At 35.9% G+C, this 72,089-nt stretch overlaps 1 protein-coding gene across 4 annotated transcripts; it reads right to left on the reverse strand.

The window, feature by feature from the left end:
• Positions 1 to 8,653: 8,653 nt before the first annotated feature.
• YTHDC1 (YTH N6-methyladenosine RNA binding protein C1) lies at positions 8,654 to 39,999 on the reverse strand. 4 transcript variants are annotated; one of them, XM_079154229.1, is made up of 17 exons: positions 39,599 to 39,999; positions 31,628 to 31,729; positions 30,984 to 31,312; positions 30,436 to 30,862; positions 26,565 to 26,654; positions 26,048 to 26,101; positions 25,338 to 25,432; positions 23,819 to 23,927; positions 23,619 to 23,736; positions 19,001 to 19,085; positions 17,801 to 17,967; positions 15,226 to 15,308; positions 13,885 to 13,921; positions 13,749 to 13,812; positions 13,577 to 13,639; positions 11,898 to 12,032; positions 8,654 to 9,673 (listed from the first exon to the last, which is right to left on the reverse strand). In XM_079154229.1, the coding sequence occupies exons 1-17, from the start codon at positions 39,624 to 39,626 to the stop codon at positions 9,449 to 9,451; spliced, it is 2,211 nt and encodes a 736-aa protein (XP_079010355.1). In that variant the 5' UTR covers positions 39,627 to 39,999; the 3' UTR covers positions 8,654 to 9,448. The 4 variants fall into 4 exon arrangements, with proteins under 4 accessions (XP_079010355.1, XP_079010356.1, XP_079010358.1 ...); XM_079154230.1 differs by having other exon boundaries at positions 13,749 to 13,788; positions 39,599 to 39,998; XM_079154232.1 differs by lacking the exon at positions 26,048 to 26,101 and having other exon boundaries at positions 13,749 to 13,788.
• Between the last annotated feature and the right edge of the window lie 32,090 nt (positions 40,000 to 72,089).

Raw genomic sequence — 72,089 nt, forward strand, 5'->3', positions numbered from 1 at the left:
AGGCAGAATCAATATTTTCAAAATGGCCATACCACCAAAAGCAATATACAGATTCAACGAAATCCCCATCAAATACCAATAACATTCTTCACAAAATCAGAAAAAAAAATCTTAAGTTCATTTGAAAGAAGAGACCTAGAAAAGTCAAAGTAATACTAAGCAAGAAAATCAAGAGGCATCACAATACGTGATCTGAAATAATGCTACAAAGCTGTAATAACAAAACCATTGGCATCAAAATAACATAAGGTCAATGGAAAGAATAGAAGACAGAGACAAATCTACATACCTATAGCTGTTTGATATTTGCCAAAACTATCTCTTGAAGAAAAGACAATCTTTTTAACAAATGGTGCTAGAAAAATTGGATAGCTATATGTTGAAAAATGAAATCAGACCCCTTTCCCTCAACCTGCACAAAACTCAACTGAAATGGATCAAAGACTTAGGAATTAGACCAGAAACTTTACAACTGCTAGAAGAAAAAAGGGTCAACAATTCATCATATAGGTGCTGGCACCGACCTCCTTAAGACCCTCAAAGCACAAGAAATAAAACCAAGAATCAGTAAGTGCCATCAAACTAAAAGTTTCTGCACAGCAAAGGAACAGATGAAAAGACTGAAGAAGTAATCCACCGAATGGGAGAAAATCTTGGCCAGCTACTCCTCTGACAGGGGATTAATATCCAGAATATACAAACAATCCAAAAAATTTACCATCAAAAAAATTACTCACCCAATCAATGAAGGGCAAAAGAACTAAACAAACTTCTCAAAAGAAGAAACACAAATGGCCAACAAATACATGAAAAAAATATCAAACATCTCTGGCAATCGAGAAAATGCAAATCAAAACAACACAAAGGTTTCATCTTCAGTCAGAATGCCAAAGATCAAGAAAACAAGAATAAATGCTGGTGACGTTGTAGGGGCAAAAGGTACACTTGTACATTGTTTGTGGGACTGCAAACTAGTACCACAACTCTGGAAGGCAGTATGGAAAAAAACTAGAGATGGAACCATATGACCCAGCTATCCCACTCCTGGGTATTTTCCCAAAAGATCTAAAAATCAGTTTACTACTATAGTCTCATCATTGTTTATAGCAGCACAATTCATAACAGCTAGATTATGGAATCAACCCAGATGCCCATCAATAGAATTAATACACTGTGGTTTTATATATATAAATATATACAGACACACACACAATGGATCTACTCATTCATAAAAAAAAATGAAATTATGACACTTGCCAGTAAATGGGATGGAAATGGAGAACATAATGCTAAGTCAAATTAGCCAAACTAAGAAACTCAAAGGTCAAATGTTTCGTCTCATATGCGGAAGCTAGAGTAAAATAAAAGAAAGGGAAGGAAGGATAGAATAGCACAAAGAACCAATAAAATACAAACTAATAGATGAGCGAAAGGAATTCTAGTAGAGGAAGGATAATGGGAGAGGGGAGGGAAGAGGGGAAGAAGGATGGGAGGGAAATCTCAAGGAACTAGAAATAGGAGAATAAAATGAAATTAAATTTAACAGAAGAAAGAAAACAATAAAAATCAGAACAGAAATAGATCAAAAGGAGAACAGGAAAACTCTGGAAAAAAATTAACAAGATTTGGTTTTGAACAAAATGAAATTGAAAAACTTAGAAGGACTAAGACTTTAAAGAGAATACACAAATAGAATAGGAAACAAAAATGGAGACATTACAAAGGATCATGAAAGACTATTATGAATAACTTACTTATATGTCAATATACTGGATAGAGGAAATAAATAAATTTCTAGAAAACTAACAAGATTGAAATGAGAATAAACAGAAAGCCTGAATAAACCAAAAACAAAGAGACTGTAGTACTATTTAAAAATCTCCCAACAATGAAATGCCCAAGATCAGATGTTTTAATGGCTGGGTTTCACCAAATCTCAAAAGAATTAATACCAATCATTCTTAAACTCTCTCTCTCAAAAAAAAAAAAAGTAGTAGAATAATCCAAATTCACTTTATAAGCCAACACCAAAACAAACTAAGACACACAAGAAAACTATATCAGTATCTCTTACGAACACAGATACAAAAATATGTAACAAAATTCAACAACATGCCAAAAAATATACAGAAGCAAACAAAACTTATGCCTGGCATAGGTTGTTTAATATATGCAAATTAGTCAATACGCTATACCATATTTACAGAATGAATAATACAAACCACATGATCATCCCCATAGGGAGAACAAAGTTCAACATTTTTCAAGATAAAAACATTCAACAAATTAGATGTAGGTGGGAAGTTCCTATAAGGGCCACATGTGAAAAGGTCACAGCTAACATCATAATCAATGAGAAAAACTGAAAGGTTTTCCTCTAAGATCCAACACAAGGCAAGAATGCCTACTCTCACTGCTTCTATGCAACATGGTACAGGAAGTATTCGCAAGAGCAATCAGATAAGGAAAATAAATAAAAGGCATCTAAATCAGAAAAGAAAATACTATTCCTATTTGCAGATGACATGATCCTACATATAGAAAAATGTAAATTACACACACGTGAAACCTTGAGTAATTCAGTAAAGGTGCAGAATACAACATCAATGCATGTTAAAACCAGTTAAATTTTACACTAAAAATTACCTATCCAAAAAAACAAGTCAAAAAAAAAAAAAAAAAAAAAAAAAAAGAACACACTTCCAAGAGGAAAACAGGAGACAATCTCCTTAACAATGGTCTTGGCAATGTTTTGGATAAGACACGAAAGCACAGGCAACAAAAGCAAAAATAAACAAGTGGAGCTATACTGCAGCAAAATAAATAATTAACAAAAGGAAAAGGTAGCCTATAGCCAGGAGAAAATTATAACCTAATAAAGAGTTAAAATCCAAAATATATAAGAAACTCAGGCAATTCAATAGCAAAAATCATCATCATCCAAATAGGAAGTGGGCAGAGGACCTAAACAGACATTTCTCCAAAGACAACATAAATATGGCTAACAGGTATATGAAAAGGTGCTAAATCTCACTAATCATCAGGGAAATCAAAACCCATAATGTGATAATACCTCTTAACTGTTACATAGTTACTATGTAGGCAAGAGATAGGAAGAATCTGTGAAAGTGTTACTCTCATCAAATAATTCTATGAGTTCAATACACTTATTTAAAAACAAAGTATTCTCAAGAGGCACAAAAGAATTACACAATGCTATTATAGAATAGCATTCACACAAAAATAAGAAAAAAATTGAAGAACATGCTAACAGAGTGTAGCTTTTACACCATAGCTATTAATATACTGGTATAGAAACAGATGTGCACATCAATGAATACTCTAACATTCAAGTTAAACCCACATGTCTGTAGAAACTTCATGTGAAAAAGGGGGTGTCTAAAATCATTTAGACATAATGGCCATATTATAGACGGTGTTAGGGCACTTATTCAATAAGATCCCCCATGTCATTACCATCACAAAAACAAGTTTCAGACAGGATTACACATTTAAGTGTTAACAAATACACTCTAAAGTTTCAAAATATCTGTAGAACACTTTTCAGAATCTTGAAAATAGCACAAATCCTCAAAAAAAAAAAAAACTGAAATAATTTACATATTTAAAAGGATTAAAGATTCAAACTTTTGGTGGGAAGTACTGGGGATTTACCCCAAATGCTTTTGCCATTGGACTACATACCCAGATCTAAATTTTTTTTTCTTTAATTTTTAAATAGGGTCTCGCTAAGTTGCCTAGGGCTTGCCAAATTGCTGAGAATATCCTCAAAACTTGTACTCCTCCTCAACCTCCCCAGTTGCTGAGATTACAGGCACGCACCACTGCTTCCAGCAGAGGCAAACTTTTTTATGGATGATGTCATAAATGAAATAAGACAACCCACACATTAGTAGAGAACATTGCACATACTGCAAGCCAATAAGCAATATCCTTTATCAGTCATTCATACATACAAATTATAATAAAAAAATGTACAGGAGAATAGGCAATTATCAGAAAAAAGAAATACCAATGGTTAAATTTGTGGAAAAAATACTCAAATTTACAGATTAGGAAAATGCAAATTAGTACAAAAATGAAATAGCATTATGCTTCTCTCAGGTTGGCAGGAATTTAAGCATTTTGTAATTTCCCATGCTGACAAGACTATATAGTAAACCACCGAATCGCAGACTGCTGATAAAATGGTACAACTATTTGGAGGATAATTTGACAATATTCTATCAAAATGTAAAACAACCAAACCACATTTCTAGATCTCTCCCTGACAAAAAAATAATGTAAGTATAAAAATACATACACAAGATTATCCATTTTAGCACTGTAATAAAAGGAAAATTCTCTAACTGCCCTAGAATAATCAAATGAAGACATTTTGATATGAAGATATTAGTGGAAAAAAGCTTTGTGTAGACATATATACAAATTCATGTTATGATAGGTAAGAAATGCAATTTCTTCACAGTATGAACATCATGAAGAGTATTTACATGAACTAAGATGACTACAGCCTCGCCAGGTGATACAATCTTTAAGACCAGAGTCATATGCAGTTCGCATTGACTAAAGCATCCTCATATGGTGTGTGACTGTACATACCACATACACCACACATGACTATATATGCAAATATTATAAGCTTAGAAAAACATCTGGGGGAAAATCATCACATTGTTACCTGCATAAGTTAGCACAGAAAGTCAAACTATTACCTTCTTTTGTACTTTTTAGTATTTGTTCAAAGGCATGTGTGTTACTATTGCAATCTTAATGGGTATTGTTTTTGAAATTTTCCAGGGCATTACTTTACAGAAAGGGAAAGTAAAACCACAGCAAATAATTTCAGGCTATCTGGTTCTAACAGTTTAATATCACTTTTATTTTCCAGTCCCGTCACCCTTTCTATCTTCGGCATCTCTAAATTCTCCAATCAATGCTGCTTCATCATCCAAATTCCAGAATCTATTGTCCATAAATATGTATCTCCTTGTAAAAACCTTTCAAGATAGACATTCATTTATATCTATGTATCTCCCAAAATGTCCCACTGGAAGTACTTAGTTAAGTTTGCTAAATCTGTTTACTGACATGCTAATTAAACATACTTTCAAAATCTGTACTGGTTCATAATTTCACTCCGTTTTTAACTGGAAGCTCTAAGAAGGTTCAATATAACAATTTTTAAAAACTTGTTGAAGCCAGGTGTGGTGGCACTCACCTGTAATCCCAGTTACTCAGAAAGACTGACAGGAAGATCTCAAGTTTGAGGCCAGCCTGAGCAGCTTAGTGTGACAATTTGAAAATTAAAAGGGTTGAGGATGGTGCTCACCGACGAAGTGCTTGTTTGAGAACTGGAGTTCTATCCCTACATACAAAAAGTAATTTTCTTTCCTTCTTTCCTGTCAACATCCCATATGGAGTTATTTCCCAGATCGTACCAGAAAACATACTACCAGAGGAGAAATGTTCTTTCTTCTCGGAAGATTGTGGACTTTTAAAGTAAAACAATGTAGCTCAAATCCTGAGCTTCACTACATGTTAGACTTTGTTAAAAGTCCACAAGCGCCTACCAGAAAGATGAGGAATGTGGCACCACAGAAGTTCTCCCCACTCCTTTTATTTTTGGCCATGCTGGGGATTGTACCCAGGGCCTCAAGCTTGCAAGGCAAGCAACTCTACCGACTGAGCTCTCCCCCCAACCCCAGTTCTCCCCCTCTTTATTCCTTCTTCACTAGTTTGTCCTTTCCAACTCCAATATACTCTGAGCATCTTTCCTCAGCTCAAAACAGAAGAGACAGAAAAATTCAGTTGCAAAATATATCCCTGTGACTTGAAGTGTACTTCTTGGTTATAGCAGGATCTATTTTGTCCCTATAATTATACCTTGTTTTATTCAGATCTATGATTTCCTCCCAATGTTTTGTCAATGATTGTACTTACAGGGTCTTTCCTCTCCAATGAAGTAGAAAAGTAACAAAACATTCTCTTGTGCATGGTAGTTCTGGCCTTATCCATTTATTCTTAAACCAATTCCCTGATGCTTCATATTTGCATAATTTAGGCCTGGAGGTGAAAGGCACCTCTTTTACTGGACCTCTCCTATAAGCAAGTAAAGCTCTTTCCCAGAAATCCTCAGAAAAAGTCTCCTATCATCTCATTTGTTTAAGTACCATAAACTTCCCAGTATTCAGATCTTGAAAAATGAATGCCTTGACCAAGAGTTCCTAAAGGAATGGAGATTACTCAATCAAGCAAGTCCATTTTCTGAGGACAGAGTCAGTTATTTCTGAATCACAAGGGTTCAGGCAGAGTGGGAAAGATATCTGAGTGACAAAGACCCGTCTTGGAAGAACAAATGAATGAAATGATGTTATTATAAGAAATCAATGACATTCACTGTTAACTATTATAATTTATTAGTAAAATGAGAAGTTGATGGAGTCTAATCTCAAATTATCTCACCCATGGCAGTGAAGATAGAAAACTGCATAGCAAAGATAATGAATATTTCTAGAGATCTTTCTCAAACACAAGAAGCATCCCAGCTTGCATAAACTTTTTTTCTATTGCAGAAAATATATTTGTGATTTGAAGTCAGAAATGACATCAATGGGGATTTAACCTTATACAAAATCCCTAAAAGCAGTTTGCATACCTGAAATACTTTATGAACACTTAAATGACTTAAGAAAACAAAAGTTTTTAAAAATTGAGTGTTCAGAGCTTAAATCCCAATAATATTCTCACAATTTACAGAGGCAAAATACATGATTATTTCCATAGTAAAGAAATACAGAATTTCTTTAACCTAAATAGGATGCTTTCATAAAAACCATTTGATTTTTAATTTCATATAAAAATTCTCAACTTCTGACCACTACAAATGCTGTAGGAAGTAGGCATTTTTACATTTCACAAACCAGCTGTTTGCCAATTTAATATTTCCAGTCAAAATACAGGTTATGATTGATTAAACTGAGCTCACATTCAGAACCATTAACCTTATTAAAAGTCCTTTGGTAATACTTTAAAGATTAACTATAGTAACCTGTTTTAACAACATAATTTTAAAACAGAGTTCCTTTGACCTCAGAGACCCCTACCATCTAAAATAGTTTACTGACCCTTTATACCATGATTATAAGAAAAACTGAGTAAGTCTTTCAGATGCCACATTCAAGTTTAGGGCATAGAAAAAACTAAAAGAGCAACACAGAGAATAAGATTTGGAAGCAAAGGAAAGGAGAGATGAAAAGTAGATAAAAATGACTTAAATGACAGTAAAGAATACTATGAATTGTTTATGCTAAGATTCCTATCCCTACTATTAGGAACTTGGGATCTAAGCTTGGGACAGTTCTGTTCCATACGCTTCAATTTTTGTGCATCCAACTGCCTTAGGAGTATTTCCTATCCAAATTAAACAAGAAAAATTTTAAATCATATAAGCTGAATGTGGTGGCAATGCCAGTGATCTCAATAACTCAGGAGCAGAAGCAGGAGGAAGGCAATCCCAAGTTCAAGGCCTACCTCAGTAACTTAGGCAAGCCCTAATCAACTCAGCAAAACTCTATTCCAAAAGAAAAAAGAAAAAAGGCTGGGATGTGGCTTAGTGGTTAAGTGACCTGGGTTAAATTCCTGGTACCTTAAAAAAAAAGGAAAAATTATCTCTGTGTGTCAAAACCAACATTACCTTGGGGTCAGGGAATCCTAACATTGTTGGAAAAGTGCTCACAACTATTCACATTTCTTTCTTCCTCTACTACATATACACCTGACATGTTCAAGAACTCAAGACTTTTAATGTTAAAACAAGGAAAGATCTAAATATCCTATAGGAGTGGCCAAGGCATTTTTACCACCACCAACTATCCAAATCAAACAAATGGCAATTCCAAAGATAGAACCATGGTTTCCTTAAAAATAGTCAAATGTACTTTCCTGAACCACACTGCATAGATTTAACATAAATCTGCAGGCTTTATTTTTGACATAGGCAAATAAGTTTACTCTATGTAAGTGCAAGGAAAATATTCTAAATGCTGATATGAATATGAAGGCAGTAAAAGTATAGTTTTTAAATATTCAAGAATGAAGCTCTATGTTCTCCTTGTCAGGCCAATAAATACAGATTAATGTAAAACTTATTGTCTTGGGGCACAGACTCTGTTTAAAAAACAAAACAAAGTAGTCAAACATTTAAAATTCAACTTTATACAGGACAAAATTTCATATATAAATCAAGAACTTGAAATGCAAAAAATTCTTCAATAAACTGTTATGTGGCTCTACTTCTGTTACAGCTTATTTCCAGTGGGAGGGACTGACAGTTAATATATGAAAATAACTGTGGAAGGGCTAAATATTAAGTCCATTTAGGAAGTAAAATAGAAAACTCTACAAAGTACTTCACTTATAGAAGACAAAAACAGAAAATCTAAAATGAATAAGAGAACAAATCAGTGATCATGGTAGACCAAAAATGTTACCAGATATATAAACTTAACCAAAATACCAACATAATTCTACCATATTGCATAAATTCTTATTTTAGAGAAAGCATTATTTTATGTCTACTAATGTATAATAGGATAAACTGGCAATCAGACAAGAAAAAAGTAACAACAGGTAAGTGTCAATCTTTACCAATTTATTTTATACAAAACAGTAGCAATGTAGAATATGGGAATTATCTTCCGCTGCCACACACGCAAGTTGTGAACATTCCAAGCCAATGTATACAGTTTAGAGGGGAAGGCTAAACAATAGCATCAACCATGCTACTGAACATAGGAATCTTTTCTTTAAAAAGATTAAAAATTAGATAGCAATGTCTTCATAATATTGCTCTCATCATTGAAGACTAAAGAAAAATAAAAAGTGACTTTATAAGTTTTTTTAAAAAAAGGGGAAAAGAGAAACCAAGAGGCTGCTACAACACTGCCATATAGTCAAACCATCATACTTCAAGATTTGCATACTTGATAGCAGCATTATTTTTACTGAACCATGTGCAACTACATGTAGAAACACTTCAAAGCAAAATACCATGGCAGTTATCAAGATCTGAAAGAAAACGAACAAAAAAATATAACTAGATGAATAAGCTATAAGATGAACATTTTTGGAGAATGAATCAATATCTACATTCTTGGACTGTTCCATTCTGCCCCAATAAAAGTGTCAACTTAACTGCCAACTGTGCATTTTTGGAGGATTTGAATTTTTCCAGTTCTTATTATACTGCATGCTTGGAACGAAGGGGGGTAATAATAAATCCTTCTACACAATGGACTTTAAGTAGACAGCTGAAAATAAATTTACTACTTGTAAACACACACCAAAAAAACAAACAAAAAAACAAAAAAAAACAAAAAAAAGATTTTTTTTTTTTTTTTTTATCTTCAGAGATTCCAAAAGCGCATTATCTTCGATATCGACCTCTCTCCCCTCGGTCTCTGTCCCGATCACATAATCGCTCTCTTTCTCTTTCTCGATCACGTCCTCTATCTCGCTCTCTGTCTCTTCTGTTATCTCTAGGGCGGTCTCGTTCTCGCTCCCGCTCTCTTTCACGGGGTCTACTTCTCCGACCACTGACAACAGCTTGTGTGCGACGAAGGAAATCATCAACTCTCATATCATAATCATGCTAGAGAAGGGAAGAAAGGAACAAATTGGGCTAAAAATGCCAAATGTTTGAAAAGCACTGGCAAAGAGGAAGATTTTAGAAAAATGTAATAATGAATTAATTCACAGAACATATATTTTAACTGTTCAGAGAAAAAGAATCCTGATGGCTCACTAATTAGACATTTGCCACAGGTAATTCAAGCCTCTTCATGCAATTTCCTATTCAAGTTTAATGATTCTTCTACCTATCCCTTTAATGAGATTTAGGCCAAAATAAACTCCTGGTCATGACTATCAACCATCATATTTACCCATTATGCTAAACATTGTCAATGTTTTTTTATACAACAGACTAACCCTTTTTATCTTCCTTGAACTCTACAAAATATTTAACTCTGCCCTCTTAAGGTGGATCTAAGAAGTCTTATGCTCCAGATTTTTTTCAAACTAAACTGTTAATGACAATTTACAGATGAAATTATTTACAAATAATTCATGAAATTTGATGAACTGTAAGAAAATAAGCACTTTAGTAAGACTAAGAAGTCTTTCACACACAGAGCTAACAATGCACTGAAGGATGAAGAGAAAAATTAAGGGTAAGGTGAACAACAAAGTAAAAGTAAAAGTTATGGTTACTTTTAAAAGCTTGACCCCTGCTCTAGTTTAAGCTTTCTACTCTCAGTTCTCAGTTCACCTTTTTTTTTTAATAATGTATTTTTTTTATTGTAAACAAATGGGATACATGTTGTTTCTCTGTTTGTACATGGCGTAAAGGCATACCATTTGTGTAATCATCAGTTCACCTTTATTTATTCAATGTTTTGTTTTCAAGTCAGCTTAAATGTGCAGAACATATGGTTCAAAACACAATCCCATAGTACCTTTCATGTGTAAGGAATATGTGAATGTTACATAAGCATAATGAATGTATACATACACATTAATTTAAAAACCTACCACAAAATTCCATAAAACATAACTTCTTAAAAAGTACAAATATACTTCAGTAAAAGAATCTTAGAAAGACTTATTTTAAAAATCCGGCTATCACTTACAAACACATTTTTAAGCTATCACAACCCGTCTACTCAACTAAGATTTCATCATACATAGTTCTATATAGTTTTTTATGTGACTTAACTGAAAAAAGTCCACCACTTTCAAGTCCATTCATTAGAATTCTCAAATAAGTTTATGTAATATTAAAAGGTCCTGTTTAAGATTTTATTTTGAATGATTACTATCTTATAAGGATAAGAAATGACAACAAAGTCTCAAAAATGGGCTAGGAATATATTATCCTGGTCAACTAGAATGTGTATGTTCTTCATCTTAGTGAGAAGATAAAAGATGCTTGGCCCCTGCACAAACTCCTCATCCTAACAAGATTTTTTTTGGGGGGCAGGGGATGACACTATTTTTATCCTTTTTAAACAATTAAAACTATCAAACTTACAAGCATAATTACCATTCCAGCAAGTACCAGAAGACAATTTCCACTTTTAAAAAATACTAAGTGGGATCCTAATTAGAAAAAGATGTACTTCATGTTTGTATAAATATGTCAAAATGTGCTCTACTGTCACATGTAACTAAAAAGAATAAACAAATGAAAAAAACTAACTCCAAAAACAGAAAAATAAATTTTTAAAATAAAATGGAATAAAAAAAAGTCTACTCTACATGTAATAAAAACCTGGAAAGCTCAGAAGTAGAGATTAGCTTTCGTTTATTCTGGTGATTAAAAAAAAAAAAAAAACTTTTATACATCAAGCACATTGAATAATCATATAATTATCAGAGCCAATTACTAAAGAGTTATTCTTCTAAGATTATCTGTTAAGATAAACCATCAACACCATAAAAACTGAGAAAGAATATACAAAAATCTTAGAAATACCTAGTAATAATTTTAATTACATAGTTGTAGTTAAGATCTCAGTGAAGAAAAAAAATATCCTAGGTACTATTTATTTTTGATATTATCTAAGTTATACATGTAGGAGTTACTCCAACTTAAGCAGTTTTTGATTTGATTAGCAAAAGAAATGTCTGTCTCACTAATCCAAAGGCTTATTTATTCATTAGTCATTGTTAATAAAAAAGACTATAAGTTACTCCAAAACAGTGTAAAGAATATAAAATGGTTTATCATTAAACATAATATGGTATCCCCACATTTAAATTACCTACAGAATTCTAAGTAGTTCCCTCACACCTTTGCATTCTCATGCACTTACTACTCGTTTATCTCTGTATCTTGCTTCATGTGGTACTGGATGATGTCCTGAGTAAGGGGGATGGGCTTGAGGAGGTGGAGCATGGTGTTGATAGTAAGGATGGTGTGGAGGCTGTTCCATTCCAGGATAAGGGGGCTAAAAAAGGAAAACCACTTCCATTAGAATCTGCCAAATATCCTTGAAAATAAGCCATTTTTAGAAATACCCCACCCAAAGCACCAACCCCAAATAATTTAATTTTTTATACTAGCCATTTACTTTGAAGGCATTAAGGTTCTTCAAAATATCCTGTTTGTTGAAAACAAAATATTTGTGATAATTCCTCTAGTCACACATCTTTAAAGATTTCAACATGTTTATACTTTTTTACTTATATCATTTAAATTCTAATAGAAAGAGCAAACACATGGTGTTTACTAAGAGCCAGGTACTGTCCTAAAGCACTTTAAATATTGCTCATTTAATTGTCACAGAAAAATCTATGAGATAGGTAAAAATTCTTAGTTTATAAGATGGGAGAAAAAAAAAAAAAAAGAGGCACCAAGTAACCTGCCTACAGTCACGTGCTAGTAGTTAAGGGCACCACAGGTACATCAAGCATCCTAGTACAAAAATCATGGATCATCACTTGATGATGCACTTGATACTATTGTTCATCAGAGTATTTTTGGGGTCTCCAGTCCTGTTTGAGTCACAAAATTTTTAAAAGAACTTCAAATGTCATGTGTTTCTTTGTGAACATGGTAATGAGGGATCTCTCCATCTGAACACCTGCTTCCAGAGCATTCTCGAGACCATCATCAGGAGACCCATTACCTCCTGTTTAACCACTACGCACAAATCTATTCTCAAAAAACAAATCCAGAAGACAAGGATCCTTTGAATGCCATTATAAAATGAATAAAGCACAAAAATTACTTTCATAATATCAACCTCATATATTAAATATTTTAATTTATTTTCATAGACCCCAAAGGAAAGAAATCTCAAATTCTCTATACAGTAGTATAAAACTCTGTATCTTAAGTGAAACAAAAGTCAAATAAAGAGGTCACATAACATTTAAAATAAAAAGTTAAAACATCCAGTATTCTTAAAGAATGGAAATTATTAAAAATCAGGAACTCTCAGAACTTAACCAATCTTATCTTGAATAGAAAACTAAATTTACTGAGTATCAGAGTGGGTGCTATACTAAATTTAGGTGTCTCTGGCAAATTTACCTTCTCAACAATCCTATGAAACTGATACTATTCATTAAATGTTAAGCTATAAATGGACAGGCATAATGTCCATTTTATTCACCACTGTATACCTAAAGCAAGTACTGCCCTGCACAGAGTATTAAATAGGTTTGATGGGCCAAAGATTAGAATTTTACAAATGAGAGAGATACATTATGAAATCTATTCAAGGTCAGAGTTAGAAAGAGAAGGGAATATATCTAAACCCAGGCAGTTCACACTAACCATAATACCCTAAAATACGCATCTCAATTATGCTTAGATTATTAACACAAATAATACTCTTTAGTCCTTAGCTTTACAAACAGCATGCAATTTACTCAAGATTTGTATTTTAAGTCTCTTAACAGATAAGTATAATCATCAGGTTACAAGGAAGCACTAAAAACATTAGGAACTGCAAATTAAATTCAGTGAAAAAAATAGAATACAAACCATTCCTTGCCACGGTGGTGGTGGTCCCATGTTATGAAATTCCCTCACATAATCATTGTAGGACTAAAATAAAACATGATAATGTCAATAATGAATAAGAATCATCCCAGGACTACAAAACAAATCAGACCCTGCTTTTATCTACATTAAATATATAAAAGGTAATGCTTACCCCATTTAAAAACACATCTCGGCGAACTCCTGAAAATCGTCTGTTGGGAATAAGATTTGTGAAACTAAATTCAGGTAATTCATAAACTAGTTCCAAGAATGTAATTTAAAGCTAAGCAAGAGTGAACCCAACTTACCTGTCCACTTCCTGGTATCGTGGATCCTTTAAATACCCTGTTCAAACATCAAGCATTTTAGTAAATCAAATTTATATATTTTTATTATGGCACTACAATTAAGCCTTCCTTACCACTTGTTTTAATACTTTCCATAAAATATGTATTTTAAGTGCTGCTATTATTATTATTCCATTTTCAAATTTTCTTCTTAGATAATGAGATAATCTAGGAAGTAGCTAACTTAGTGATATCACAGAATTGTAAACTACTGGAGAGGTTTTCATATGCATCTTCTACATTCATGGCCCAAATCCTGCCACGGAAAAAAATTCTTCATTGTGTACCACAGGAAAGGTAAAGAGAAGAGGAACTATCTTGAGGAAACTGTAACAGGATTTTCTTAAAGCAAATATTTACCTTTCACACTGAATACATACAGTCCTTGCTAAGTAAACCACAGATGTTTTTAAAAACGGGAACTCAAAAGTGGAGGGAAACAAATTGCAAAAGTTGCAAAAATGAATATGTATACATATTAAATGAAAAAAACCACGGTAAGAGAAAATAAATATCCTTCTCCCCAGCTTCTTTTACTAAAAAGCCAGCAAACCAAAGCATAAAAATATTTGAGTTGCCATGTTAATGGGGGAAATCTATTTGCACTATTGCAACTTGATACCCCATTTTAGGAAGGAATAAGGCTTACATCAAGCCACTTATTATAGAAGAGCACTATACTGCCAAGTCCCAAATTGCCAGTTTTACAAGTGTATCACTGTGTTCTAAATATGATATCCTTTCTTGAGTAAAAATTCTTTTATAAAAATGTCAGTAAATCCTTTCTTGAATAAAAATTATTTTATAAAAATTCCAGTAGACTAACTGAAAAGCTGCATTTAGATTACAAACCAGATATTTTCCATTCTTCTGCAAAATTATGAAGCTTTTTTTATTTAAAAAAATAAAATATAACTTCAATTTTCAATTAAAGCTATATAACATAATAAAACACTAAGTATCACAGAAACAAAAAACATAATAAACTATACAGTCACTATTTACCCTAACTACATTTAAATCTTGAACCCATGTGCAGATATATTTCCATTTTTGCAAAATTAGCAATTTCAGGTAATTAAGAGATTATGATGACTCACACTCGAACAGATTAAACAATCTTAACAGAGCAGGGGAAGAACTACTAATAAGAAATATTAATAATTTCCTAAGGTTTAAGTAGTCATGTCCTAAATTGTTTTCATTTTTAAAACTACAGGATTATGGTAGAAATTTTTTGTTTTGTTTTGTTTTGTTTAATGATTTTTAAGTCAAATATCTGCAGGATTATAAAATATTAACCTGGTCTCTGGTGAAACTCAGGGGGATAGTCAATCCTTGGTTTCTTTCTGCTGTTATGAATATCATAATCTTCTGGTCGACGCCTACACAAATTAGACACATTAGAAATTAAACCAAAAACTGCTGGGAAAACAAACAGCAAAGCAAGAGTTTTTGACAGAGATAAGTACAAAGAATAGCCCATTACTTCATTTAAATAACATTAATTTTTTGTAATCAAATTATCTTAAAAATTCTTAATTGTAATTTCAAACTATTTCCTACAAACCAAACCTTGAAAGTACCACTGGGAGTAGGCATTCTCTGCAATATCATGCTATGATGAGACAGCCACAAAGAGTAATCTGATCAAAACATGTAAATCATTATTTTAGAAGTCTAAACAAATATATCCAGATTAACAAAACACTTTCTCAAATAAAGCCACCATTCAGGTGAAAAAGAAAGGTGGGTGGGTGGGGGAATCATACCATCATTATACAATAAGTATATCTAAAATCTATGTATTTAAAGTTATTAATGTCATTTTAGTCTAAGTCTAAACAAAATTAAGAACTGCATAAATATTTTCCCTCTGCTTTGCACAAATTACACTTTTCATATGATCACACAGAAAGTAGTATTTAGGAAGCTACGGTACAGGAAAGTTCTAAATAAAATCTTAGTACTTTGAAAAACTAATTTCTCAGTATTTCTTAATAGCATTTATTCTTTCTATATTTAATAACATTAAGAAATTAAGGGAATTTTTTTCCAGAGACAATATAAATTCGCCAGTAATGCTCATAAGCTTTAACAGAATTCATGAAACTAGTTCAAAGTATATTCTTTATAAGGTGAAATTTTACTGTTTGCAGAGGGTTGCTCTTTATTGTCTTTCATAAATCTTGATGGTTAATGTAACATCATAAAATACACTGCAATTTATTTGGCATTAATAAAGAGCTAAACAAAATTTTAGAAAAAATTAGTAAATTTTGTCTTTTTAACATTAATGTCAAATAAAAACTATAATAACCTAGCATCACTAGCTTTTTCAGCTACTTCTCTGAACACTGACTGCTTTTATTAACGTTTGCAATACAAGTTCACTCAAACTGCAAAGTGCAATAATCCCAACCACCCCCAACAGAATAAAAACAGTTTTATCTACAATAAATACTATGAAAATTAAAAGCTGGTTTAAAAAATAAACATACCGCTTTCTTGTAGTTTGGGGAGTGCATTTACGACCGGTATAAAACATGATAGTAACAGTTCATATAGTAGTCCAACTACTGACTTTAAGCTGTAAGCCACATACATAAATGGAGGCCCTGGCAGGCTTGAGAAGGTGTAGTGGTGTAATAAGTATAGTTTGCAGTCCATTGCAAAACTGAGGTAAAAACTTCACTTGTACAAACTGTATTGCACTGGAAACCTCTTAGCTTAAACTTCAAAAGACATCTTGGTGCTCAGTCCTTTTAAGCCAAAAGTAAGGGGCTCTGCCAGGTTTCCTCCTACCTACTCGACAGTGTCCTTTTTAAGCTCAATGAAATGGGGCTCTTGTTGTATTATCTGTACCTACCGCAGGATGTTTCCAAAAAAGGAAACTTAACCAAAGGTTTCATCCCATCAACCATACATCCAATAGTCTTTAGCAGAATATTTTAGATTTAGCTGTATGCAAATCTATACAGGGGAAGGTGTTGGGTAGAAGGGCTTAAATCAGTCCTTTGCAAAGACTTCTCTCCAATTCTGTAACAAGTTAAACCCCCTTTTCCTGGAAAATGCTGTTAAGTTCATAAAGTAGTGATCAATAACCATGGCGATCCTCTAAAAAACACTTTAAGTCCACAGGTACTGCCAGCATCTGGAAAAGTTGTAAACAGACACAGCAACAGCCCTTCGTTTTGGTTTGTTGCCGGGTCTCCCAGGGCCACTTGATCCCCTTTGGAAAGAACCTATGGTTTTCAGAAGCTCGGCAAGATGTATGATTTCACTGGGTACATGTTAGAGAATATTTGGCAATGGGGTTAACACATCACGGTGACAAAATTTCAAACAGTCCCAATAATGCTCTTCTTGAATATCAAAATAACTTAAAATATTTTATCCTCTAAATGAGGCGTCATCTTCTGAAAAAATATTAGTGATCCTTTATAAAAGTCCCATATCTGATAATGATTATCCAGAGACACACCTGAAAGAAAGGGCTTTTTACAAAATATTAACAATTTTTGCAAATAAAGACTTCCGCCTCTTCCTCCTTTCTAGCCTGTTCTTAGCAACAAATGCCTACCTCGTTTCACTTGTGTATTGTGTTATCAGAGTACTAACTAATCTAAACTGATTATCACTGTTTAGCAAATAATTTTTTCTGCATAAGGAAAGATCCCCATTTTCCTCTTGAAAAATGACTGAGACCAAGGTGACCATGTGAAATCCTCAATGAAGCCACAAACTAGTCCATGCAGCTTGATTTGAGGATTTTCTCTTTCTTCTTTACCGCAGGAAAAACTTTTGACGAATCAAATTCCTCCATCATGTTATCCTGATACATGTGCCTATTATCAGTCCAAAGAACGTTTCTAACCTTCCCACATCCCGGACTGGTTCTCGACGGGATGGACGTCCTCTTGATCTGGGCTGAGAATGCATTCTTCTCTTGTGACGCATTTTATGAATGACCTGATACAAGTCAATACTTTCATCGGGGGGAAATAGAAGACAAAGCTGGGTTCCACATTCAAGTTCAATTTCCTGGAATAGGAAAGTAGCAAATTTTAAGAGAAAAACAGGAGAACCCTTTTAAGATCTGCATTTTCCTGATGTAAAAGAACAAAAACTGACTTGGAGGATTCCTTCCCAAGGCTGATGATAATGAGATTCCAGTAAAATATCAAAAAGTATTATGAAAGATTCAGAAAACCTTCTCAAAGTATTTCATGAAGGGTAGAAATTAAAAGTGTAGAATCTTCACAGTAAAATACACAAATGCCGCTGCTTAACTCTTTAACAATCATCCTCTAAAATCAAAGGATTTTCTTTGGGTAAAATACAAAAATATCAGGACAAAGCCATCAATCTTAATACAGTAAAGGAAAAATACACGTTAGTGTGTGTGCTAACAACTTTGATAATTATCAGAATAATTACAAAGGCAGACAAACTTACATTTAAAAATTCAATGCTATTTTCAATTAATAAACTGAAATAGATTAACTACAAAGGCAGACTAAACTTTAAAACTTTAGTCTTATTTTCAACTACCAACATTTTCATTTTTGAGGATGAAAACATACTACTTATTGTTATCTATGAGAGCTTATGAGGGTCAAAGGTTTGTATTTCTTTTCAATCACTACATACAATTTTAGACTTTAACATCTGAGTGTGTATGTGTGTGCGTGTGACTTTTCAGAAGTCTACTTTCTATTAAAAAAAACTTCAGCAAAAAAAAAAAAAAAAACTTCAGCAAAGATGTTAAATGACCATTCTAAAACATGTTATACAAGTGTGGAATCTGTTAAAAAAATGACAATATTATGAAAAAAGTTAAAACACACCACTTTGATCATTTTCCTTTTATCAATGAAAGTACCAAATAAAGCTATCTATATTTCAACATAGCTATCTTCCTGAACAGTTAAATCATTATCATAAACTCCAAATAAGAATATTTCCCCCCTTAGTTTTTCATAGTTCATTCCCTTCAAAAGTGGTTTAAAATGTCAAGATTTCTAATACAGTTAGTCAAATTTATGTTTTTAAAGGATTAATCAAAACAACAAACCTGTCCATCACGTCCAATCTTTACTGGCTTATGTTCATTCCAAGGATTGGTAAGATGAGCCGACTTAGTGAAGGGTAATTCACGCCTAAATACAAAACAGTATCAATTACACTCTTTTGTAAAACCCCAAAAAGGATCATACTTATACTACTACAGTACTGAACCCCTATTTAAACTGTGACAAATGTGACTAAAGTTGTTTTAAAACCACAGAGTACAGCATATCCCCTACAAACAGCCCCAGAAACAGACCCTTCTAAGTTCTTCAGTTTCCTTGAAAAACAAAAACAAAAAACAGAAGTTCCTTGCCTGTTTTTAATTTATTTTGTATACTGGGAATTAAACTGTAGGTGCTTTGACACTGAACTATATCCCCAGCACCTCCTCTTTTTTTTATTTTGAGACAGGGTCTCACTAAGTTGCTAAGGCTAGTTTCAAACTCATGATCCTCCTTGCTTCAGACACCCAAATCACTGGGATTACAAGTGTGCCACTATGTCCGGCTACTCCTTTACATATAATGGGGTTATATCCCAATAACCCATGGTAAATTAAAAAATATCTCAAGTCGAATATGCACTTAATACACCCAGCCTACTAAATGCAGCTTAGCAATGTGGTACAATATAGAGTATTGGTTATTTATCCTTATGACTGCAACACTGGCTGGGAGCTACAGTTCACCAACCTATCTAGCAAAACAAGAATATCATCAGACTGAGAAGAGATCAAAATTCAAATTTGAATTATGGTTTCCACTGAATAATTATCACTTTCACAGAAATGCATCGAAGAAGTCAAGCTACACTAAGTCAAGAACCTTTGTACAGTGTTTAAGAGTATGGGCTTAAAAATATAAAAAGTTTAAAAAAAGGACACGTGCACACACACACACAGAAAGCATGGGCTTAATTAAGAACCAAGACAATTTACAGTTTAAACCCCAGCTTCGACAGCCCGAGTTGCTTCGTTTTACAAATAAGGATATGACTATTTCTATCACTGTTGTTTATGTAGTTTGTAAATGAAATGACACATAAAACATTTAATATACTCCTTGTGTATTCAAACACTTGTACTTATTAACTAGTAGGAAATTGAACTTTAACATCAAATGAAAAACAAGTGTCCCTCTCCTAAGTTCAGTGTTGCAGGAAGGAAGTGTGCTCCCTCATTAAGAAGGGAGTATTCACAACTCATGGAATGGTTCTTGAGTTATACAATAAATTATTCATGAAGTTGCATATGCTACATGTGTACTAATTATGTCATAAACTTAAAACTAAAAGGCATTACCTTAAGCACAGATAACATGGGGCTCTAAGTTCTATACACCACAGGGCATAAGGTCTAAGGCTAAGTGAAATAAGCCAATTCCCAAAAACCAAAGGCTGAATGTTCTCTCTGATACAATAAGGGGAAGGGGGGGAATAGAAGTTCGTTGGATTAGACAAAGGGGAAGAAAGAGAAGGGAAGGGAGATGGGAAGAGAAAAGACAATAGAATGAGTTGAACATAACTTTCCTATGTTAGTATACAAGTACATAACCAGTGAAACTCCACATCATGTACAACACCAAGAATGGAATCCTAAAATTAAGATTCTAAATTATACTTCATGTACATATAATATGTCAAAATACACTCTTCTGTCATGTATATCTAAAAAGAACAAATTTTAAAAAGAATTTTGTTATTTTCATAGCTACTTTTCGACCTAACAATGTTGAACACAAAGATGACACGTAATAAGCACTTGTGATTTGCCAAGGAATAATAAAAATATCAGTTGATAAAGGTTTTACTCATGCATAAACAAATGTCAAACTAATGAATTTTCACTGTACCTAACAACACAAATGAAACTGCTCAAAAAAAGAACATATAAAGATGAATAAGATAAACAGCAGACAGTTTCTCCAACCTTTATTCCACGTAGAAAGACTATCTTTAAGAACATACCAAAAGATTAAAATATCCAGAGGCAGAGCTCTCAATATTTATTTGTACTTTGTCCAATATTTTAATAGATTTTTCTTCTAAACTACCTACCAGTTTAAAACAATTACAGGAAAAAAAAATGAAAACCTTCAGCCAATAAAACATAGGAAGGTTACCATATTATTACTATTCTCACTTAAGTATTAGTAATAGAATGCCCAAGATCTAAAGTAGAGGCATGTGCTAACTCAGATGCATCATTTGGGCTCAAGATTCGTTGGTGGCCCTGGCTCTAACTTGATTCAAGAGATTCTGCTCACCCTTTGGACAAATTAGTTTAAATCTCAGCCAGTTTATCAAAGAAAACTGTGAAACCTTATTTTGAGCTAAATCCAGGCAGCAACTTGAAATCAGTCATTTTTTATGCCTTTCATATCTGGTAACATGCATTTATCTGGTCTGAAATTTCTTATGTGACTAGAAAGTACCTAAGCCATTAGGGATTCCACACATTTGATGGGGTCTCAGGATTCTGCATTTTAATAATCAGACACTATTGATACAAGTGGTCCATGGACTACACCCCCAAAAAACTTGAATTTGGTTATTAAATCCACAGAGCATTTAAATAAAACTCTAATGACTACCATATCTGAAAAGGAAGAATATTAATAGCAATCAATGTTATTATAGCAAAGCCCTTAGCATTTACACTCATTAAAATTTATTTTCAGGAGAATCAAATGTAATTCTCATTACATACAGAAAACTTACACTTGGAACATACCAAGGAAATATCAAGTGCCCTCCAAATCTGTCAAGTATTCCACAATTACACTTGAACGAAACTTAAGAGGATTAAAAAATTAAAATGAAAGCCTTATTTACAATGTTATTTCTTGGTGAATCTAAAATTTGCTAAAAACCAGTTAAGAGCCCAAAGCTTTCTACCCAAAATTTTGCACACAATATTAGTACCACAGACTATTTGGGTCTGTCTTTATATTTTCTGTTGCTCTATGTGTTTCAAACAAGTTAGTAAAATAGTTAAGTCAATGAAGAGGAATAATAAAGATTATTAATAAATGAAACTCATCTTCTAAAATTAAGAAATAAATATCCTTATCAATGAGAAAATAAAGCTTAATACAAGTAACCTTCAAAACATCCACTTTAACTTATTTAAAAATGGATATAATCATTTTGTTTCTTTTCCCAAGAAAGCGTCATTTCCAAACATTTTACAATGTTTTCTTTGGCTTTACAATCTCACTAACACGCAAATAAAATAATAATAATATCGCTCTGCTAAAAATTCATCATCAACTTGTTTCCCCTAAAACTTGTCATATACTTTATAATTACAACTCTAATTTCTAACAAATTTTACACAAGGAGGCAACACAGTAGAGGGATAATGCCAAATCTCACTATCTTCAGGCTACATTTTGACATTATAACTATGTATAACTATGTATTTTTTTTAATTTGTTTTATCTTTCTATGTTGGTACATGAACAATCTTTTCTATATAATATTATGTTTAAGAGATAAACACAAACTAACTTAACCAATTTTCTATTTAGGAAAATTTAGATGACGTTAATATTTTTCTTATAGAAAGTAAGATGGGATGACTACTCTTTTGCATACTCAACCATCACCCTCACACTATTCCTACTCTTTCATTACCCATGTGTTTTCACCGTTCTTCACTATTCATACTTGAGGGTAGTTCACATCACTTTTTACCTTCTGTTCTTCCTGTCTACCTCACATACACACAAAAAGGTTCCTATCCAATCTCTATATTCCTCCCACCATTGCTTCCATACTCATGTTGCTTTCCTGAATATAAAGAGCAATTTTTCCTCTTATTTCTTAACCATTTATTGCACTCTTATTAATATCCAGCACCCTAACCCTAACTTAACAAAGAACTCTTACAGTGCTTTGTAGGTATTTAAAATCAATTTTATAGGTAACAAGATGTGTACATGCCATGAAAAGTTGACTTACATAATTAGCAGTTTATGCACGATGGTTTGGTAGGGGCCTAAAAATGATGATTAATAACTCAGTGTTCAAATAAGTCTGACTTTTTCTCATAAACAATTAAGCCTTTCTTAATCCTGCTTCAAAGATCAAAAACTCAACTAAACATGAACTGCTAAGTTCCCTAAAAAAACCTAATTGTTCAAAACTACATCAATTATCGCCAAAATTATTAGCCAAGTCAGAGTAATTATTTCCCCATTCCACAATAAATGATGTTAAATCATTATATTTTCAAACATGACAATATTCCAAGCAACTGAAATACACAAAACTCTTCAATAAATAAATCTTTGCATCCTATAAGAGAATATGAAGGCAGTGAGAAAGTGAAGTCGTTTTTAACACTGCTACATTTCATGGATTTACAGCATCTAGGAAAGACATAAAAAAAAAAAAAAAAAAGGTGGGGGTGCTGGGGAAATAGCTCAGTTGGTAGAGTGCTTGTCTTGCAAGCACAAGGCTCTGGGTTCAATCCCCAGCACCCCCCCCCCCCCCCCAAAAAGAGGGTGGAGAAGAATGAGAGAATAAATGAAATTACTGTTGAATTTTAACATCCCCAAATGGCAGCCCATTCAAAACAATGGCAACTTTAATTATTTACACTAATGGGTAAAATTTACCTGCAAATCCAGTCAATTTTAAAGACACCTCCCAGCATCTTAGCACTCATTCCTGCTGGAAGTACCCAGTGTATAGGAGATCCTCCATGATGTGATTCTGAAGAAAGTCTTGCAAACCCTAAGGGAATCATATCACAAAATAATATGAAGATGCTAATATAACTAATGTTTCTGTATGTCCAAATTATTTTTATTCTTACCTTGAAACTTTCCACTTTCTCTGACAGAAAATATTAAAATAACACTCCGTGCAGATCTGAATGCAACATTTAATTTTTTCTCATTTACAGGGAGCGTGGACCACACACCCTATAAAAATAAAGACCACAAATTGAAATTAACTGTAAACCCAGTTATAGTTACAAAAGAGAAAAGGCTGCTGACTTCAGTGTGCTTTAAATTCAACACTAGAATAAAGAAAGGTCTTATTTTCATTAGCTGTCAAAATAATGTAGGAATAGCTCATGAAAAACTTAAAAAAAAAAAAAAGGAGAAAACTACCAACTTTACAAAATCATTAAAGGAACTAGTAGAACTGGGGATAAATTTTAAAGGCTGGAATTCTATATAATGAAACTTTACACAGTATTATTTTAAAATCATAACCATTTACTCTAGTAAAATACATGCTGTTAATCATAACTTATATGTTCATCGTCCTGAAATCGTGTATCTAAAAAAAAATTTTATATAATTATCAGTAAAACCAAATAGAATGAATTTCAAATTCTCACATTTTTCAAACTTTTCTACTTAAATTCAAGTTTTTACATATCAATAGATTGAAGAAGTCACCTAGACCTAAAACACTAAAACGTAGTTGTCTACTGATTTCTGAAAACATTTTAACCAATACTTCATTCATGAAAGATAAAAAGAGATGGATTGGTAAAGTAAGGCAAAAGCTAATTCAGCTCACACAAACTACATTTTCTAATGCATATTAAGTGCTTAAAATTACTTCATCCTAATTCTACTTACACTGAGTAAGAGAATACATATACTACTAGATGGGATATTTGGTGTATTGTCCTGTGTTTGCAAATGGACTTCATTTAGAAGAATATTAATACTAACAAAAATTCAGTTAGAAAAATGTTTAGTTCAACGTTCTGATGATCAATTGAACATATTGTTACTCAATTAAAACCTTGAACTACAAAACATTACAATAGCTGGTATAACATACAAATACATTTTAGATTTCTTAAAAAAGAAAATTAGGTTCACAATATCCTATAGGAACTGGGCATATCTTCTACAGTCGTGGGTGGAACTTTAAAGCTAACCCTTTTCTTCTAAATCCAAGCAATTTAACTTCTAAAAAATATAAAGAATCTACATAAAGGAATGTTTAGCTTTATAAAGAAGCTCAAGGTATAAAATAAAAGCATCAATGAAAACAAAAAACAAGTTAAAAAAGCATTACAAGTACAATATATTTGCAACTGGATATAGAAATAAAAACAGACCTTTAACAGTATGAATTATACATAGTCCTTCAACGCTGAACATTGTGTCTCCTCAAATTATAATACTCGGACCTCAGATTACTAATAGTTGCCTAGCTAGCCATAAACCAGACCCCGAGAGGAAAATGGGTTGTAGATCTTTAAGGTTTTAATAAAAATCACAATAACTTATTAAACTGGAGATAAGTCTACCTTTCAATTTAAAAATTCAAGATTAGGACGATTTAAACAGAACTGATGACAATACCTTAGCTTTTGCAAGAGACACATTCTCATGGTTGTTACTCTTTATGAGGAAAAATCTTGCATCCTGAAGTACATATTTGAGTTTACTGGTTTGATCTGGGAGAAGGGGAGGGAGAAAAAAGAAATCCAAATTGATTAACCACAGATGATTATCACACAAAATGATTTAAACTGTACTAACTGAAATCAGACCTCTAGAACCCAGCTAAACTTTTAAAACTCAATAATCACCCACTCAATCTGAAAAGCTCAGCCACAACATGTAATATCAGCAAAGCTAAGAAAAAAACAACCAGCACTATGCAAGAATGTAAACCTAATCTAGTGATGTTCCGATATATCAGATCCATAATATTATAGTATAAAAATGACTACTAAGTTTTGTTGAATTTTTTGTAAACTTTTTAATCAGATTCAAAGATTGATACTAGACCATTAAAACTTGTTAAATATACATATATAAACACACGCGCGCGCATACCAGCTCACTGTGTCAAAAACTAAAATATCCTGAAATGCTTGTTAATATGCAGGAATATGAAACTTTCTATGGACATGGAACATGAACCTTACTATGTAAGGTATTTTTTTCCTTAAAGCAATATATCGGAACATTACTACATTAAAAACAACTATTAATGGAGAACCAATAAGGCAAAATAATGACTTTATGAAGCATGCAATGAAAACAATTTCAAATTTAAATGATACCTTTTCGGACAGCACGAACGGAAGATGATAATTTCTCATGCTTCTTTTCTGAACCTGTATTTAGCCAAAGTACATTTGTTCAGATTGAGCTTAATAGAGATAAGACAAAATTTCTACAGTCTTTGTCACATAAAATTCTCATTCAAGACAAATTATTCTTCCTGGCGCACCCACACACACAAAAATAGTATTTCTCAATGTGTACGAGTGTTTTTGTTTTTTTGGGTTGCTTGAATTTTTTTAAAAATATATTTGAACAGTTTCCCACTCAGAAAACTAGTCACTGAATCATCATCTTCCAAGGAAAAAAAAAGTGAAAATTCCACTTAAGCAGTAACATAACAGGATTAAAATAAGAAAAAGCTTAATTTCCTCTAGAATTATTACACTGAACATGCCAAAAATCAATACTAATAGACATCAACAAGTTCACATTAAACTACAGCCTCCACACACTTTCTAAAGCAGATTACATTAGAATCGGTCAGATATGATCACAGGAGTAAAATAGTATTACCTGCATATGACTCTGATGCAGAGCTTCCACTTCTATCAAAAACAATTGGTGATATGCCTCTAGCTCTCTTTCTTTCCTTCTTTTTCTCATCTAAAAATTAAAAAATTCCAAACAATAGTTTTAAAATGTCACAACATAAAATGAAAACGAACACAAGTATTCAAATGGGAATGTTATCATTATATATCTGGTTCTCATAAAGGTCTAAGGTATTAGTCACTGCTTATTCTCTAATTCCCCTCTATTTTCTCAGTTGTTCCAGTTTACAAATACTATTAAAAAATAAAGGACACTTTGTCTCGTTCACAATTTCAATCAATAAAAATATGAATGTAACAGAAAATCAAGTACTTAACTGCCCCACATTTACAGTCAGTCCAAAATAAACTTCTAAGAGGAAAAACTATAAAAAGCAAGTGTAACTACTCCTATGTACCAGGTAGTACAGTTCTAAGTCCTTATGTTTATTTAACCACGCACCCATCCTTTTCACAATTTCAACTCTGATTCTTAAGATGTTTGATGAGCAACAGAACCCAAAGCTTTTCAACGGGGAGTGGGGGTCCACCAAAATTAGTGATTCCCTTCTATTGCCAATGCACATTACATTCGTCCCTTTAACCATTTCCTCCCTAGATTCCTTATTTTCTAATTTAACTTAAAATCATGACTAAATCTTTGGGGTGGTGGGGTAGTGGGGACAGAACCCAGAGGCATTCTACCATTGAGCTACATCTAAAACCCAAGCCCTTTTTTTGAGACAGGGTCTCCTTGCTAAGTTGTCCAGGATGGTCTTAAACTTGAGATCCTCCTTCCTTGACCTCCCAGTTGCTGGGGATTATCCTGCTACTGCTGGCTATGCCTAAAATATTAATGATAGTAACACAATCTATGTATTACTATAGGAAAAGCAAGAATCTTCAGTGGACAGAAAAGTGTGCATAACCCATCATATAAGAACCATTTCAAGCTTATCTGGAACTTTATAAGAAGTCTTAGAATTAAGTTCTTCTGTCTCTTGTCATTTTAATCATATCATAATAAGCTCCTTAACTCTTCAGTTGGGAGATAAAGGGTATGAAGAGAGAAAATGCACACACTATTTTTATAAAAACAATGGAAAGCTGAAAAAGAACAATTGGCGATCACACACACAGTATCCTACTATATAATAACAGCTAACTACTTCAGAAGTTTTAAATGTATTACCTCCTTTAATCCTCAGAGCAAACTCATGAGATACTCTCATTTACAGATGAGGAAACCTCAACTTACTTGACCAGGGCCCAACAGTTCCTGAGCAGCAAAACACTTAGACTCAATGTCTTCAAACATGAGATTATAAGCTCTGAGCTCTATTCTTACTGAGTAAATGAAAAAGATACTTTTACTCTATTCTTAAAAGGGGGGGGGTCATAGGTTTAGCTAGCTTAGGGGTTTTTAAAAATTATTTCTTTAAAAAGTTGTGATGTTTGTTTCAATTGTTTCTTCTTGGCTATTTCCTTCTAAGATTCTAAGCATCAGGAATTGATAAAACTTGAGGGAAGTATCTCTTGTTGATGTTTAAAAAGAATGCCTTATAGTTCAAAGTACTAAAAAAATCTCTTACTGAGATAATGCGGAACAAATAACAGAAAATCCTGTCCGACTGTATTTACACTGTTAAATGTGGCATGAGAAATCTCCAAAGAATTTTCATCTTTTTTGCATAAGTAACTTAAGTGTATGGGCCTGTCCCTCAATTATTATTCTCAGATCAAAAGAACAAAGATGTTCATCTAAAAAAAGTTATCAACCAGTGTGTAGCCTTTGTAAATTACTAAAAATTCTGAGGAAATAAAGTAACTGGAGTCTAGAAGTGTTATGGTAACTACAAGTAAATTATGATCCCTTTTATTTCTTAAAAACTGACATCTCCCAATCAAGGAGTTACAAATCCATACATTTTTTGCATGTATTATAAAGAAATACTGTTAAGAAAAGTAAGCGCATGCAATTTATATAGTATCTAAAACAGGTTCAACATAAGAAATTTCCTAAGAAAAACTTTCCAATAAGGAAAGTAAGGATTCCATGTTTCTTGTGGGGCAGCGGGGTGGGGTGCTAGGGACTGAACAAAGGCGCTTTACCAGTGAGTTACATTTCCAGTCCTTTTTATTTTGAGACAGGTTTTCACTAAGTTACTAAGGGCCTTGCTGAAGTTGGTCTTGGATTTGTAATCCTACTGCCTCAGTATCCCAAACTGCTAGGATAACAGGTGTACACCACCATATCCATCCAGGTATCTCTTTTAAAACAGTACATTTCTTTTAATCGAATTTTAATAGACACTTATTATAAAAATTATATAGACTACCATTCAATTTGAAAAGTATCATCAAATGTCTTCATATTGAATGGCTTATCTTGAAGCTCATTTAAATTATTTCAGATCCTACCCATTTAAATAAGTTCACTTTATTTGACTTTAATGCCAGCATTCAAGAATGAGAAATATGTTCCTAATAGAGATGGCAAAAAGAAGTTTAGGAAATATTCTCAGTCAGGCACAGTGGTGCATGCCTATAATCCCAATGACTCCAGAAGCTAAGAAAGTAGGATTCAAAGTTAGAGAACACACTCAGTAACTTAGCCAGAATTTGTCTCAAAATAAAAATAAAAAGGGCTGGTGATATATTTCAGTGGTAAAGCTCTCCTGGGTTCAATCCCCAGTATTAGCATACGAGTAAGCAAAAAGCAAGAAAAGGAACAAAGAGAAGAATATTCTCTACCTCCATGCATGATAGAGAACACACCCACGACAATAATAGAACATTCATCCATATAACTGATGTATTCTTTTATTCCCTATCCATTAAGAATTATAATACATATATATATTCCATTAGTTTGCAAAAAGCATGATAGGAAGAGAGATTCAGAAATTTTTATATCAAATTCAACTATTCACCTCATTTGGTTAAACTTTTTAACCCCTTAAAAAATAAGTCTAAACTCTAAAACACAGAACACAAAGTGAATAAAAGCTGAAAAACCTTTTAGCTGGCCATCTGCTCTAACATTTATATGTATCAAGTATAATTTATTAATAATGTACTACCAATGGTAAAATTCTACAATGAAATATTTTTCAAAAAAGAATTTTTATAATTTCCCCCCAAGAAAGGGTCCCCTCAGCTTAGTGATTTCAACTACCAACTAGACGACATTTTCGTACCATGGATCAAATAGAAGTAAAGGAAGTATGATACAAAATGACTTATCCAATCTTTTCACAAGAATTTAATTTTATTTTTTCCCATCTTAAAACCTTGACACATTGGCCCTCTAAAAACCCCTCTCTCTGTCAACTTAGAGGTATAGAAATGAAAGGTAAGTTTGTGATCCCAAAGAAAAAAGGAAGAAGTAGTTTGGTTTTGCTGTCACATGATGAAAATCTGGGATCATTCTACCATGCAAATGCTGTAATACCTAGTGGGAAGCTTCCATGTAAATATACTTAAAGTACATCAGTATTAAAACAAGTTGTCAACTGTATGAAAATCCTAAGAACCCTACCCTACTTAAAACCTGAAATAATTCTTCCATATAGAGAAACAATTGGATTTGTGCTAAATTATTAAAAAAAAAAAAAATCAGTTTGGAGTCAAGAAATACCTTTACTGATACGTAATTCTTTTTCAAAATGTATTGCTAATACCCAACGGTATACAATTAACAACAACCACAACAACAAAATTACAAGACTATCTTATTTATATCCCCCATAATCTCAAAAATCTATACTCCAATTTCAACACATTCAAGAACAAAACCAATCAGGTCCTTAAAAATTTTTTTTAAAAACTTTTTTACATATAAAACAGTGTACCTGATCCATCTGTGCCTGAGCCAGATCTGACAGAACCATCTGTAAAGGAAACAGATTCAGAACCAGAGTCACTGGCCTCACTTCGAGTGTCATAATCATTTCCCTCTTCCTTCTGGTCTCTCTCATCCTGTTCATATTCCTCCTCTTCCTCCTCCTCCTCCTCTTCTTCCTCTTCCTCCTCTTCCTCCTCCTCCTCCTCTCCATCTTCATCCACCTCCTCATCTTCCTCTGCATCTTCTTCTACCTCTTCATCTTCCTCTACATCTTCTTCCACTCCTTCCTCCTCATTTTCAGTGTTATTGCCTTGCTCATCAGAAGAACCACTGCTGCCGGTCTCATGGTCAGAGCCATATTCTTCAGAGTTCACTTCTTCCTTAGAAGATTGACTGGATCGGCTTGCACGTCTATCAACTTCAAGTCCAATTCTCTGATGTTTAAAGAAAAAGGGAATCAGCAGTCACATAACAGACAAAGCCAAGGTGAATAAACAGTTCTAAACCCTCAAAAGGAACTGCTTTCTGTTTTATAATTGCAATAATATTTACTACCTCAGAACCATCTGGCGTAGGAGATTTGCCTCTCCTTTCAGGATCCCTTTTCCGTAGACAAGTTTTTTCAGGTTGACTCTTATAAGGTTCTCTGGAGGTACTGCTTGATAGACGAATTTTTCGATCAGCATCTAGACGCTTGTTTCTTTCAGATCTTTGATATTCCTCATTTTTATACTCTGTGACTGACTTTCCTTTAGTACTAACTATTCTTTTGTTATTGCTAACAGATGAGCTTAGGGGTTTAGAAATCAATTGTCTTGAATGGACAGAAGGCTTTTGTCGTTTTGTGTCAGTAGATTCGATCCGGTCACTTTTTCTTTTTGATCCTTTAAAATATAATTTTAAAAGACATATAAAAGTACTCCATTAATTTCACCAAAGACTTACAGATTTAAAATGTCTTCTGAAACATTTTCACTCTAGATAGAATTAATCTGAGAGAAAACTATTGAACTAAATGTGTACACTTAAAAAATATAGATTACTCATTTATGTGGTATAGGTTCTGTTATATGGAACATAACTTATGCACTTTTGGTATTAACTTCGAAGAAAGTACAAAAGTACCATCATCATCTTAAGAAATTTTACTTCCTCACTTACACTGGTGCTTTAACAGTAACAAGAGAAATCTCACATACCCTTTTTCTCATTTTTATCTTGTTCACTCTCTGGATTATAAAGTTCATCATCCTGTTCTGGTACTTCAGTTAAAATATCATCTAGAACATTAAGTTCTCCATCTGCAAATAAATTTAAAAATTAGGGGAAAATCATTATCATAAAGCATTTATTTTTGAGTACTTAAGTATGAGAACATAAACCTTAAAGAGCTTTTATTTCAGATCAAAACACAATATTAATTCCTAAAATATATGTACAGAGCTCTAGTCTACAAAGTTAGGAATATACATCTCATAAGGTATGGGGAAAAAAAAAAAAAAGGTAGACACCAACTTGTTCAAGTAACAATATTACCAGTAATGGGACAAAGCAACATCATGAACCTTCTGGTATGATGCACTAAGAATAGAAAAACTTCTATGACATTCCTATACAAAACACAATACCTGAACTATGAGAGGAAACATCAGACAAACCAAAATAAAAGGGCATCCAAATACATCTAGGGAGATTAAAGAGACATAACTGAATACAGCCCATGCTCTGATAGTAACTGGAAAATTTCATGAAATCTAAATAAAGTTTGTAGAACAGATTATCAGTGTTTCTTTTTAATTCTGATAATACTATGATTAAGCAAATTCTTAATTTTAGGAAACACATACTCATTTAGGAAAACACACACGCAAGGAAAAAAGTGTGCCTGTGTGCACATATTCATGCACATACTCTGAGAGAAAAGGGGGATGGAGGAACACAGAAAGAATGAGACAAACAAAATGCAATAAAATATTGACATTCATAGAACATTACTGAAGTTTATAAAAATTTCTTTGTCATACTCCTATAGGTATTCTTTTTATCTGAAATTATATCAAATTAAAAAGTTAAAAGATAAAAAAACTATTGATGTACTATACAATCAAATAAGCTTAGAGGACACTGGTATAGACTATAAAAGTACCACTTGTTCAGAAAAAACAACTATATAACTATGTTGATAATCCATGATTACGAAAACTTAGAACTCAGTTTTGTCTCCCTACCCTATCACACAAGACATAATCAATCCTAAAAATATATATAAATGCCACCTTCAATTGATTTTTTTTAGTATAATGCACTAAAGAATGGTAAATGTTTTAACATTAAGTATTCCAATATCAAAAATCTTTTCGAGGTGCTGACCATATAGCCCATCATGTAGCGTGCTTGACTAGCATGCACAAGGGCCAGGGTTCTATTCCCCAGCACCTTGCAGGAGGGAAAAAAAATCTTTTCGAATTTAAGCAGTGGCAAAGGACATATAAAGTTATAAAACTGATATGACAAAATAAGTATATTTATGGCTATAGCCAAAAAGCAAAGCCCACTCAAAGTAAAGTTGATTAGCATGGAGTCTACAGTCAAGTTGGATGGTTTTCAAATTTCCCTAAAGGAAAAAAGAAATTCTTGACTGAAGAGACCTCAAAAAGTTAATACAGGCAATAAGAAGAGAAGCATGGTTACACAGAAAATGCAAACGGTAACTTTCTATTTAAGGATATTTGAAAATTACTATGTCTAGAACAGCATAACAACTGATTTTTTGGGTGGTATAAATACTAATCTGTACTTCACTATTTTCCCAAAATGAATATTTTATGAGCTGTATTTCTGTTCAATTATTTTTTAAATGCCATTGAAAATCAAGATAAACCAAACAAAAAAGCTTTTCTCATCTAGATTTGTGTTTTCATTAAAGAAAAAATTCTCTCAAGATCTGAATATTGGCAAGTACCAAATTTAGGCTCTATACAGTAAAAAATTAAAAACATTAAACAGTTTGATAGCAGCAATACAAATTTTGCAGATGTTTACTAATTATTGGTTCAAAGTTCTCCAATCAGTAAAGTGGAATCAACAAGTTTTGACAGAATCAAATACATTTGTGTAAGACAAAAACTGAAAAACTATCAAAAACAAGTAAGTGTTATAGTGATGTACACATCTCTTCATGAAGTCATTGATTTCAATTAGAAATATCACCCCAAAAGCCTAAACATTCACATGAAATTATATAATATGCTAAATAAAGAAATAGTATGCTAAATTTCAGCAACATACCTAAATCATATTTCTCCTTTAAAAAGAGTTTACTGCTTAAAAAAGTTTAAACAAATTCACATTCAGGAATTGGTTATAGTTTTAGAAAGCAGCTACCAACTTTTTAAGTGCAATAAATATTAACCAATGTTAACTTAATAAAATATCTTGTCACTTGAACATTTTAGTACTTTCACATATATCATATAAACATATCATATGAGGCAATTAAGGATTGTTTTATCATTCATTACTTTGCAGATTAAAAAGGAGCTCAGAAGCTCAAGTTGACCAAATATATCTGTTTAGTACAGAGGATGCAAATCTGGAGTTCAGGATTCCAAAATCTACAGTCACTTAATGAAGGAACACTAAATGCACTTTTAAACAACATATAAAGTACAAAACACAAATGCAAAAATCTAAAGGCAGTATGCACTAAATTAATTTGAAATTAGGACATCAGAAAACTCAGTATTCCCAACATTATAACACGTTTTAATTTATTTGATACTAAAAAAAAAAAAATACTAAAAATCATCTGCAGCATCCACACTTGATGGCATATATAGTTGTATCCATGTTATTCTTAGAGTAATAACCTGTGTAGTTTTATCACAAGATTAGCAAACTAAATCTTGAACAAATTTGGCCCATGACATATTTATGTATGTCCTGCAAGTAGTAAGCATGTTTTTAAGGTGTTTGAATACACACACACACACACACACACATTCTCTCACATAGTCTTACAAGCTGCAGCTATTAAAAGACGATAATGATCACTGGAATATCCTTTTTGGAAAGAAAAAAATTATCTCTTTAAGGTGATACACACACATACATGTCACATCCTGTGTCTCATACATACATACATGTGCATACATATATGAAATACAGAGACTACCGTTGCTCACAAAGACTATTCGGCCCTTTATAAATAAGTTTTGCTGACTCCTGATATAAATTACCACATTTTAAGTTACTTTTCTCCATCTGGGCTGTCCCTTAAGAGCTAGGCACTAGCAAAGTTGTAGTATTTCTGAACTCCAGCTCTAATAAGTCTTCAGAACAAAAAGATTAGTACCTAAGAAAATGAAAGGACGATTCTTTGAATCTACTGATGCACTTTTTCAACCCATAGCCTTTCCTTTCCACAATCAGATCCTAACATACTTGACCAGTCCCTCTTGATTATATAATGACCAGGCTATAAGATATGTAAAACCTGGTCCAGAAGACAAAACCAAATTCTTTCTTTGACAAAATAAGTATATGCATGTTCTAATTACTGCTGCATAAGCTATCACCCCAAGACTTGGTGGGTGAAAACAGTAACAATCACTTTTCACTGTTATTCGTGGTTCTGGGGATCAACTAGGGCTCTCTCATGTGCTTGTAGTCAGATGACTGAGCCTAGAAGACTTGCTCATTCACACGTCTGGCTAGGGTCTGGGCTAGAAGACTCAAAACACTAAGATAGCATTTCTCACCCCATAGCAACTTCATTATGGCAGCTTTAGGGTAGGGGTATCTCTTACATGGTGGTTTCAGGATCTAAATGTCTGTGTTCCAATACAGAAAAGACCAGGCAGACCCCAACAACACTTAGAACAGTATTTTATTCACAGAGGTAATTATAAAAGCCTATCCAGGTTCAAAGGGGGGTGGTGCACTTTCTTACTGCTGGCAGAAGTGTCTATCTTCACAGACTAAGAAAGGTACAACATCATTAGCTGATAAAATATTAAGAACCCATCATCATATACGTGGTCCACTTTTGACTAAAATGTTATTTTGGGGCTAATGACTAATTTGTAAAAGTGTAGGAAGGCTCAAGCAGACAATTCTATTCCAGTGGATCTACTGTCACATCTTCCACATTTTTCAATTGTAATACCAAGTCCACATTTTTATTTAGAATTACCTGACTTTTAAATATAGCCTCAATCAGATGAGGTGGTATATGCCTTTAATCCCAGTAACTCAGCAAGCTGAAACAAGAGCACCTTAAGTTTGAGACAAGTCTAAGCTCTGCCTTGAAAATAGGACTAGGGTTGTACCTCAGTGGTAAAGTGACTTTGGGGTCAATCCCCAGTAGTGCAATGAATAAGTTAACCAAATTAAAATGTTGTTCCAATTTTTTTAAAAAAGTAGACTGCTAGCTTTAATTTTACATTCACAGTACCTTATGCTTATGAACTGCATTATATTTATTGATACAAGCTAGCTCAATCTTGGCTAATTCCACAAACTGCTTGAGATGAAGATATTGGTTTCCAGGTATAGGAAATAAAACAAGGAAATAAGAGAACAAAAACCATTGTTTTTAGTTTGTTAAAAGGCTGAAATGATGTTAAAAGTAAAAAGGCTAAATTTTCTGTTGCTTAATTGTGGGATTTTTGTTTTAGGTAAATATGTGAACGTTTTCAAAGTAGTGTAGCCTCTAAGGCTACAAAACCTCTCAACTCTGAATTCATACTCAATGCATTCTCCATTATACCAGAAATTTAGCTTAATCTTGAAATTCCTAGCCCCAAAAAGTCAAAAATCTTAACTTCAAGTGAAGAAAATCAACCTTTATCTGAGACAAAGTCATTTTTCTAACCATAGAAGCTTATAGGTTATAAAATGGGGGTGTTGGGGGCGGCAGCTTAGACAGATTGAAATTTTAAAGAGGTTAAATACACTACACATTTTGTTTACCAACACACGCACCAAAGCACATTACTTTTTTTAATTTCAGTTTACTTATATAGTTTTAGTGGAATTTGGCAATGGAGCAAGTTTCCTGGAACCTCTCCTTTTATTATCTTGCAAAGTACATTTTACATTTGTTTCTCAAATACCTTTTTGTCATTCAAAACTATCATTCTTCTAAATGAAGTGTGGACTTGGATTCTCCATCCCATTCAAATTTTCTACCTTCCAAAACAGGTCAACTGAAGTTTAAGGATTATATTCTTAATTGTCCATGTTACTTCTATTTTACGTGGAATAAAAACAGGTATCAGTTACATAGAGTACGATGTTTTGGAGCCCTAACTAGAGAATTGGAAAGGCAACTGTAAGGACTTAAATGGTGAAGGCCAGGTATGTATATATGTGTGTTTAACAACGTTCGATATGCATGCTTTTGTGTTTATATCTGTAACAAACTCTTGGCTTTGGGCTTTATATTTCACGCATCATATAACTAGCCTTTTTTTTTTTTTTCCCTTTGTGGAATCAGAGATTGAACCCATGGGTGCTCTACCATTCACCCACATCCCCAGATTTCCCCTCTCCAAGTTTTATTTTGAGATTGGGTCTGGTTCTAAGTTGCCCAGGATGGCCTTGAATTGTAATCCTCCTGCCTCAGCCTCCTGGGTCACAGGGATTACAGGTATGCACTACTGAACTGGTTTAACTAGTCATTTATTAATGAAGTCCAATCACTCAAATATTTAAGCATGAAGGCACAATTACTGCACAAATGGTTCCTGGCAAACATTAAAAACACACTTCTTGCCCTCTTGGAGCTTCTAGTCTAGTAATGTGGAACACTTGTTACTTTAGAAAGTGTAAGGGCATATACATTTTGGTTCATATTTTTATAATGCTCTTTACAGAGAACTCTGTAAGAGCATAAGCAATAAAACAAGATGTTTATGGTAAAAGAAAAGATGCATATTTTCTCCTAATACAGAAAAACTTATTTATCGTTGATTAACACCAACATTGCAACATCTTTCAAATCCACTTTTTTGACAAATAACTACTACAGGAATCACAGGGAACTGGCAATTTGTCCAGTTATGTAGGATTCAGCTTCTAGGTATGAGTATCATAGAAGCATTACAGAAATTAATGTTTATTACATAGCTAATGCACAAAAGCTCAGTATTTCAAGACTTTACAATAATCTTAACTGTTCCAAAAATAATACAATTACTACAAATTTCTGCAACTTACACTCATTTTTCAATCCAAATTTTACATGATTTGTGGAATCTTAAGGGACTCAAAGTTTGTAGTGTTACCAAGATTCTTACGAGGTTAATATTTATAAAATTTCTAATGTTTTGTAGAAGTTAACTGATGACACTAAAGTACTATTCCCACTTTTCCTTGTTTAAGAAAGAGTCAAATACTGATCCTTTATAATTCTGCGCATAACAATGATCAAGTGATACGTGCTGTAGATTAGAACCCTTCAAAAATTAAATGTCACTTCCAATAGGTATGTGCTAAATTTGTTATTCAGAAATAATCTTTGTTTTAAACTGTAAATATAAGCACATATCAGAATCTTAAAAACAGAGTTCAGTTATGGAAATTAAGTTTAAAAAAACAAACAAACAAAAAAAAAAAACACTGATACAAACACCAGGCAAAAATCCTTTCCAAAAGGTGGAAAGTCATCCCAAGTATTACTGATAGGTAACATTACTACTTCTCAATAATACTACTTCTCATTTATTCTGACTGTGACGTCATCACTTAATCCATTTCTAAAGTAAAATTTTTAAGTCAATATCATTTTTCTTTTTCATTGTGCATTACTCTCTCCACTATGACTGTAAGTATCTTCATCTTAACAGACAATTTTACTCATTTTTGTGTCTGGTTCATCTGGTCTACCACAACCACCAAACCACCCATACATATAGCTCATAAATTACACACTGGCCATCAAATGTTGAATGAAATTCTTGTTGTTTAACATCATCTCACTTAAAAAGTTTCCTTTACTCAATAACATTCATACCTCCATGTTCACATTCTTCTGAATTTCTCAAGAAAGGGGGAAACTTCAGGGAATTTCAAGATGGAAAAAATAAAAATCAAACCGCTATAATCGAATCAACAAACTGGTTTAGGACAAGGTCATTATCTTAAACATAACTCCCATCAACTCCACCTCCCAAGCTTATTCTTAGCACAGAGCCATTCACTGAAACAAAGACTTTCCTGAGCCAGCAACCAGAAAAAATTTAGGAGGATCACAGACCTAATGCAAACTGATTCTAGAACCCACTTAAAATAGCTAGCCACACATAAGAGACCTGAGAAATACAGTGCAGCAACTCCATGATGTTTTTTCATGACCTAGAACTGTTCCAAGGCTAACAAGGTAATCTGAGGGTAGAAAATGATGTTAACGCAGTAGCCAACCTAGACCACTCTGCACACAGGTATTCATCCAACATTGGTTCATCCATTTTGTCCCTCCAACTCTCCGTAACTTGCAAGTATTTGCTCCTGGTTGTAATCTCCCTAGAAGAGCTATGCACGTTTCTAGCAGAATAGCTGCCAGGGTGCTTTTTTTTTTTTAAAGGCCTAAGAGTCACATAATTAGATTTTCAAGCATAATGCTTTCAAAAATAAAACTATGAACAAAACGGCCTATTCTTGCCACTTCTCCTATTTAACAGTAACAGCCAGAAGTTATTTGTAGATATTTCTCGAGGTTAACAATCCACCTGTACCTCTTAAACACTCTCATTTAACCAGACTACCAGCGTTGACTGTGGCATTAAGGGTTTTCGAAATTTGGTCTAACAAAAACGTTGTTCTGAAAATACGCATTACATCCGCATAATCCTACCAGGAAATAAGCCCAGGGGCCTGCAACTCAGAACAAGTCCTCGCTCAGCCACTCCCAAGACAGCTACATGGAAAGTCAGGAGCGGAATCTGGATCAAAGAAAAACCCTGTGCGAGATGAAATGTTAGGCCATATGGAGACTGAGGACGAAAGGGCAGGCCTGGTTCTCCGCCAATGAGTCCAAGTGTCTCGGTGGGGGGGTGACCAACACCGCGCCAGACGGGCTAAATCCCCACCCCGCCGGGCACCACGACCACCGCTCCAGCACTACACTCCCGACCCCGCCTCCGCCCGTCACCTTTCTCCGCACTAACCTTTCTCCTCCCGGCTGTCGGCCGCCATTGCTCCCCTCCGGCTTCCGCTGCTGCCGCCGCCGCTACCGCCACCGCCGCCGGGACGCGACTCACGCGGGCGCCGCAGCCGCGGCAGCAGTCGCACGAGCCCGTCCGTCAGTCCGTCCAACGAGCTGCGTGCTTCGCACTTGGCCGCTACCGCTCACCCTCCTCGACTCACCCTTTCTTCCCTCTTCTTTCCTTCCTCCCTTATCCCCTTCCCTTTTTCCAGCCTCCGACGGCCTAGGCCCAGCCTTCCCGTTGGGGCTCAGATACGGGCGGGGTAAGGGGGTGGGAAGAGAAACAGATGGCGACGGCGGGCGGCGCTAAAATGGAGCCTGCTTCCTGCGTGAAACAATCCCGCTCCCGAAATGCCCTGCGCTGTTTACGCTCCGTTCCTCTTTGGAAACGTCACAGTGCGGACAGGGCCGCAGAGGCAGGACGGTAAGGGAGCGTGGCGTGGCGTCAGCACGTCGCCCCGCCCCCCGCAGCCCGGATGTCCCCGAACCTGCCTTATTACTAGTAATGTTAGTCGCCAGGTTGTTTACCGACAGGGTGTTGTGCTGCATACTCCCTAGTGATGCAGACTTCCCACCCGAAACTCTTAGTGGAGGCCCTGGCGGGCTTTGAAAGGTTAGGTAAAAAGAGACTGAATTAAAAACAATGTTATGTGATGTTCTCATTGAACTATTAAGTTTCTAATTATTCCCAAATATTCATTTCTGATCTATATTATGTATATAATATATATTATATATACACAGTTTTAAAAAATGATCTGTTCTCTGCCCTCAAGGAAGCTTAGTTTACAATCTAGTTAGAGGCAAGGTATAAGTAAACATTTAAAATTGTGAATTCTATGAAAGAAACAAAAGTTTAAAATAGAGTAGAACCATATTTCAGGGTTATCAAGAAGGTCGTTGATGAAGAGACGTGATTGAAGCATTACAGCTAATACCCGGTCAGAGCAAAGCAGTAACAACTAGGACGATACCGTTTTACAGACATCAATGAAATAAAAAGATTAATGCAGTTTGGGGGAGGTACTGGGATGTTATCACTGGGTCACTTTTTATTTTTTATTTTGGGACAGGGTCTGTCACTAAGATCCTGAGACTGGCCTGCTACTTGGGATTCTCCTACCTCAACCTCCTGAGTCCCTGGAATTAATGACATACCCACTGTGCCAGCTGCTTATTAATAGAACAAAGTCAATCGGATGCTATCTTCCTCCTGATAGAAGTACGTATACTATCTACAAAGTAGTCTTGCCAAAAAATTAAACCTGGATGTCATAAAAACTGTGTGGATTCAAATTGCCCTGATTGCAACAATCTTAAGTTATAACCACAGTGATTTTAACCCTTGAGTAACCCTAGTGGGTTTCCTCTACTTAGTTTCCTAGCACACTATAAATAGACAAAAATCATTAAAGTAGAATGTAGAGCTTTGTGACCAGAACCTGGCCCCAGGAATGTACCTGACCTGATACTAGCTTGAGATAAACCAGTTATGTTCTGGCTTCAATGAAGTCGATTTTGTCTTGACCACTTCATAAGCCTCCATCTTCTGATCGAAATCATGGGAATCTGGTTTTGCACAACCATGATACTGTCAGTGGATTCCTAATAAATAGCACTCAACAACTTTGAATCTATCTCCCTGTTTTCTTTGGTCTCAATGATACCTTGGGGCTGGTTCTCATATACTGGGATGGGTTATTCCAGAACAAAGACTTTAGCTTAGTGGTTCTAGATAGAAATTGTAGGTTACCGTGGGATTGAGAGGAGATGGAGGTGATGCCCCAGGGGATATTTCACAATATTCGGAGAAATTTGTGGTTCCCTCAACGGGAGTGCTACTGGCAGGTGGTAGGAACCAGGGATGCTGCTATACATCCTATAGTGCACAAGAAAGACCTCAATAAGCAAATAATTATTCCATGACCAAATGCCAATAGCCCAGGCTAAGGAACCCAGGGAATAGTAGAGTACCAGTGAATATGTTAAGCAATTCCACAGAAATAACATTAGCAAAATCCAGACAGCAGGAAACTATAGGACAGATAAATGAGTGTCTCCAAAATAAAATGTGACATAAGAGTAAAGAAAGGTGGAAGAATCTGGATGCTGTGCCACCCACTGTAATCACAGCTTTTGGGAGGCTAAGGTAGAAGGATTGCATATTTGAGGTTAGCCCTGGCAACAAAATGAGACCCTCTCAGAAAGGGCTAGGAAGATAGCTCAGTGGTAAAGCATCCCTGAGTTCAATCCCCAGTATTGAAAAAAATGTAAGGACAACCTATAGATTAAAATAAATTTACTAGAACATAAAAAGACATACACCAATTGTAGTGCATAGATGTTATGTATTACCTTGTTCTCCCAAAATAATGTGTTGAAGTCCTAACCTGCAGTACCTCAAAGTTAAACCTTATTTGGAAATAGTTTTTTTTTTTTTTTGATGTACTTAATTAAGATGATTTCATACAGAATAGGGTAGACTCGTAATCTAACAAGACTGGAGTCCTTAGAGGAGGAGAGGCAGGCACAGAGGGAGAAGACTACCATGTGACAACAGCGGTAGCTATTAGAGTGATACATCGAAGAAATACCAAGGGTTGTAAGCAAAAACCAGAAACTGGAAGAGACAAGTAATGATACTCTTCCTTAGTAGGTTTCAGAGGGAATGTGACACTGTGGACATCTTGAATTGTTTGGATACTGTTTGTAATATATGAACACACATTAATAAATACATATATATTAAATGCTGAGTAAATGCCTGATGGTTTTGAGGAATTGTAGTTAGTTGTTTTTAATTGTAATGTTAGTTTTTAAAAAGTTCTTGTAATTTCAAGATACACAAATATTTGCAGATGAAATTATATGATAACAGAGTTGTTTCAAAGTAAACTGGTAGAATATAGAAGGGTATGGCTGGGAACAGTGGCATAAGTCTGTGATACCATAAACTCTGGGAAGGTGAGGCAGGATTGCAAGCTCACAGTGTCAGCAATTTAGCAAGACCCTATCTCAAAATTAAAAACTGAAAGAAAAAAAAAAGCTGAGGATGTAGCTCAGTTGGAGGCTGCCCTGGAGTTCAATCCCTAGTACCTAGGGAAACAAAGAAAGGAAGGAGGGAGGGAGGAAGGGGGAGCATGCCTTCCCATACCTTTGAAGAAAGCACCTGATCATGTCCACAAAACAGGTTACAAGACTAAGTCTTCCGTGTTTGCCCCAGAGACCACAAGCCAGCCACACTGGCTTCTGGCCCAAGAGTATTTGAACTCAAAAACTGGGCTATAGGTGGTAAAAGAAATATCAGCAGTGCTTAGAACTTTTTTTGGTTATTGTTGTTAGTAGAGAGTGAAAATAATAAATATCTATAGATATGTCTCTGTCCTAAAACTATTGTGTCCTTCAATTAAAAATCAAAATCTAGAGATGGGACTCATCCAAATATTGATAGGTTTTAAAGTCCCTCCAAACCAGAGTTATCTGGTACTTTCGATAAGCCATCTTGTATCTTTGCTAAAATAGAATCAGTTGCTAGACCTCTTTATTTGTCCTATTTTCATTGTTACTGCTCAAATTGATTGCCTAACTGGTTGTTCTGATTCCTATTTGACCCATACTATCAGGCCTAAAATCACCAGAACATCTTTCTGAAATATTGCAATCATGCTACTTTTCTGTTCAATATATAGATAGCTCCTTATTCTTCCAAATAAATTATTAAACCTTTTGGTACCACCTAATTTTTTATTCTTATCTCTCATTCAAGTCTAATCAAATGATATAGTCAAAGTAACTTTTCTCCCTGATCTCTTTTAAATAATGATACACTGTATCATTATTTTACATATGTACAAATATTCTCATTGACTTCTTCCTCCTTTCTCTCTCTCTTTTTTTTTTTTTTTTTTTTTTGGGTGGGGGCGGAGGGGTTATTGGAGATTGAACAAACCCAGGGGTAAAGGGTTCTTTACCACTGAGCTACATCCCCAGTCTTCTTTGTGTTTTAATTTAAAGACAGGGTCTTGCTAAGTTGTTGAGTCTCACTAAATTGCTGAGGGTGGCCTCCAATTTGTGATCCTGCTGTCTCAGCCTCCCAAGTAGCTGGGATTACCAGCCTGCACCATAGTACCTGGCCTGAGACAGCAAAACTCTTGTGAGATAATCAAGAATATTCTGTATTATAAATTATCTTCCTGTTTGTTTGTTTATTTATTTATTTTGGCACTTAGCTAAAAGACTGTGAAGTAGGTTCCTCACTTTTCCTTATAAAAGAGCCCAATCTGCTTTCTGATATTTCATTTTAATTTTAATCAGTTTTCTGTAATTAATATGTATACCTTGCATTAGACTATTTTTTAAGATAACAGCCCAGTAAGCGAACAATACCTCCTCTATAGTCTCAAGACACCTGCTGTCTGGTCCTCTCAGACTGTTCTTGTGGCTGCTTGTATATATGGATATCTAGACATATCTGTCTGGACAAACGTGTTTATCTTCTGGTGGGCTGTAACCTCTCTTAAAACTACCATTCTACTTTCTGAACCAAAATTGGGATACATGTAATCTGAGTGCCAAGTGGTACAATTTCTACAAAGATTTTGAAAGAATGGACATTTTTTAAGCTGTCTGTTTTATCTCAACTCCCTAAGGTTTCCCTCCCAGTAATGGGAACAAAGCCCTTAAAGCTGTTCTCTGTTCCCAAACAGAGAGTAAAAGAGTAAATTGAGCCTGATAGCCAGATAGTGCTCAAACAGTAGGATTACCAGAAACTATTGACCAGAATCTACAGCCTGTTGTAAAACATTGTGAAACATTTTGTCAGCAAACCCAGACCCCCTTTGAAATTTCCTGGCAGCTTTGTTCCCCCTTTTCCCCCTTTCATGTGTGACCCCTCCCGATGTGTGGTTTCTGCCTTTATAAACCTACAAGATTTTCTGCTAGGGACTCGACTCCTGGAGTTGGGTCCCAGCGCGCTGGAATAAACACCTCTTGCGGTTTGCATCAAGTGACGCCTCCTGCGGTTGATTGGGGTTGCCGTCCATCCATGGGACAGAGTTGGGGTTTCCTTTTTGGGGGGCCTTACATTTGGGGGCTCGCCCGGGATAAGATGGCCCCCCCTCATCCGCAGAGTCGACCTTGGAGGTAAGAAGGGGTACCCCGAAGTTGTCTGTCTTTGTCTTGTGTTTTGTTAGTTGGTCTGGTTCTGTGAGCGCGCTTTCGGTTTCGGTGGCAGCCGTTCAGTGACTCGTGAGAGTGGCTGAACAGTGGCCGGCAGACGTGCCTGGGGGGCCACAGGTTGCAGCCCTGGGGGACGCCCTAAGGGTGGAAGGAGAGCCAGGGACGCCTGGTAGTCTCCGTCGGTAAGGGCGCTGATGGGGTTCAATTGGTGGATCAGAGATTGGCGCCCGTCTGTATCTGGTTCTGTTGTGTGTTTGTGGCGGAGGTGGAGGAAGGGTTGGAACAACTGGGGGGTTCTCGGCCCGGGCTACTCTCGGGTGGACCCCAAAGGTTCCTTCTCTGGACTCCCGCTCCGAACAGCCCTGAAGGGTAACTTAGCAAAGTAGCTTCAGTCTCAAAAGTAATGAAAAATAAGGTCTCATAATTTTAACATCCAACCTGTCTGGATGAGATGGCTAAAATGCCTTAGACACAGAGTTTCTGTTAAAACCTGTTAGATCCTTCCAGATCTCAGACCCAGGCTTACATTGAAATATAAATAAAAGAAGCCTAAAGGCTCAGTAGGAGACCAGTCTCAAACCCAGGGAAAGAAAAGGTAAAAAGAGTCTTTAAAACTCCAGCAAAGTAAATGCTATATTTTTAATTATATGTTTTTTTGAGCTCATGATTTTTTGATCAGTTCTATTTTTTATTCAACTAGAGTTTTTGAACATCTGTTACATTGCAATGGAGATTCACCTATAAAGTTACAAGGGCTTGATTTTGTGTTATTTGTATGTTGTGCTGTCTGATGTCATGTTTTGTCTGTATCAAAACTGAGCGCTCCTAAAATTAAAATTTAAAAATGGATCCAAATACTTTTAATTCACGTGATTTAAAAAAGGTTCAAATTGGGTAAACTAATAAAAGTAAAATGTCTTTGAAAATAACTTGCAAGTCTCTAGGTGGTCAAGCTAATAAAATATTGATGTTAATAAAATGTCTAATATCAATTGTTTCTAGGACTTTTCTTCAACAGGGAAGAGACAGCAAATACTGTTCAGGACACTTGTCTGATATCTTGGTTTTTTACAGAATAAGCGAATTAGAGTCAACATGTATGGGATTACTCTAATGTGTTTGTAGAGACATCTGATTAATTTACAAAGTTAAAATGCTAATTGTTAAATAACATCGAGTACTTTTAACTCCTTAAATTCCATGGGGTATCATACTTAAACATTATTGGTGTTTTCATAGGTTGGTAAATAAAAGGGTTTAAACTTGCTTTGTGTCATCACTAAACTAAAAACAAGGTTACTAAGAGTTATGTCCTAACAAGTGCAATTCTATATACAAAGGGTCCCAAAAGTTTCAACTGTGTTTCAATTAGAGTACTATAAACATCAGAATATTTAATCTTATTAAAATAGAGTAATTTATCTAAATTCAGAAATTTCATAAGAGTTGTTTCAGAATGTGAACAAAAAGGGGACAACGAATAGGAAAGAGAAAATAAAAGGTTCTGGGTATGGAAATATATTTAGTAAAAGGAAAAAGGAAATGTTTCTGGGTAAGAAAGTGCTTGTGTGATGAAATACATGAGGGTCTAAGTAAGTGCTAAGAAAGTCTGTGTAAGTAAAGGGCAAGTTTCAACAAGTTTGTGTGTAACTAAGTTGGTTATATGTATGTGAGACAGCTAAAACTATTGAAGGTTTTTCCTAAGGTGAAATACTAACGTTCTGATATAAACCAAAGTTTAATCTATATGGTAGAATGACATGGTAAAATGACAAGGATTTGAAACACTAATTTACTCTTAACTTTGTGTCTATTAAGTTTATTCGTTAGAACAATTAGTCTTAAAAATTGGGGTGTATACAATTATGGTTAAACAACTATTATAGAGTATTGTACTTTGTTACAGAGTCTACATTTCTCTTTAAAAACTCAATTTGGTAAGATAAAAGTGTCAAGGTATTTGTGAAATGGTCACTAGTTGTATATTAAATGTGTTCATATTTTTCAGGACCACAAGTTTTTAAAGCAAGGAATTTATTAAACTCTGCTATCCTCCAGATTAAACTTGTCTGTAATGGTAATCTTAAACTTATAAAGAGTAAATTTTATTGGGGATTTATTTCTATCATTTAATGTTCTATTATAGGACCTGATATCAATAGGGTATGTGTAAAATTTGTTACTTTTTACACTGAGATAAAGAATTTCAAATGTAAATGTATTTCTAAACATTAGAGTCTGATTTGTTTAAAGGTTAATATTGTGAAACATGAAAGAAACATGAAAACATTTTGCCATTTAATCACAAAAGGAAAGTTAAAAGCTTTCTCAGTGCAGGCCATTTAGCTCATGTCGTAGAGTTCCTGACTCTCAAGCGGGAGGCCTGGGTTTGAGTCCCAGCACTCTCAGATTGTGGAAATAACAAAAGCTCTCTCAGCCTTTCTTTGATTCATGTTTTAGATACTATGTTAAATTGTGTTAATTATAAAGTTTATATAGCCTCAGGAAACAGTATATGTAAACTACTTAATGATATTTAAGGAAGAAGCAAAGATCAACATCAGAATTAGAACACTTAAGATCTGTAAAGAGCCCTGCCTTACCTGAGATAAGGCTCTGCCTCCCACCTTACTGCATGTTAGAGTGACTCCAAAATAAGCCAGACTTCAGCTTATTTAAAGTTATAGTCAAAAGATTGGTTCTTGTTGTAAAAGTACTGTGATCTCAAATAGGGGATAGAATGTAGTTCTCAATCAAAATTCAAGACAGCTATTATACAAGCTGAATATATTTTTACTCTTGCTAATTTCATTTTGTAAAACTGTTACCTGTTAATGTTTTGCAGAAGTAGCTGCTCCAAGAACAAACAACCTAGGTAACTTGTGATAATAAGCCATCACCTATAGAATAGATAGTGGTAACTTTCAGTACTAATGCAGACTCCAGTTAGATAAAAGGGTAAATAACTGTAAAGTTATGGACATTAAAGTTAAAGCCCATTACTCTTAATTTATGACTGGTGAGACTGGCTTGCTGGATAATTAAGATCCAACTTAGAAATTGGAGTTAAATACAGAGGTCAAGAAAAGTCCATATTTGGGTCTTGCCCTCAATGTTAGCCTGAACCCAGGGAGTAAGATAACTTCTCTAAGGAGCGTTGCAACTCTGGGTCACACAACCTCCTGATCAAGGAGATTGTTGAGACTAGAGGATGAAAAATTATCCAGTGCATCTGCTGCAGACGAGGGTCATGGAAAAGGGGAAACATCCCTTGATGTTTCTAAAGGAAGTCACCTCATCAAGAGACCCTGCCTAATCAAAGTCACTGGTGGAGCTAAGGAGCCGCTCTTAAGTTCTCTATGAGTGACCCCTGTGGGAACTCAGCTGACTCTTTAACAAGACAGAAACCAGGTCAATTTGACCAGCTTGATCTTAGATACCCAGCAAAACAGTTAAAACCAAAATATAGCCATTCTTGGGCATTTAAAGGAAATAATAATTAAATGTAACTTAAGATGTACACTTACATTAGCCCACTAGAATAAAGGCTGGAAGCTACAAATGAAAGAAAGATTCTTCAGCAAATGTGCCTGATAACTATCAAGAGAAACTGCCAGAGTCAGAAGTTTTTAGTCAGTTTAAGACCTTCCTAAGCTACACAGGTAGACTTAATCTATGTTTGCTAGTATGATTATCTATTCCTAAGTAACAGAAGTATAGAGATCTCTAGTAAACACAGGTTATACCAATAAAGGGATATTTTACAAAATCAGATGACATTAAGTAGCTTAACTATATTTTCTGGGGACATCTATGACAATGTTAAAGTCCCCAAATAAAGGCCTTGTTCTCTCCAGCCTTTGCTAGGCCTAGTTATGGGAACAATTTCTCAGTTCTTCCACCTCCTGGTGAGAGATTAACTTCTGCCATTTTCATGATACTCAGTGGCATGTTTCAGATGCTGCAACATTTACTTTGTGCTAATCTCATTTCAGTACTCATGTCTTTTTGTTCTTCTATCATAGAAGCAGCCGCCCCCAGATGACTTTACAAACTGCTCTTCCCCAACTAGGCTTCTTCCTGGGACTCCTTGATTGACCTGATTTTTAGAAAAGGAACTCCAAGCTGCTTGCCCCACGCCACCCACTTCCAGCTCGAAGAAGCTAGAGCGGTCATCGACCTCCTTCCCCAGCAGCATGGAGTTCCTGAGATTAGAGGGGGGAATGAAGCCAGAATTGGGAACAGGTAGTTAGTGTAGAAATAGGGGATCAGGTCAAATCGAGGAAATGGCCATAAAATCATCTGCCTCTGGAAGTTGGAGACTGCCCCTGGAAGAATGGAATGTCAAGGATCTCCGGAGCCCATTGATTACCAAATTTACCTGCCTTTATCAAGGACTGTTTATCAAGGACTGCAAACAAGGGGCTGCTAATTGGTGGCCCGCCCCCTGGGCTCTTGCCTGCCTGAAATCGCCTAGTCACCTTCATCAGGGAAAGAGTAAGTGCTGTATAGGTACTAATGCTCAGGCAACAATACCAGTCCCTCCGCCAAGGAAATAGCTTTGGAGAAGAGTATATAGAGACAGAAGTTCCATGATTAGAACTTACCAGAAAAGAAAATGGGGAAATGAAAGAATGGACATTTTTTAAGCTGTCTGTTTTATCTCAACTCCCTAAGGTTTCCCTCCCAGTAATGGGAACAAAGCCCTTAAAGCTGTTCTCTGTTCCCAAACAGAGAGTAAAAGAGTAAATTGAGCCTGATAGCCAGATAGTGCTCAAACAGTAGGATTACCAGAAACTATTGACCAGAATCTACAGCCTGTTGTAAAACATTGTGAAACATTTTGTCAGCAAACCCAGACCCCCTTTGAAATTTCCTGGCAGCTTTGTTCCCCCTTTTCCCCCTTTCATGTGTGACCCCTCCCGATGTGTGGTTTCTGCCTTTATAAACCTACAAGATTTTCTGCTAGGGACTCGACTCCTGGAGTTGGGTCCCAGCGCGCTGGAATAAACACCTCTTGCGGTTTGCATCAAGTGACGCCTCCTGCGGTTGATTGGGGTTGCCGTCCATCCATGGGACAGAGTTGGGGTTTCCTTTTTGGGGGGCCTTACAATTTTATAAGGAAAAAATGGTAAATAATTGTGAAGGTCTTTAGGAAAATAACAAATGTGTGATCTTTATACCATATGTTGTTTTATTCTTTCCATTGCTAAACAAGGCAATAGCTGCTCAATAAATATTTGTACAATACAAACATGAAAACTCAAAGTGCATTTTTGGTAACTAAATACTTGAGATTCTAACTGTGAAATCTTAATTGAGTAATGGCCTGTTAAATTGAGGCTATAGTTTAATATAGGACTGAAGAATATATATCTATATACATACCCACAAACACGTGTGTGGGGAGAATTAGGGAAACTAGAGATGAAGGAAACATACCAGACAACTAGATGGTAAAGTAACTAGTTAATATTTACTGAGTCTTCTGTATTACTTTTTTTTTTTTTTTTTAATTCTAAACTTCACTGTTTCCCAGCTGATCTCAAACTTCTGGGCTCAGTGATTCTCATACCTCATTCTCTTAAGTAGCTGGGACCACAGGTGTTTTGGACAACTTTTTTGCTGCTGTGACTAAAGACCTGGCAGGAATGATTTTACGGGAGGAAAAGTTTATTCTGGCTCACAGTTTCAGAGGTCTTAATCCATAAACCACTAACTCCATTCTATGGGACTGGAGGTGAGTCAGAACATCTTGGCAGAAGAGTGTGGCAGAGCAAAATGGCTTTGGATATGGCCACCATGAAGCTTAGAAAGACTAAGCTCAGCTCACAAAATATGTACCCCAAAGGCATGCCCTCAATGACCCATCTCATCCAGGTACCCCCTGGCTGCCTTTAGTTACCACTCTGTTAATTCCCATCAGGGATTAATTCAGTGATTGGGTTAAGGTTCTTATAACTCAATCATTTCACCTCTAAATCTTCTTGCATTGTCTCATACATGATGTGTATCTCGCATCAAACCATAACATTTTACTCCTGGCCCCCAAATCTCATGATAGTTTCACAATGAAAGATACATTTAGTCCATTTCCAAGAGTCTTCATAGTCTCAACAGTTGTTACGAATATGAGGTATCCCCCCAAAAGCTCACTTGTGAGACAATACTTCCTGGTTCAGAGGAGAAATGATTGGGTTGTAAGAGTCTTAACCCAATCAGTGATTTAATCCCCTGATGGGGATTAACTAAGTGGTAATTGAAGTGGTAAGGTGTGGCTGGAGGAAATTGGAATTGGGGTGTGACTTTGGGGTATATATTTTGTATCTGGAAAGTGGAGACGCTCTGCTTTCTGATTACCATGATGTGAGCTGCTCTCCTATGCCACCCTTTCCCAACCATGATGTTTGGCATCACCTTAAGCCCGGAGGAACGGAGCCAGCCTTCTGTGGACTAAGATCTCTGAAACTGAGAGCCCTCAAATAAACTCTTCCTCCTCTATACCTGTGCTGGTCGTGAAGCCAGAATTGGGAACAGGTAGTTAGTGTAGAAATAGGGGATCGGGTCAAATCGAGGAAATGGAGGCCATAAAATCATCTGCCTCTGGAAGTTGGAAACTGCCCCTGGAATGAATGGAATGTCAAGGATCTCCAGAGCCCATTGATTACCAAATTTGCCTGCCTTTATCAAGGACTGCAAGCCAGGAACTGCTAATTAATGCCCCCTGGGCCCTTGCCTGCCTGAATCACCTTGGCCCTCCCCCTGCCCACGGCTTTGCACTTAATGCAAAACCAGGCCTAGTCACGTAGGCAGGAAAGAGAGATAAGGGGAGGAGAGAACTGGGAATTTAACCTATAAAAGATGTAGGGTGCGCTCACTTCTTGGGACTTTTGAACATCAGCCATGGCCCCCTTCTCCCTGCCGGGAGAAGTCTGTATTATTAGCTTTAAATAAAACCTGCTTAACATGCTTGCCTTGGCGTGCTTCTCTAGTGTTCAATCTTCAACATTAGAAGGAGCAGAACTCGTCACCGGTAAATGGCGGTATCAGTCGTGTCTTTTAGTCACAGCAGTGTAATAACTGACTGAAAAAACAGTCTAAGATTGCCCAAGGGTTCAAGTCCAAGGTCTCTGACACTCAAGACAAACTCACATTGTGAGCTCCTGTAAAAATCAAAGGCAATTTGAAAGTATCTAATATATAAAGGATAGAGTAAACATTTCCATTTAGAAAAACAGGAGCATAGAAAGAAGGAATGGGACCAAAGCAAGACCAAATTACAGCTGGGCAAACAAGTCCCATAGTTCTATGTTCTCTGCAAAGGGCTTGTATACCTCCACCCCTGTGGCTTTTCGGGTTGCAGTCAACATGGCCTCTCTTGGCTTGTCTTTACTGAATTCCTGCGGCTTTCCTCCGCAGACATTCCATGGTACTGACATTTCTTAATCTTGGGAGTCTCTACTACATCTTTGGCTTCCTACTCACATCTCCACACGTTGTCTGCTCAGGGACAGTCCACAGGGACTCAGATCCTGCTGCAACTTACCTGGTCTCCTTTGAAAACTTGGTGGAAGCCTCCATGACCCCCTAACTCCAGCATCCTCCATTCCTGCAGAACCAGCACCACATGGTTAATGCCAAGGTCTGACACCACCTCAAGCAACAATCTATCCTCCAGAACCCTGACCTTTGAATGCCTAGGTGGCTGAGCATGTTGAAAAAAGTTCCTCAGCTCCTCTATGCACACAGTGTTTCCCACTAGTCTATTCCCAAAGGAATTTTTACTTTTACTCCTTTTAACCTGAGATGGGTATGATCACTCCATTTTCTGAGATGCCTTCAAGGCATCTCTTTTATTGTCTCTAAGCAAAGTATTTAGCATTTCTTTAGTGGTTATATTGTCTTTAACAACTGCAACTTCCCTAGTCTCATTTTACTCCTACCTTGCAAGTCCAAGTTTTGCAAATCTTTCTGCTCTGCTTTCTGTTCTTGAATGTCAAAATAAACTCAGATAAAACCACAAGTAATATTTGTGCCATCCCCTGAAAACTGTGCTACCTAGAAATTTCTTCTGCCAGATTAAGAAATACATCAATTTTAAAGTCAGCCTCACAGAAAGTCTCAGAACATGGGAAAAACATAGAACTTCTCAGCAGGATGTGACATAAATGACTGCTAATCCAATTTTCAATAGAGTCCTCCTTTTCCTCTCAAACCTCTTGAGCCCTGTCTTTACTGTGCTCAGCCCTATTGGCATTCTGGTCTTCTGAGCTCCCACCAGAAACATCCATTAAACTCTGTTTACAACAATTAAAGTTTTTTCCATCTTGCCTTGCTAAACTTTCCAAAATTCCTCCCACAAATTCCAAAAAGCTCCAAAAGCATCTGAACCACATGTTCAAATTAGTCATAACAATTACCCCACTCCTGTTACCAATTTCTGTTATAATCAGCTTTTCCACTGCCGTGACTAAAACACCTAACAAGAACAATTGTAAAGGAGGAAAAGTTTATTTTGGGGCTCAAAGTTTCAGAGGTCTTTGTCCATAGCCTGCTGACTCCATTCCTCAGAAATCAGGACGAGGCAGAACATCATAGCAGAGTACGGCAATGGAAAGCATCTTTGGCCACCATGAAGCAGAGAGAGACTAAGCTCAGCTCACAAAACACATACCCCAAAAGCATGCCCTCAGTGATCTGCTCCTCCAGTTACACCCTACCTGCCTTCAGTTATTACTCAGTTAATCCCTATCAGAGGATTAATTCACTGATTGGGTTAAGGTGCTAATAACCCCATTATTTCACCTCTAAATCTTCTTGCATTGTCTCACACATGAGCTTTTAGGGGATAGCCTACATTAATCTCGAGTCACATCCCCAGCCATTTTTTATTTTTTATTTTGAGACAGGATCTTGCTAAGTTGCTGAGGCTGGCTTTGAACTTGTGATCCTCCTGCCTCAGCTTCCTGAGTCACTGGGATTACAGGCATGCACCATCATGCCTGGCTAACCTTCAGTTTAAAGACAGCTACATTGAATGTCATTGCTATGTATTACAGATTGGACCTATGTATTACAATGTGAACCTACTTTTTCTGATTTCAGGGTCTATGTACTTAATCTCTATCCTTTACTGTCACTGACAATTAGATTAGGGAAATATTATGAGTCATTTCAAGAACAAATTCTACCATAAGGAATACATTGTTGAGAACAAGGTGACATCTGTGCAGCCATGTTGTATGAACAAGCCATTTCAGGAACTGGCCCATAAACCCCCCCCAGGAAAGGGCGCACAGGTGCTACCCTCAAGAGCCAATACAGGACAAACAGGACATACTGGGCCCCCGGGGTTTATCAAGGCTGTTAAGAGATATCTGTCCAAGAAATGGGCAGCTGCCCAGGAACCTTATCTATCAAGGACAAGGGGGCCTACCCCTGACTCATCTCCTGCATAGTTCACCCCTTCCCTCCTCCCTTCTTCCTCCAGGACCGTTCAGTTCTGGTGGGACCCAATGAGAATCAAATAGATTGGCAGGACCCAACCAAAGAGGACAAATGTTTAGCTGTTCAAATGTTAACCAATAATATACAGGTCTTTATGTGTGAATGCTTGAAAATTTCTTAAATAGAGTGCTTTCTCACCCCTTGGGGCCACTCCCCACTCAGCCATTGTAGTGGTCTGAGAGGCTGGTTGCAGTCCAAGCTCCAGCTTGCAATAAAACCTCGTTGTGTGTCTTGCATTATCACATGTGCACTTTGACACTCTGGGGATTGGTTGATATTGAACCCCAGTAACATTTGTATGTGAGTGTATCTTTGTTCAGACTGCTAAAACAATATACCATTGACCATATAGCTTATAAACAACGGAAATCGATTTCTGTCAGTTCTGGAGATTAGGAAGTTCAAGATGAAGATGCTACCAGATTTTGTCTGATGAGGGCCCAATTCCTCATAGACAAAAATCTTCCAGCTATGTGTTAACATGTCAAATAGGCTGCCTGGAGCCTCTTTTATAAGTACACTCACCCTATTCTTGAGGGCTCTACCCTATCATCTCATCACCTGTCATAGGCCCCACTATTTAATACCATTGTCTTGAGGGTTGGAGTTTCTATATGTGAATATTGGGAGAATATAAACATTCAGATTATAGCAGAATGATAAATAATTAAATATCATGAAGAATTAAATTTTCATGAATAATTCAACTATAATCATGGCAACCAAGGTTTATGCTCAGCTTTCATATGACTTAATTAGAATGTCAAAAATTGTAGAAGAAACAAGTATATTGGGATCAATTATGTTATAAAATCAATTAGTGCGAAGAAATTAGTGTGAATCAGTGTGAATTAGTGTGAAAGCAATTAACGTGAACTCTACCATCTACTATTTCTGCCTACTATACAACTAGTTGATGGTAAAGGGTATTTTCTGATAATTACTCCTTCAGCCAGTGGTGAGGTGGTAAGTGCTTAACAACAAGCTGTCTAGAAGTGGGGACAACTATTTGTAATGTCTGTCAATTTCTGTGGTATAAACACTCCTGCCAAGAAAAAATTCAAATAATCAAGGTAACATTACATCACTGAGCATGGAGTTGGGAATAAGTGTGCAGTAACACACCAGCTTACGTATTTTCTTGGTGGGGGTGGGTCAATACTGGGGATTGAACCAAGGGGGCACCATACCACTGAGCTAAATTCTTAGTCCTTTTATTTTTTACTTTTGAGACACAGTCTCATGAAGTTGCTGATGCCGACCTCAAACTTGTGGTCCTCCCACCTCAGCATCCCAAGTTGCTGGGATTACAAATATGCACCACAGTGACCATTTCATTTTATGGTATTCCTATCACACACCTGTAATGGATATAAATGTAAATAACTTCAAAAACAGATAATACAAATTTTAGTTGAAAGAAAGAGGAAGTGGTAAGTTTTGAATATTTGTTACTTTTGTAGATAATTTACTTAACTGTAAGCTTATATAATTTGATTTTTAACAATCCCTGTATTAATAACCAGTTTTCAAATTTTCTGGAATTTGTTTCTAGTAAGTCATGAGTGGGTTCCAGCACACCACTGTCCTTCTGTCCCTTATGTTTATATGAGATTCTATTATAACCTAGCCACAGCTGATGAGAGTAAGTAGGGATAGGGATACATTCCAAACCACTTGCCTCAGAATTTGGAAATGAGTTAGACTAGAAATAATTTTCTCTGTGTGAGTGAAACTATAACTCCTGAATGTTTGAAGCTACAGCTAGTAGCTTCAGATCACCATAATGTGATCTGAAGAACAGGTAAGATTTATCTTTCATTAAGAATAATAAAGAGATACAAAGGGAAAACAGATATGGGGAAATACACATTTTGGTTGTCTTAAAGAAATATAGATTTCTACTCAGCATGGTGGCACGTGACTGTTATCCCTGCTCTCAGGAGGCTGAAACAAGAGGACTGTAAGTTCAAGGTCAGTCTGAGCAGTTTTAAGAAACCCTGCCTCAAAATAAAATGTAAGAAAGGACTGGAGATATAGCTTAGTGATATAGTACCACTATATTCACTTCCCAGCACTATAAAAACTAATTAACTAGTTACTAAATTAAGTTTTCAGAGGTAGTGTTTCCAGAGGCCTGACTACATTCTCCTCAGACGTAAGCCGATAACCTTACTTACTTGTAATAATTTTCCCTTTCCTTTAAAATTCCTGAAGTTGTTTCTTGTCCTTTGCAAAAAAGAAAAAAAGAAGAAAAAGAAAAAGGATGAACATAGAGTAAAAAATGAAATACTAATATTAGCATGATGATAGTATAACATGGTAAGAAATGTTCAGTTGTTCCATAGCTTATACAATTTGTTCTCTGTTGGTAAATAATGAACATTTGGATAAATATTTGAACTCTGACAAATTCACAATCTAAATAGCACACACACACACACACACACACACACACACACACAAAGGCACAAGGGCACAAGCCACTTTGATCACACAGAAACTTTGTTCTGTCTTCCTAGATTCTACTGTAACTTGTGTTATACTTGCTTCTTATTTTTGTAAACAAGATTGTTTTGAGTTAATTGAAAGGTAAATAGCTCTCCTTTGGCATGCTCTGACTCCTGTGATTTAATCACTGTGTGTACCATCTGTACAGCAAAGATTACTTCAATCAGATTTCTCATCTAATGTCAATTGTGTCTTTGATATCTTTTCTTGGATGTCTCACGAGTAGCTCATTCCACCCTGGTCCCCCACCCCAGGCCCTCACATATGGTAGGTAAATGCTCTAACATTGAGCTACACCTGCAGCCCTGCCTAGTTCAATTTTTAAAAGTTCAACAGCAACCCCATGGATCCACAACCCCCTCACTGTTCACTGACTTGTTTATGCAAAAAATTGGGGAATCATCTTGCCTCTGAAAGCACATCCCCCCAACCTCCCACCCCCACATTGAGACCCAGTTCTTTTCATAAGTTTCTCTTTGCTTTGCCTGCTCTGTTTTATATATTAACTGTACGCTAAAGTCAGCGAGGAATGTATAAAACCCTCCCTAACACTCCCTAGTTCCATATTAAGGGAGAAGTTCACACCTATTGACCACACACACACACACACAGAACCAGCAGCAGCAACAACAATAACAAAAAAACCAGACACAAGGGCACAAGACACTTTGATTAACACAGAAACTTTGTTCTGTTTTCTTTATACCCACTGAACTTCAATTCTGACCAGCATATGTGAAGAAGCAATATACACAGTCCACATTACAGAGGAGACTGATTTTTGAAACAGTGGACAACTGAAGTGCCCATCTGTCTGGCACTCACATACTTTCCATTGAAAAATCATATAAAAGATTTTCCCTTAGGCAAGGGATAAGATGGTCATTGAAGGCAAGAGCCAACCATCTTCCAACAGTGTCAGCTTGTGCTAATAAGTCTCTTTGGCTGTCACTCTGCCTCTCAATTAATTGACTCTATTGGGTGGCAGCAAACTGAATCTTGTGAGGTTCCACTCCTGACCCTGGCACCTCCAGCATTTGCAGTACAGTGGGGGAGGGGGGATGCAGGAGAAAGGGAACCCAGATACAGACAATGGCTAATTTACACCTCTAGGTGGAGGTGTTACTACAGGACTAATATGCAATACTAAGGAGACATACCATAGGGGAGTAGCTCCATGAATTATTCATATGCTCCTTCTTTCTGGAATATTCTTTTGACACTGCCTGGGAGGCACCATTTTACTGTACAGGTTTCAGTGCACTCTGCATTTCAACTAGGAAATCTTTCTTAAAAACCTATAACTGATAGAATTAGATGCCTCTTTTGCATTCCCACTGCATTTCTACCTATCTCCTTTATAATGATTATAATTGGTGGATAAATTATAAGCTATTATGGAGCCCCAGGAGACTGCCTGGATAATAAGAGAAATCAAATAAGAATTTAAGGAAGAGAAGAAAAAAGGAATAAACAGAAGAAGAGAGGTTTGGATATTAGGAAGTCTGTATTCTGCCAGTGATCAATTCATTCAATCCATTCGATAAACTATTCTCATTATGCCTTCATTTTCTCATTTGTCAAATAAGAAATTGGAACAGAGCTTTGCTTGGCCTTGGGCAAGTTGCATAGCTTCAGTTCCTTCACATAGAAAATGAAGACAAAATCAACCACATAGAGTTAGTATGAATCAAGTGAGCTCTGTATGTGAAAATTCATTTTTGAGTATGAAATAGTATAAAACTTTGTGTATGACTCTTGGGCTGAGATTGTAGCTCAGTGGTAAAGCATTTCCCTAGCACATGCAAGCCCTAGGTTAAATTCCCAGTACTGCAAACAAACAAACAAACAAACAAAAAGACACGTTATGTATGGCTCTTAGTATTTTAAAAATTCTTTCTAGCTTTAATTCTTTTATTATTCCAATCAGTGGTATATAGCAAAATAATACCTCTCTCCTTTTCTCTCTCTTTCTCTCTCTGTCTCTCTTTGATCAGTAGTGAGGGTCAGAGGTGGAAGTAGTTGAAAGAATCAATAAGAAACTTCTCACTTGAGTAAGTTTGGACTTAAATTGTGCCAGATTTTCTGAAAGAGCTTCTAGAACAATTTTCAAATTTCAAATTTAGAAATTTGTATGGGTTAGCAGGGCATGGTGATTCACTCATGTAATCCCAGCAGCTCAAAAGGTTGAAGGAGGAAGTTCACAAGTTCAAGTTCAACCTGGGAAACTTAGCAAGACCCTTTCTCAAATAAAAACTGAAGAGGACTGTGGATTGTCATGAGTGAGCTTTGTCATTAACATATACCAAACATGTTTGTGTCTTTCCACGGTGTCAGAATTTGTTGAATAACAATAATTTCACAGACTATACCGTATTAATCAGTGGCAGTTCACTGAATACTTGCAGGTCACCTGGTAGTCATAAGCCAGGTAAACACAAGTTCTTTTTTCCAGTCTTAATTTCTAACATCTATAACACTCAAGTTACATATCACATTTCACACAATTCTAAATGTATAGGTTACAGAAAGGCTAAGAAAAGGTTTAGGCAGCCCTAGGGGTTCAGGAGGCTGAACTGAGAGCAAAGGCAAAGGATAGATAAACACGCAAAGAGTCACTGTAAGTGATTAAGTAAGATTACGAAGCAGCCCAAGAACTTGTTTGGGGTGCAGAATTGTCAAAGCACAGGACCTTATTCTAGGCCAAGGTCCAGAAAGACAGCAGTTTCACACTGTCAACTTGAGATGTCAGCTTAGAGTGGGTTCATCACAGATAGGAGAAACAGCACTCTGCTAAAACCCAAGACAGAGATTTGGAGGTTAGTCACTATGGTAATGTTCCTGGGCAAGGCTCATGATGAGTGACCAGGTGACAAAGTCAGGCAATCACCATGAACAGGCTGGTGGGGGGAGGGTCCTCCTTTTAGGGGCTCTGAGTTAAGTAAGGGTTTGCTTCATTCAGTGGTCTGGTGTGTTCAATAAGCTCATGGGCCTGGCTTTTCTGAACGAGTTGGATATGCCCATGTATTCATGTATTTCTGATTAATTTGGTAACTTCACAGGTGGTCATTTTTATTGGCATGATAAATTTGTTTGTTAGTTGTGTCTTACGGTTGTGCCAGACAGATGGTTGTTGTTTCCTTATATAAAGAAGGTATAGAGTCATTCTACCTCGGCACTGACACTCAAAATGGAGTAGTTCATGGAAACTACTGCTTTACACAATGGAGTAACAGGTTTAAACACAGCCTAAAAACTCTGTTCTGTATATCATGGAGTAACTCAAAGCAGGGCATAACCTTCGCTCCACATGTATATAGATCACTAATAAAGCATTCCTGAGTTTAATCTCCAGTACTGGGGGGGAAGAGAGAGAGAGAGAGAGAGAGAAAAGAAGGAGGAGGAGGAAGAAGAAAAGAAGAAGAAGAAAAAGAAGAAGGAGAAGAAGGAGGAGGAGAAGGAGAAGAAGAAGAAGAAGAAGAAGAAGAAGAAGAAGAAGAAGAGAAGAAGGAGGAGGAGGAGGAGGAGGAGGAGGAGGAGGGGAGGAAGGAAGGAAGGAAGGAAGGAAGGAAGGAAGGAAGGAAGGAAGGGAGGGAGGGAGGGAGGGAGGGAGAGAAAGACACACACACCACAGGCAAAGACATAGCTACCTACTTTTGTGCCTGTGACTCTACATGCCTCTAAAGGACTTCAAGTGTGCTTCTGCAAGTTATGCACTCTGACTCATTTGACCAGAACAACCAGGTCACATGCCAGTGCAAGTGAAGAAAGGTGCAATAAAAAGAGGGAAAGAGGAAATGGCATTTAAAAGTCGACTAGTTAAATTTACATTTAGTTAATGATTACTTTCTTTTCCAAGGGCTACCTAACCTTTTGGAGAAAGAAAAACAGAGCAGAGAGTAGACTGAATTTTGAAATTAATATGTGCAGTCTTTCTGTAGAGAATCTAGTCTACCCTCCTTGCCTCCGTCTCAAGCCTTAATTTCATCCACAACTTTAGCAGCCTAACTAACCATTTTTACTTCCTTCCCTCCCTGTCTCCTAGTTATTTTTTCCTGGGAGCTTTTGTTATTACATGGCAGGTACTGCCCAAGGCCTTGTTTTCATGCCAAAATAAGTTAGTTTATACTTGATTCTCTTAATCAGAAGTTTTCCAACTATAATGTGTAAAGGTTTACAAGTAAACTGTTTTGAAAATGCCCATTCCTGGATTTCATCCTGGAGATCAAATTCAGAGGTTATTTATAGGTCTGGGAATCAGCCATTTTTAACAAGCATCTTAAGTGATTCAAGGCAATAATTGGATTTGCTTTTTGAGTGATAATTCTACCAATTTCTATAAAATTATTAAAACACCTTGTTATTAGGTTGTGGACAGCTCAACTAAGAAAGATTTTATGTCTCTTTTTTTGAATTTTGAAATTAGGCTTTCTGTTCAAAGACAGACTCTGCCACTAAAAGTTATTTAGTTTGTTGAATCAGTGCCTGTTCCTCAGAATTACTTTGCAGATTTAGCAAATAAAGCATGTGTGTTATCCAGACAGAGCAGTAAATGCTCAAAAAATGGTCACTATAATAATACTAATTATTATTTTTATACTTAGCATTATAAGATAGTCCCACTTATTATTATTTTATTATTACTATTATTATTTTGGTATTAAAGATTGAAACTAGGGGCACCCTACCACTGAGCTTCAACTCCAGTCCTTTTTATTTTTTGTTTTGAGACCGGGTCTCATTATTTTAATGAGGCTGGCAACAAACTTGTGATCCTCCTGCCTCAGCCTCCAGAAACAGTCCCATTTTTAGATCAAAGATGGGTAAGATAAAAAGTTTTGCCCACAGTAAGTGGTCCGTTCTTGGAACATGACTAGCTGCTTTAAAAGGGAGAAGCATTCTAAATGCTAAATTATCTCTTTTGAGGCAGAAATTTTTATTAATCATTTTATTATATCATTAATAATTAATTTTATCATTAATAATCATTTCATTTTTTAATTTCCATAGATCTACTTATAAAATTCTTGAGTAGTAAGTACTACCATTATTGCTGTTCTGAAATTTTCTTCTCTCTGCTTATTTTAAAAGAACCAAAGTTTATCTAGTCCAGAGAAAGAAAATAATGTCTGCTCTCATCAAGCATCTAAAAGATGTATTAAGAAAGATAAGGAATATAGAGGGAAAGTCAGAATTAGAAGGAGGTTCAATTTCTTCACCATTTATATATACCTAGGGTCTTATACTTTTATATACCAGAATTTAAATGTATTATTTCTACTGCATCTTCATAATAACCCAAGCATGAGAAAGGTACTATTATAATTTCCATTTTTAAAGAAGTCTTCATCTTTAAAAATGAATTCTTGCTTATTTAGCCAGACAAGACTTCAGTCATGAACCCTGAACTATTTGATCTCAAATTCCCACCTTAGTATACATACCAAACTGCCCCCGTGACACTTCAGAGGACTAAAGTAAAGGTGGTTTCCTGAGTGGTCTAAATAGGACATCAGATTAGCTCTTATAATTCTCATGAGCACAAAGTACATTTATCCAAAATTCTAAAATCTTGAAGAAAAAATTTTAAAAGAACATTTTTAGAAAATGTTTTCGAATCCTTCAAATGAAAAGCAGCAGTTAAGGTAATGGAACTAGAAAAAAATAAATAACCATTTAAAACTGAAATCAACTGTGCTGCTTCTACCTGCTAAGGGAAGTGATGTATTTCAGAGCAGAGGGAAAAGAAACCTGTACTGTTCCCTTCCTCTTTTGTAAAGAATAAGGACAGCAAGCAGATGACTCAGATTGTCTACTCACATGTGTTTGTTTGCTCTAAAATATGCAGAGTTCCTTTAAGAAAATAGTGATTGACAAATTATGTCAGTAAATAAATTTGAATCAGTAAAAAGTTGCATAATTTACTCTTGTACCATTGACCATTATTTGATAGTGTGATTTTCAAGCTGATGTACCATATTCTACCATATAGATACACTATTGGATATGGTTCTGTTGCAGATCAAACCTATAGGAGAAATAATTAAACAGGAATCTATTACTGTGGGTATTAGATGGCTTACAAACCACAAAATTGTAGGAGCTGGTGCTTAAGTGAACTTTTGGGAAGAATTTCCACAGCCAGAATCACACTGCCAGTTTTGAGATACTGAATCATCACTGCCACAGGAAACCATCAAACCTGAAGGACAGTGGCAGGCAGAATAACGCAATCACCACGTTGGGTTCGCAGCACCAAAAAGGTTTACACAGATCCCAGGGGTCTGATTCATGGAAACCCAAACCTGTCTGCAACCCTGTGAGGGCACCTGGAAAACGTAGTTTTTTTACTTTCCAGTGTCTGAGGCATAGAAACAGATAAGTTGAATGTAGTTAAAACAGTGTAATAGATTATAATTTATTTAGTGATACTTTGAATTTTAGATTTATAGGTTGCTTGAACATTTCTTCTCTATCCAAATAAATACAATAAATTCCTGAGTCAAACAATATGACTACTTTTCAAGTTTTTGATGATTGCAAAATTGCCCTCTTGAAAACTTAATACGAGTTTATGCTCCTTACAGCCAACCCTGTTCCATATGGTCAGTCATGATTAATATGTTTGTTAGTACTTTTAAAATATAAAATGATGCATTATTTAAAAACTTTGAGTTTCTTTTGATAGTAAGTTTGAACATTTTAATTCTCACAACAGGTGAATTATAATTACGTCAACGGCCTATCGTTTTTCCTAATATTTCTCAGCAATACTGTCCTAGTCAGTTTTTTCGGTGCTGCAACTAAAAGACCTGACCAGAACAATTATAGAAGAGGGAAAGTTTATTTGGGGGCTCACAGTTTCAGAGATCTCAGTCCATAGAGAGCCAGCTTCATTTCTCAGGGCTCGAAGTGACAAAGAACATTATGGCAAAAGAGCATTGGTGGAGAAAAGCGGCAGAGAGACTCTATTGGCCAGACACAAAATATATACCCCAAAGCTAAGTCCCCAATGACCCGACTCCTCCTTCCACTCCCCACCTGCCTTCAGCTGCCGCTCAGTTACTGCCATCAGGGGATTAATTCACTGATTGAGTTAAGGCTCTCATAACCCAATCATTTCTCCTCTAAACCTACTTGTGCTGTTTCACATGTGAGCTTTTGGGGGACACCTCACATTCCAACCATAACAAATGCATTTATAAATAATCTCATATAGTAGGAAACTTAACCTGGTTTCTTTGTTGTCTTATGTGTAATTTTTACTAGTGAAATAAATAACTCTAAGATCTGGTGATGCCAGTATCTGTAGCTCTGTATTTGTAGGTAAAAAATCCTCTTTAGTGCTTTCATGTACATATCAAAGAAATTTTCTTCTCCTTACTGACTCTATAATTAAACTCAGTTGAATTCTGTAGGCCTTAATTTAAAGCAAGATTATATAACTCAATTATGATACAGTCAATTGGATTTAGAGGCAAATCATAGACTTGCGATATAAGTATTTGAATATCTATCAGTATAATTTTATGGGTTTGGATTTACTTGTCCTGAGACCCAGGCTATGAATGTCCAGCTACTCATAGAACAGGCCATGGGAAGGAGGAAGTTCTGTAAGGAAGAGCTCTATTACTCAGGGGAGTCCAAACGGTCTAACATTCGGAGCTGCTGCGGAATAACTATTCTTCCCTGATTTAATGAGGCCAGACGAACTCTCTGGGAACCTTCACTCTGCTAGAATAACCTCCCAGATCCCCTTCTTCTAGCAGGTAGAATATACAGTACCCTGCCAGAAATGGTGAGATAGTGAGATGATGGTGAGATGCTGCTGCTGATGATAATGGTCAACTACTTCTGGGGCTAATCATCTTGTCTTTCCTTCTGAAGTAAGTATGGAGAGATTTAGAAGAGGCACATAGGAAAAGGTTTGTCTTACTCCTATTTAGTGATTTAGAGAAAAAAGAACTTGTTCTAAAATCACTTTTGAAACTAGAATACTTTTTACCAGATAAAGACAAAAATCCTGTACATACAGTATTACACTTGAACAGCTGTTTTTAAAGGCCATGTTGACCACAAACCCACAAATTGTCGTCACTCTCCATCTAGTGGCAAGACCGGCTAATTGAAAGCAAGTCCCTAAAAAATATTCTCCTGCAGTATTGGACCCAATTTTTTTAAAGATTGATTTTATAGGACATATTATAGTACCAGATAAGCCTCACCACTATTCTGTTAAAATGTGATCAATAAATTCTATGTAAAATATTACATTATTGTAATAAGGTTCTATGATTTTTCTTTTAAAGGATTGATTAAATTTCTGATAAAACTGATCAGGAGTAGGAAAGAAGATGCCACGAAGTTTGTATTCTACTATTGAAATAAAAAATACACAAATAAACAGTTGTAAAGAGGCCACAGTTGTTATGGCCCAGACCTGTCACACTCCCTCTGTCATAAAAAAGAGTATTGGCTCTTGTGTGTTTATCTTGTGAGTAGATAAGTTTTTTTGGGTAATAGAAAAACCGCCAGCATCCTCCTTGGCAGTCAATCCTTTCCTCCTCCACGCAGAACTGCTGGATAGGTGTTGCATGCCTTCAGAGCAGTCTTGGACCTCAGGGTGAGTACAAGTAGACATTGGAACTAGAGCATTTTGCGCTCCCTGAAATTCCTCCCTGGTCACAGCTTTTTCAGCAGCAGCCTACTCTTCCTTTTCGATCTCTTCGGAATCTCAGTAAAAGTAGAGAGCGGGCATAGCCTACCATGGACGTTCACAGGAAATGGTGCCATACATGCACAGAACTTCTCAGGCCAGCATATACCATATCAGACCCACAGAGAGAACTATGTGTTGTTGCATGGAATGGCAATATCCACATAGCACAAAGGAGAATCTGTGTCATCAGAGCAGTGGTAGGTAGGTTTATATGAGACACTTCTGAGAGGCTGGTGGTCAACCCTGGGGTCAGAAGACATGGTTCCCAGGAGGCTGCCTGGATCTGCTTAGTGAAGGTTCCAGGAATGAAGTGGCCAGCAATAGGAGTGGCTCCTGTGGCAGCAGCAAACTTCATCACAGCCTCTTGATCAGTGTCCCTGGAGGATATGACACTGACATCAGCAGGGTTTTCACTGTTGTCCATCAGAAGTTTCTCCAGGTCCTTTTCAGATCAATGATGTAGCTGTCATCTCCTTTTTCTTTTGTAGATATATGGTTCCACCTGGATAGCAGGGTGGGTGCCACGTAAGTGGGTTCCTGCTGCAAGAAATTTGAGGACATCCTCCTTCATTTGCAGGACATCAAGGGCTCTGGTCTTTGTGACACTTTCCCTTTAAGTTATGATAGGAATCAAGAACAACACCATGTGGACCCCTCCCTGGGTAGTGCACAAATACTATAAATTTATTTTTGAGGATATATGTGGTCTAAATAAATATAGAAATGACAGACAAATGTTGGAGCTGGGCTTAGTGGCACCTACTTCTAATCCCAGAGACTTGGGAGGCTAAGGTGAAAGGATCAAAAGTTCAAGCTCAGCCTGGGAAACTTACTGAGACCCTCTCAAAGTAAAAAACAAAAAGGGCTGGTGCTAGAGCTCAGTGATGGAGCACTCTGGGGTTCAATCTCCAGTGAGGTAAGGGAAGGATAAAGAGAAAAGCATCTATTGCATGGATGCTGATAGTGTGAAATGAAATGAAATGGAAAGTGACTGATTCAATTTTGTGTTCTTAGCCTATAAATTAAAAATACAAAGTAGAATCTGAATAAATACAAAGTAGAATCTCAAGAATCTATTAATCTTATTTTCTTGATATTGCATTATTATACTAGCAATAATCTCAATTTTTGATATCTTTATAATTTTTAAAATGTTTTTATATACAACTTTCTAGAGGCAGTGACCTCCATATTGTTTTTTAACAGAATACTGTTCATCCACAGGAGAGTATGAAATCCTGTCATCATGACAACACGATGGACCTGGAGGGCATTATGTTAAGTGAGACAAACCAGGCACAGAAAGGCACATCCTGCCTGATCTTACTTATGAGAAATCTAAAAAAGTTTTTCTCATCGGAGTTGGCAGTAGAAGAGTGGTTGCCAGAGACTAAGGTGGGGAATGGGGAGAAGTTGATCAAAAGGTGTAAAGTATGGGGCAGGTGGTACACACCTGTCATCCCCGTGGCTCAGGAGGCTGAGGCAGGAGGATTGTGAGTTAAAAGCAACTCAGCAAGACCCTTTCTCTAAATAAAATATACAAAAAGGGCTGGGGATGTGGCTTAGTGATAACGTCCCTGCGTTCAGTTCCCCAGTACCAAAAAAAGGTGTAAAGTTACAGTTAGGAGAAATAGGTTCTGGTATTCTATGGCACAGCAGGATGAATATAGTTCACAATATTTTATTATATATCTCAGAATATTTTAAGAGAGGATTTTGAATGTATTCTTCATAGAGAAATAATAAAAGTTTAAGGTGATGAATATGCTAATTACCTGAGTTCATCATCATCCAATATAATACATATATCAAAATATCTTATTATACCTTATAAATATGTACAAATATTATGTATCAAGCTGGGCACCATGGTGCACTCCTGTATTCCAAGGACTGGGACAAGAAACTGAGACAGGAGGATCACATATTGGAGGACAGCCTGGGTAACATAGTGAGACCCCGTCTCAAAATGAAAAATAAACAAAAGTTCTGGGGATTGAGCTCAGTGTTAGAGTGTCCCAGTGCAATATTCAATACAAAAAAAGGCTAAACAACCAAAAACAAAACAAATGTTATATATCAATAAAAATTTAATTTTAAATAATTTTTTAAAATGCTCACTACGACTTAATCATTGAATAAAGGTACTCACAGAAAAGATCCGTTTAGGCTCTTTACATCTTTTTCTATTGATAGACCCAAGATGATAACCACGAAATAAAAAGAGGAACCATGAGCCAGGCATGGTGGCACAATCCTGTAATCACAGAGGCTCAGGAAGCTGAGGCAGTAGGATTGCAAATTCAAAGCCTGCCTCAGCAACTTAGTGAGACCCTGTCTTTAAATAAAATATTAAAAAGGGCTGGGGATGTGACTCAGTTGTTAAGCACACCTGGGTTCAATCCCTGGTACTCCTGCCCCCCTGCCACCCCCCAAAAAAGAAAGAGGAACCATGGAGTGAAGAAGCAACACAAATCTAACTGGAATCATTTCTAAGGTCAAAAAAAAAAAAAAAAAAAATCAAAAAACAAAAAAAAACTATATGTGTGTTGTTACTGGCACATGGATCTGACTGGAAACAAATAGAATTGCACATGGCTTTATAACAGGGATATATTCTGAGAAATGCATCATTTGGAAATTTCATCTCTGTGTGAGCATCACAGAAGGTGTGTTCACAAACTTGGATTGTATTGGTCAATCACTCAACGTGGATGTTTCATAATGTTAGCAAGAGGTATAAGATGAGGTTGCTGCAAGGTGTCACAGCATGCTGTCTTATAGTAAACTTTTTATCTAAGTTGAAGAATTACACTAAAATAGTGATAGAAGTACAATATAATAAATTTGTAAACTAGGAACATAGTTGTTTACTTTCATTATCAAATATCATATATTGTGCATAATTGTATGTATTGAACTTTAATACAACTGGCAATACAGTACGTTTGTATACACCAGCATCAACACAGACATGTGAGTAATGCATTGCACAATGATGTTATAATAGTTACAGTACCACTAGGTGGTAGGATTTCTGCCAGTTCCATTAAAATTTTTTAGGACAACCATCATATATGCCTTCTGTCCTTGACTAAAAATGTCATCATACAGTACATGACTATAGATTGAAAATTGCCAAGTTTTTGAAGAAATTAGTTTGGCAAGAGCACTATGAAGCCACAATAAAATACACTAAGGATATTAAGATTTAATACAACCTGCTTTGTACCCAATCTTCAAGCAGACAGCAGGATTTTAAATATATAGAGCCATTAAAAGGGGCATGTTCCCCAATACCCACACCAGATGTGGCCAAGAATAATGGATGAAGGGGAACCTTCCAGAAGGTGAGAACATTGAATAAAGTAGTCCTGCTAGGATTTCAAAATTGTCCCAAAACAGTTTTCCAATGAAAGTGTTAATTGTGGTTATCTTATCCCAGGTCCATTATTATAATTAGATATATGTTTGGGTGCAATTCGCTTACTTGTCTTTTTATTTCATAGGTCTGCAGAGCCTGGGGCATCACATCTTAATCAAATGGAAAGGACTATGTAACAACTGGAGAGACTGAATTTGGAGCTAATGTAGTCAGTGACTGGGGTTTCATGTTAGCGATAGGGGTGAATGTGTTCCATGTGCGGGAGTATGAATAAAAGGGATGAGTGGTCAGAAAAGAGGACTGTGATAGAAACTTCCTAGATGCTCACCAATCTTATTTCCACTTATTTTTTTCCCACTGATCAAAGATATTTAATATACTGATTTAAGAAGCTATGTTTATACAACTCACAGTAAATTTTGATCATGAATCATAAAGTTTCCATAACTCTTGGGTTTGATTGTAATCCCACTAGTATTACTTAATCTTGCACTTGTTTGCCCCCACCTCCCGCTAATGGAGTTCATATTTAGTTAGTTCATTCCACAGAATATCCCCTGCAGTGACATTGATTTTATTTTTTCTTCTGTTCTGTGACCTCACTATAGTACCAAACATCACAGGGGAAGTAGTTCGATGGGGAAATTTAGCACTAAGAAATTAGCAGAAGTCTGTGTCCGGTTGATAGAGGAGAAAATTATCTAACCTTGCCTTCTATATAATTAATTTTTTTTACCAAAACAAATTTCATTTTTTTATTTGTTCTTTTTAGTTATACACGACAGTAGAATGTATTTTGACATGTTATACATACATGGAATATAACTTCCCATTCTTGTGGTTGTACATGAAGTAGAGATATGCTGGTTGTGTGTTCATGTATGAACATAGGAAAGTTATGTCCAATTCATTCTACTGTCTTTCCCATTTCCATCCTCCCTCCCTTACCCCCATTCTCCCTGTCCAATCCTGTGAACCACTCCCCCACCCCACCTACTTTGAGTCAGCATCCACATATCAGAGAGAATATTTGACTTCTGGTTTTTTGATATTGGCTTATTTCACTTAGCATGATAGCCTCCAGTTTCATCCATTTACTTGCAAATGCCATAATTTCATTCGTTTTTATGGCTGAATAATATTCCATTGTGTTTATGTTATTTCCACTTCTTGGGCATGTAGGAATGCTGTAGTTAAAAGCCTCTCAATTAGATCAAGTAGATTGCAGTGATGTCATTGGGAAATAAAATGTAGGTATAAATCATTTGTGTCACTTGAAGAACTGGACTCTCTCTACTGTCCTGAGACTGTAATCAAAGGGTTTTAGAAAAGTGGAACATCACTAAGTAAACATCTGAGAGCTGCAGAACACAGCTGCCAGACCAACTTTGGTCTGCAACTTTAAGTCTTTGAAGTTTGGGAATAATGGTTCATAGCAGCCAGCAAGTTTTACCATGCCAAATACAATAACTTCCATATTCAAAGATATTATACACAATCAGTTATGTAACCAAATTTAATATATCTATTTGTGCAATTAATAAATAATAATTGTGCTGGGCTTTGCAATCCTAGTGACTTGGGAGACCTAAGCAGAAGGATCACCAACTTCAAGGGCAGCCTGGGCATTTAGCATGATTCTGTCTCAAAATGAAAAAAAATGGAAGGGACTGGGGATATAGCTTAGTTTACAGTGCCCTTGGGTTCAATCCCCAGTGCCATAATAAGTGATAAATAAATAAATAAATAAATAAGTAGTTAAATAAAACTTGTATAGTCTGAACTTTATCTTTTGGAATGTTGGAAGATAAAGGAGATCATATGAAAATGAATTATTGGACTGCACAGCTTATCCCATGCATTAATAGGATCACTAGTGAAGAAGTGGATTGAAAATGGAAATGAATAGTTCTTCAAAAAAGAATAAAATCCCATAGCAGACAAGGAGAGAGTGGTATTAGGTGGTGATTCCCAAACCTGTGGATGGGAGTGCAGGATTCTAACCAAGGGGACTGTTATGGTTTGGATGTGAGCTCATGTGTGAGACAATGCAAGAAGATTCAGAGGAGAAATGATTGGGTTGTAAGAATCTTAACCCATTCAGTGATTTAACCCCCTGATAGGGATTGACCGTGTCATGCAGATCTTGTCTGCAGAAGCTCTTATGCTGACAAGTGCACACTAATGGTGGTAAAGCTCTTCACACTCCACCGCCTCCTTGCAAAGTGCATCCAGAGGACAGATGCTCTCTTCCCCCTCACCCAGCTATCTTTCTACTTTTGAATTGCTAGAGGCCTGGGTCACCTAGTTTTCTATCTTCACATTTGAATAACCAGAAACTTCTTCCTAGAATCAGAAATATATAAAAATGCTTTCCTCAAGGTGGAAAGCATTGGCCTTGACATGTAGGGGGGAAAAAGGCAGGGAGAGTTGGAGAATAATAATTCTAGAACTGAAAAGTGTTAAAAGTATCCCTCAAAGATTTTCTCTCAAGCTCCTATTATTCAACCAAAAATCATACACATATATATGGTTTCTAGGATGAGGATCTTAACGCTAGATTTGGAAAAGACTGGCTATGAGCTCCAAGATTTAGGGACTTGTTTGCTAAACATTTGTTCCTAAATGGCATTTACAGAAATAGGGGAATTATCCCCCTCAGGCAGACATTTAAAAACATCAAAACAGCATCAGGACAAAAGAAAAAAATCACTTCTGAAAAAATAAGCTTGGCAAAATACCATCTTTTAAAAATAGAAACCAATCAATTCTGTTTTTCTGTTCTGTTTTTCCAAGATTCTTAACATCTGATTTCTAAACTCTGCAAAGTGTAGTCAGAATTGAGCAGGTTTCATCGTCTCTGTTGAAAACTGAGTATTACATGGAGAATCATGCTTGATTGGTAGTGATCACTTATTTAAGGTGTTTTTCTTTTTTTTCCTAGATGAGAATGTTAATATAGAAAAGTCTGTCTCACTGGTTTTTTAAATTTATAGAAACAAACTTTTAAGTGCGAGTTCATGAAGAAAGACACCTGTTTGCATTTTGATTTTGCATAGTCTATGATACCTTTCAACATAAATTTTACACATAAAAATTTCAATAGTAAAAATATAAATAAATATTGAAATGAAGAGTCTATCCAAAGGAAAA

The sequence above is a fragment of the Sciurus vulgaris genome (genome assembly GCF_902686455.1).
Source record: "Sciurus vulgaris genome assembly, chromosome: 9".
NCBI classification, from domain to species: Eukaryota; Metazoa; Chordata; class Mammalia; order Rodentia; family Sciuridae; genus Sciurus; species Sciurus vulgaris.

Coding starts and splice junctions, on each gene's coding strand:
- YTHDC1 (XM_079154229.1), bottom strand. CDS start 39,626: ATGGCGGCCGACAGCCGGGAGGAGAAAG. Junction 31,730..39,598: donor CGACAGCCGGGAGGAGAAAG/GTTAGTGCGGAG, acceptor ATTTATTTGCAG/ATGGAGAACTTAATGTTCTA. Junction 23,928..25,337: donor TGTCTCTTGCAAAAGCTAAG/GTATTGTCATCA, acceptor TTATTTTTATAG/GGTGTGTGGTCCACGCTCCC.